Genomic DNA, 63806 nt, shown 5'->3' on the forward strand with positions numbered 1-63806 from the left:
AATAAATTTCATGGACTTGCTGACTAACTGGAGGACATAGAAATAAAGGTGGGCTATACCAGGTTAAATACCTTGTGGGTAAGAATTAGCATCTCTGTTGAACTGGCTATTTGATAGATCTTTTTGTGAATGATGGTGACCAGAATATGTCCATGGTCCTGTCTGCAAAGTGGCTTTAAACATTGCACAGGAATTAGATGGAATCTCTAATGTAAAAAGAAACATTTCTACAAAAGATTGTCTTTATTATAGAGTCAGTTTCTACCCAGATATGAATGAAGTTAATAAACTGAAGTTACTGCTTAGAAAACCAAGGCAAAGTGAAAACCATATCACAGGGTGACATTATAATCTATATTAAATCTAAGGCTTATTCTTCCAATTTTTTTTGAACTGAGCAATGTTTTCTTTTCATAGTTGAAACTAGGACTCCATCTATTTCTTACAATCTTCTCCCTTTCTGGTTTTGGTTTTAAGTTCCATGCTTCAGGCATTTCCTAAAACAGAATCTTAAGTCTGGAGAAACCCTTAGGCTCAACTGAAAGGAAAGGCCAGTCCCCTTTCCTTGCAAGCTGTGGAAGATCCTAACAGTCTGTTAAGTTGCTCAACTGGAAAACAAAGGAAGTGAACCAGTGGAAATCATCGGTTAATTAAATTCATGGAGACATAAATAACACCCCATGTTGATACAGGGTGTATACCAGCAGCTGACTTGGTGAGAGATTTCAGCAGTTTTCTCTCTGGCTAAGAGTCAGGCTGTGTCAAACACACGCTGACCTTCTCCTTCCTGTCTTCCTCCTCGGCGTGTTACCAGGTTCTTTAATTAGTGCAAAATTTTTGTTCATTTTACCAATCTGCTTTCCTGAAAGCAGGGGCTACGTATGTCCTATCCCTGCTGAGTGTTCAGCACTTGGCTCTGTGGCTGCTGGCATGGAGCGGGAACTCACTCAGTCTGCTGTCGTATTTAGTGAGCATGGAGGAAGGAACGAGAGAGTTGGGTCAGGATGATACAGGAAAGGCACTAGGACACATGGAAGTTTGTGAAAATATGCCTTCCCTTCTCATTGCTGGCCTTAAAGGAAAAGCTGAACAAAGCAGACTCCTGATCTCATTTTCATATCTGCTGTAGAATTCTCCTCTGTGCCTTTTTGAATAGTGGTCCCTCAGTATATGTAGGGGAACTGGTTCCAGGACTTCCTATGGACAATAAAATCTGAGCATGCTCAAGACCTCCATGATACAATTGGCCTTCCGTATCGGCAGGTTCCATATCTGTGGGTTCTGCATCCGTGAATGTAGGGGTCCCACTGTATCATCTTCCTAGTTCAGGGGCAGCAGTTGGTTCTGAAAGTGAACATGCAGTTTGGTTCAGAGGATTATCTACAACATGTACCTTGCAACATGAATCTTATCTTTCAGTGGCACCTGATGAAAAAACAACAGAAAAGTCTCCATTTGCTCTGCGCTATTTTCCATTATTGTCTTTGGGAATAGAGGGAGAATACAAAGAAGTTTTATGATTGAGAAAGATTTTCTTACTCAATGACACTGGAAGCTTGGACATTTCGTGACTATGAGATGAGCTTTGCTAGAGTCAAATGTCATGGTTATCGATGGGGTCCTTCTCTCTTACTAGTCTCTTATTCTCCTTTTTGCCCTTTGTTTCTTGGTAAATTTTTGGGAACACTGTTCAAACTACTACAGCCAGTGTGCTTTCTGTTCGTGGTGGGCTCTGGGACTCTGCCTTTGGTCTCTGCTGGACTCTATTTCTTATTTCTTTTCCAGTTGGACTGAAATCCTGAACATTGGCCTCTTCATAACATGGCTTAGAGAAGATAGTTGGCCAGATGGGATGATCATGGACGTGGGAGAAGTCTGTGCTGTAGGTGCATGAGGGAGGTTTCTAATCTGTAGGAGACAGAGATTGGATGAGTTGGACATTTAGCTTCTGGGAGGTAGTGATGACTCAGCTCCAGGGAATGGGACAAAATAGTGGGAATACAGACCTGGAAAGGACTTGATTTGGGGGAAGAAACCCCACACTCAGATAAAGCAAGGAAAGAGAAAATAATCAGGAGCTGAGATTCTGAAATTGTGATATAAAGAAAGGTTTGTCATGAAGGAACTGGCAAAAGACCTGGGTAACTGGATCAAAGATGAAGGTCAGCATGTGACCAACATGTGACTTGATGCTTAACTGAGGAATATGTCTGAGAATTTCCACCATTCACCAATATACCAGTGGACTTTCCTCCTTGAGGCTAGCATTGCTGTCAACTCAGGGGGCTAAGGAATAGCCCGTCTAGTAACTGGATTATTTGAATCCTCATTCCAGTCTCTGGGTTGGTCAGTAACTCTGATGTTCCCTCAAGCCCTGCTTCTTGATGTTATTTTTCACCTCTGCATTGTCCAAATTTAGCACACTGCCTGGCACATTTCTGTTGAACTCACATTCTGTCTGTGCCACCCATTTTTTCATGACCTCTGAACTTTGTGCTATACATTCTGTTCTTGATTTTTAAGATTACCTTCCACCCCTTAATCAAAGTTGTTGAGCACTTAGAAGGAGAGATTCAGCATTTCTAGTCTTGGTAGTGCAGCATATTTTGACTTAACCATATTTCTCTCAAACTCAGTCCTTCTTAATATTATAAATGGAGTGCTGAGGTTTACTATAGCTGTACGCAACCTTTTCAAAGCATCAGTGCCTTGCCACCCCAGAGTCAGAATGGAGGTGAGCGTGTAATGTAACCCACGAAGAGCAATCCCTCTGACTGCATCATGTGAACAAAGTCCATAACCTCTCAGTTTAGACATTTAACAAACTCCAGGTTCCAACTTTGGAAACTCTGTTGTTTCAGATGATTCTGTCTAGATGGAAGTAACTAACTTTCTGCATTAATAAACAACATTCATAAATAATAGTATTAATATTTAACATCTATTGTTCCCATTCTAGAAGCCTGGCATTTTTATGTGAGTTAGCTATTCATTCTTCACAAGAATTCCTTTTAAACACCACTAACCTCATGTTATAAGAAGAAATAAGATTTAAGAGCGTGAAGTTGTTGCTTTCAACAGTCATGCTTGGATTGTTCAATTTAGCACTGTGCCAGCCACTGTTATGTCCTGTGGATAAACAAAAGTATGTTAAAACATGGATTTTGTGGTACTCACAGGATCACTGGGAGGGCAGACCTGTATTTATGAACTGATGATAAACATGATGTAAGACATGATGTAATGAAGTTCTAAACTGAATGAAATTAAGTGCTAAGAGGCCTGGTATAGACCTAGTGGTTCTCACTGTGGTCCCCAGACCAACAACCTGGCAGCTTGTTAGAGGAGCAAAATCTCAGACCTTACTCTAGGCCAACTAAACCATAAACTCAGGCTGGAGTCCACTGCTTTTTTAAAATAAATTATTTTTAATTGGAGGATAATTGCTTTACAGCATTGTGTTGGTTTCTGCCATATATCAAAATGAATCAGCTATAGGTATACATATGTCCCCTTCCTCTTGAGCCTCCCTCCCATCTCTAACCCCATCCCATGCCTCTAGGTTGTCACAGAATACTGGGTTGAGCTCCTTGCATCCTACAGCTAATTCTCACTAGCTATCTATTTTACATATGGTAATATATATGTTTTCATGCTGCTCTCTCAATTTGTCCCTCCCTCTCCTTCCCCTACTGTGTTCACAAGTCTGTTCTCTATGTCTGTGTTTCCATCACTGCCCTGCAAATAGGTTCATCAGTACCATTTTTCTAGATTCCATATATATGTGTTAATATATAATATTTGTTTTTCTTTCTGACTTACTTCACTCTATGTAATAGGTTCTAGGTTTATCCACCTCTTTGCTGCTGCTGCTGCTAAGTCGCTTCAGTCGTGTCCAACTCTGTGCGACCCCATAGACGGCAGCCCACCAGGCTCCGCCATCCCTGGGATTCTCCAGGCAAGAATACCGGAGTGGGTTGCCATTTCCTTCTCCAGTGCATGAAAGGGAAAAGTGAAAGTGAAGTCACTCAGTCGTGTCCGACTCTCAGCGACCCCCATGGACTATAGCCTACCAGGCTCCTCTGTCCATGGGATTTTCCAGGCAAGAGTACTGGAGTGGGGTGCCATTGCCTTCTCCGATCCACCTCTTTAGGACTGACTCAAATGCATTCTTTTTCATGGCTGAGTAATATTCCATTGTATATATGCACCACAACTTTTTTATCCCTTCATCTGTTGATAGACATCTAGGTTGCTTCCATGTTCTAGCTATTGTATTAATAAATAGTGCTGCAATGAACATTGAGGTACATATATCCCTTTCAGTTATGATTTTCTCAGAATGTATGCCCAGTAGTGGGATTGTTGGGTCATATGGTAACTCTATTTCTAGGTTTTTAAGGAATCTTCACACTGTTCTCAATAGTGGCTGTATCAATTTATATTCCCAACAAAAGTGCAAGAGGGTTCCCTGTCCTCCACACTCTCTCCAGCATTTACTGTTCATAGATTTTTTTGATGATGGCCATTCTGACCTGTGTGAGGGGATACCTCATTGTAGCTTTGATTTACATTTCTCTAATAATGAGCAATGTTGAGCATCTTATTATGTGTTTATTAGCCATTTGATGTCTTCTTTGGAGAAATGTCTGTTTAGATCTTCCGCCCATTTTCTGATTGGGCTGTTTGTTTTTTTGATGTTGAGCTGTATGAACTGCTTATATATTTTGGAGATTAATTCTTCATCAGTTGTTTCCACTACTGTTTTAACAGGCTTTCCAGGTGATTCTAAAATACTATACATGGGAACTACTGGTAAACCATAGGTGTTAAGGGAAGTGCATTAGTTTCCAGGGCTGCCCTAAAAATTGCCACAAAGTGAGTGGCTTAAAACTAAATCTATCCTTTCACAGTACAGGAAGCCAGAAGTCTGAAATTAAGGTGTTGGTACAATTGGCTCTCTCTGGAGTTTCTGAGAAAGAAACTGGTCTGATGTTTCTTTCTGAGCTTCTGGTGACTCCCAGCAGTCCTTGACATTCCTTGACTTGTAACTGTATCACTACAGTCTCTGACTCTGCCATCATGTGGCTGCTCTTGTGTTTTTTTGTATGCCCTTTTGTTATAAGGACCCTTGTTACTGAATTTAGTGCCCACGTTTCTCCAGTGTGACCTTATCTTGACTAATTAGATCTGCATAGATCCTATTCACAAGTAAGATCCCATTCTGGGGTTCCAGGTCGACATGAATTTTGGGGAACACTGTTCAAACTACTAAGGCAGTTAAGATGAAGAGAGTTAGGTTAAGTGGAACTTGAGGGAAAAGCGTTAGGAGTGATCTGAGTGGTTGAAATGAAATAATCAGATGGTGAGGTCATTGTAGGAGTGAAGGCTAGTAAACAAGCATAGGCAAGTTCAGAGGGGATCATGATGCTGGGGTGTGGATTTGGTTGAAATTAAAACATGGGTATTGATCAACATATATAAACAGCTCATATAACTCAACAAGACACCAAACAATCTGATTGAAAAAATGGGCAGAAGAACCGAACAGACATTTTCTAAAGAGGAAATACAGATGGCCAAGAGGCGCATGAAAAGATGCTCAATATCACTAATCATCAGGGAAATGAGATATCACTCACACAGGTCAGAATGGCCATAATCAAAAAGAACAAAAATAACAGGTGTTAGTGAGGATGTGGAGAAAAGGGAACCCTTATATGCTGTTTGGTGGGGATTTAAATTGATGCAGCAGCTACTGTGGAAAACAGTATGGAAGTTTCTCAAAAAACTAAAAACTGAAATACCGTATGACCCAGCAACTCCACTGCTGGGTGGAATTTCTGGGTATATATCTGAAAAAAAATTATATATATATATACATGCAATATATATGCACACATACTCTTGGGTATATATCTGAACAAACCCCACTAATTCAAAAAGATACATGCCCCTTAATGTTCATAGCAGCATTGTTTACAATTGCTAAGATATGGAAGCAACCTCAGTGTCCAGAAGACAGGGTGTATATATCACACACACACATACACACATACAATGGACTACTACTCAGCCTACAAAGAATGAACTTTTGCTATTTGCAACTACATGAATGAACTTGGAGAGCATTAAGCTAAGTGAAATAACTGAGAGACAAATAGTATATAATATCACTTATATGGGGAATCTAAAAAATAGAACAAACCTATGAATAAAACTGAAGAATCAAACTCACAGACACAGAGAACAAACTAGTGGTTACCAGTGGGGCAAGGGAAATGGGGAAATGAGGGACATTGTAAGGGTGGGAGAAAACAAAAGGGCCATTATGGGATTATAGGAAATCCTGTGTGTGAAACTTGAAAATTGTGAAGGACTATAGAATTTAAAGACTCTTTCATTCGATAAAAAAGTAAATAAAAATGAATATTGATGTGTTAATACATTAGCATAAATAAAATTAGTAATCTCTATTCCCTTTATTCTCTAATGTAACTAAACTATTTGTTTAAAACTGTTTGCCAGCTGATGGTTTATATAAAAAATCACACATGATATACTGATGATATCCATACCACCTTTTAATAAGAGAGTTTGTTGGGATCTTTAATTTGATCTAGCACTAGCTAAACAATGGCCCTGGGTCATAATTTGACATAGAAAACTGCATCAAATCCTTCTGCTGACTTTCCCATTAGTGCTCAAGGTATTAAATCATTTCAGCTTCTGCTGAACTTACACCAATTACATTCAAGAGTTCTCAGCTCTTACAATACTGTCTGAAGTTTGAAGGTACGATACTGTCTGAAGTTTGAGTTAATCAATATCTTTATCAAACATGTCACAAAAAGTTTATTGGAATGCCATATTTGATTAGGTCAAACTTAATCCTTCAGGCCAGAAGAGGGGAAACACAGCTCTGTTGATGGAATGACTAGTTTAAATCTAAACTTTAAATAAACTTTCTGTGCCTGAGTTTATTTCTCCTTATAATGGGGTATGATAAGGGATGTTTATAACATTCAAATAAGTTAATAATGCGGTTACTGCTTAATTATTACCAAGCCACCCAGCATGATTCATACTCTGTATGTGATCATTCTCACTATTATGGATAAACTGTTAGTGCTCACGATGACTGAGAACTCAGAAGGTTTTAACAAGTCAGCCCATTAAATGGAGGTGAAATTCAGTGGGGGCAGTGTAAAGGGGTTCCTGCACTCTGCAAGCTACATGACCTAAGCCTCCTCCCTCGGGTTGTGTCTGCTATCTGTGGCCTCCTTCTTGTTTCTGGAGTACTGAGTAGAACCCACTTGGCTGGTAGAACCCGCTGTGCTTGGCCAGTGTCTGCGGTGTACCCTATTACTGCCAGCCTGCTTGATCTTCTATTTCTCCCCATTGAACCTAGAATCTCTTACTACTGAAGTCTCCTAGAGGCCGCAGTTACCACCAGTAGCTACAAAATATCAATGTCGAGGGAGAGTAGGCTGGTGGTGAATGGTCATAGCTATTGGCCAACCAGGATTCAGTAGCAGGTGCCTCTGTCAGAGATGCCCCTTTTTTTTTTTCCTGTGGGTGTTTTCAACTGCTCTGGCAAAAGCCACACAAAATCCACGAGTTTGGGGGAACTGATTGGCAGGAACACTGATGAATGAATCAATTTATGTTGGAGGAGGCCTGAAATAGGTCCTGGCGGTCTCCTGGTTGTGCCAGGCATTTAACTTCTTGGTTGGTAGATGGTGGGAGGGTTGAGGAAGAGATTTGAAGAAAGGGGCCATTTACCTAGCACAGAAGTGTTGCAGTGGATGAGCTATAGTGGTGAATCCTTAGGCCTGGACATGGAGAAGATGCCACTATGCTAATAAGGCAACTGGATGAGCTATAGTGGTGAATCCTTAGGCCTGGACATGGAGAAGATGCCACTATAATAATAAGGCAAGGCCATTTTCTAAAGCCAGGGGGGTTGAACTCCCTCCATTGGGCACCATGGAGCCCTTGTTGGCAGCCCATTTCAGTCTTGGATTCAAGCAAAACAGAGTTCTAAGCCAAGACTTATCTGAAAAAAAAAAAAAAATGTAGCTGTTCTTCCAAGGAAGGCTTTTGCTTCAAAATGTTCTTTTTTTGTTTGATGTTTCCTCATTTATCTGTTGGCATCACTCTTTGGGAGGTTAATGTGAGTTCTACAGAGAAGAGAATGGATCGCCATTTTTAAGCCTTTACAGATATAAAATCTTTCCTTGGTAATGACTTGGATTTAAGAAGTTTATTAATAAAAATTCTCCAATGAATGCTTTGCAGGCATTGATTTTTTTTTTTTTTAAAGAATGAGACTAGGACCAAAAAAAAATGACCCTTAATCTAGGTAAATATTTTCCCAGTTTTGGGGAGACATAGTTAGTCTTAAGGCTACTAATTGTCTCCTATATTAAAAAATGCTGGCTTCTCGTTGGGACATTGGGTATTAACCTGAACACAGAAACTGCTTGATTGACACCAGTTCTCCTTCTGTCCCCACTCTCTGGCTGTGCAACACTCTGGAAGTGCAAATGAACTGAACACTTTTATGAGGTGCTTATTTCCCAGAAGGCCAACACAAGCCTTGATATTCCTCCAGGCAATCTTGATTCCAGGTTGTGATTCATCTAGCCCAGTTTTTCGCATGATGTACTCTGCATATAAGTTAAATAAGCTGGGTGACAATATACAGCCTTGATGTACTCCTTTCCCAATTTGGAACCAGTCTGTTGTTCCATGTCTGGTTCTAACTGTTGCTTCTTGTCCTGTATACAGGTTTCTCAGGAGGCAGGTAAGGTGGTCTTATATTCCTGTCTCTTTAAGAATGTTACACAGTTTTTCATGATCCACACAGCCAAAGGATTCAGCATAGTCAGTGAAGCCGAAGTAGGTGTTTTTTTTTTAATTCCCTTGCTTTTTCTATGATCCAGCCTATGTTGGCAACTTGATCTCTGGTTCCTCTGCCTTTTCTAAATCCAGCTTGTACATCTGAAAGTTCTCAGTTCAAGTACTGCTGAAGCCTAGCTTGAAGAATTTTGTGCAAATCTTGCTGGCATGTGAAATGAGTGCAATTGTATGGTAATTTAAACATTCTTTGACATGGTTTTTGTTTGGGATTGGAACGAAACCTGACATTTTCCAGTCCTGTGGCCACTGCTGAGTTTTCCAAATTTGCTGGCATAATGAGTACAGCACTTTAACAGCACCATCTTTTAAGATTTGAAGTAGCTCAGCTGGAATTCCATCACCTCCACTAGCTTTGTTTGTAGTAATGCTTCCTAAGGCCCACTTGACTTCGCACTCTAGGATGTCTGGCTTTAGATGAGTGATCACACCATTGTGGATATCTGGGTCATTAAGATCTTTTATGTACCATTCTTCTGTGAATTCTTGCTACCTCTTCTTAATCTCTTCTGCTTCTGTTAGGTCGTTGCTGTTTTTGTCCTTTATTGTGCCTATCTTTGTATGAAATGTTCCCTTGGTAACTCCAATTTTCTTAATTTAGATCTCTAGTTTTTCCCATTCTATTGTTTTTCTCTATTTCTTTGCATTGGTCACTTAAGAAGGCTTTCTTACCTCTCCTTGCTATTCTCTGAAACTCTGCATTCAGCTGGGTTTATCTTTTCCTTTCTCCTTTGCCTTTAGTTTCTCTCTTTTTTTCCCCCTCAGCTATTTGTAAGGCTACCTCAGACAACCACTTTGCCTTCTTGCATTTCTTTTTCTTAGGGATGGTTTTGGTCATCACCTCCTGTACAGTGTTACAAACCTCCATCCATAGTTCTTCAGGCACTCTGTCTACCAGATCTAGTCCCTTAAATCTATTCATTACCTCTGCTGTATAATCATAAGGGATTTAGGTCATAACTGAATGGCCTAGTGGTTTTCCCTACTTTCTTCAATTTGAGCCTGAATTTTGCAATAAGGAGCTGATGATCTAAGCCATAGTCAGTTTCCGGTCTTGTTTTTGCTGACTGTATAGAGCTTCTCCATCTTCAGCTGCAAAGAAGATAATCAATCTGATTTCGGTGCTGAACATCTGGTGATGTCCATGTGTTTAAATGGGCTTAACTCCTGCCTTTTATGATAGAAGATCAGAGGGAAAAGAAGAGTAATCTAAATTTTGGCAAATAACTTACTCAGTTTTGTCACAGCTGTCTTCTTGATGCTACTATTAATTATTGATAGCATTGTGTATGGCTTTTTACCATTCTGCTGGTCAATTCCCCATCTATAAGATGGGGACAGAGCATTCGTCTTATGGGGCTATTGTGAGGATAAAAATGTAATCATCCCTAGCCTAGCAAAAGTTTTTTGTTGTTGTTGATTTTTTTTTTTTAATCTGGAGAACCTTAAACCCACTTTCACAATTTAAGAACCATTGTGTGCATGTGCATGGTTATTTTGTGCTGTATCAGTCAAATATTGATTCAGAAGACAGCATTCCCACAGTAATTTGAACAAAGAAAGTTTATCATAGGGATTCCCTGGTGGCTCAGATGGTAAAGCGTTGGGGGCTTGCCTTGTGGCTCTGCTGGTAAAGAATCCGCCTGCAAATGCAGGAGACCTGGGTTCAATCCCTGGGTTGGGAAGATCCCCTGGAGAAGGGAAAGGCTACCTACACCAGTATTCTGGCCTGGAGAATTCCATGGACTGGGGTCGCAAAGAGTCGGACATGACTGAGCGACTTTCATTTTCACTTTCAGGGGAATGAGAGATTGCTTAGTAGGAGTAAAGGGATCCCTGAAGAAGTTAGAAACATTAGATACATGGAACAACCACTACCCTAGGGCTGAGCTAGTGTTTGAGTAAGAGCCCCCCTGCACCTCCTGACTGAGACCCAGACCTTGCTGGTGAGGACATGCTGTGACTCAGTGAATGGTAGAGATGTTGCTGTGGTGCTGTGCTGGCAAAACTTGCTAGAAGTCAGCCTCTGGCATGGGTAGGCAGTGTCCCCTTTCTGGTGCTGGAGAGAGCTGTCACAGAGAGGTATCTCCCTGGAGGCATTCTGCTGTAGGACTTCTCAAGTGCTACTGACCACTGTGGGCTACAGAAGGCTAGAATTCAGGAAGCTGCCTGCACTGCAGGAGCTGGGGTAGCTGATGCTCTGCAGTCAGCTGGAGATGGGAGAATCTGTGCATACTGCGCAAGTCGGAGGCTGGAGCAGGAGCGGAGCATGGGGAGGCCACCCCAGCTGCAGAAGCCTGCCCAGTGAGCATGCCAAGAAGAAAACCCCCTTCCTGCTCAAATGTCTCATCAGCTCCCTCTGCTGACAAAGTGTGACAACATGCCAACTAGGAAATGAACACAAAGGCTCCAACTTATTTTTCACGGAATGGGTAATGAGGAGTGATTTTGCAAATGAAATGCAATAAAAACACCCTGGGATGAGGTCTCCTTGAGTAATCCACTGTAGTAACTAATGCTTAGCACTCTCTGCTAAATACTTGCTTTTCCTTTTTGTGTTTAAGCTTATAATTACTTCTCTTTATGAGCTAATAGATATTGTAGACTGTGTAATCCCTCACTAGAATGAGCCCCCATAGTAACAAAATATGGGTAGTGCCACAATAATAAATTTATTAAGCCAGAATAGAGTATTTTTTGGCTGTCTTACTTGGTTAGAGGGAACATTCCTATAGGATGGTCTTTGTTAGAGGTACAAACAATAGGATACTCCAGCTCACAAGTATTTTTGTAATCTGATAATAGCCTTTTAACCTAAAGCATCTTTGTGTGTCGGCTTCTGTTTTGCATTGTTTGGAATGAATTAAAGGCATTAAATGAAAAGGAGAAGCGAATTAAGTTTATTCTTTGGACAACGTGGAGCCAATGAGGATTTTGGGTGGAATTGTGATGTGGTTGAAGAAATTCTGACAGAAGGTCAGCGCCATACTTGGCTTGTAGAAAGTGCTTAATAAATGGTGGCTACTTGGCCTGTTCCTGATGTGGCTGTTGTCTGTGTCCTCTGAGTGATGAGTGGTCACCCTCTGACAGAGGTCACAAAAGAGGCCAGGTAGAAATAATTGGAAGCAAAAATCAACCTAGTTCCCCTGCTGCCCCACCCACAATACCCTTCTCCTGCAGCATCAACTAAATACAGCTAGCTATAAATAGAAATGGGGAGGGCACAGTGAATTCCTTGGTCCTGGCCCTGCCTTTAGCCTCTAGAGCTCATTTAGGAGTCTAATTAGACCAGAAATACCTTAGTCATTGACCCAGGAGTAGACATGGGAAGAAAGGGCTTGATTAATTTAATGCCTGGAAATGAGGGGGAGAAAGACCAGTGCCACCCAAGGTCAGTGAGCAGCTGTGAACATCTTTTCATCTCTTCATAAGTCACTTCACTGTGCTTCCAAATAAGGTTTTAAAAAGTGGAAACACCAATGACCATTTATCATTTACAAGTTTTTATTGAATGCCTCGTTGCATTTGAGGTGCTGTATTAGGTCACAGATGGAGATCCTATAGCTTCTAGGTCAGAGCTGGGTCTCGAAGGAATGTCAGGAGGCCCACAGACTGACTTACACTGAGATGTGTATGATAGGTGTCATTACAGCATAACTGGGATCTGATGCCACCAATCCATGGAAAACACCTTCTCCATGGTTATCTGTGACCTCTTTGTGCTTAAATCCAAAGGATCTGATTGTCTGTCTTTGTTTTACTTGACTTCTTAGCAGTCTCTTCTTGAATTCTCCCTGAGTGTTCCTTCTACATCTTAGGCTTCTTCCATGTCTTCTCTCTGAAACCTTTCCCCAGTATATCCTTGTGTATCTTTTAACTATTTGTATTCATCATGGGCTTTCTCTGCCTCTTGCTATATATTTTTTTCTGGGTTGATTTAATCTCTTTACAGTGACTCAATTACCATTTATCTATGGGTGATGATACCCAAATTGAAAACTTAAGCCCATTCCATTTTCTTCAACTTCAGATCTATTTACCTAACTATAACTAATTGGACATCATGCTTGAAACACTCACAGGCATTTCATGTGCAACTCATTCTACACTGCTTCTACTCTAATCCCCCCATTTGTGGTAAGTGGTACTCCTATTCAAATAGTTGTCCAAGCCAGAAACCTCACAATTACTCTTGACATTCACTCTCCACCTTCACCTAATCAGTGGCTGATCATGCTGATTCTGTCTCCTTAAGAGCTCTTAAATGAAACTACTCTTTATATCACCGTGGAACTGTATCAGTGGGGGCCACTTTTATCTTTCATCTTCATTATTACAACAGCTTGACTTAATTCGCAGAAATGCTTTGCTATTTGCAAAAGGGATCATATATAGCTCTATAATTCTTCAGTGGCTCCCTACTGTCCCAGGATCAAGTCCTGGCACTTGCATGTGGTCTACAAGCCTCTTTATGAGTGGATCTGTTTCCTTTTCTAGCCTTTTCTCTCATTGCTCCAGCACCTCTTTGAGTCCTCTGTTCAGCTATATTGAACCACATCAGTTCATTGAGCACACCATTCTCTGTGCTAAAATCTGGGCCTCTATTTCTCTGCTTCATTTGGATAACTCACTTCTAAAGGACTCAACTTAGATGTATTTCCTCCAGGAAATCTTGACCCCCACCAGCGCTTGATGTAATCACATATGTGGATCCCATAACACCCTGTATTTACCCTTGTCATGTTGATCACGAAAGTGAAAGTGTTAGTTGCTCAGTCATGTCCAATGCTTTGCAACCCCATGGACTGTAGCCCACCAGGCTCTTCTGTCCATGGAATTCTCCTGGCAAGAACACTGGAGTGGATAGCCATCCCCTTCTCCAGGGGATCTTCCTGATCCAGGGATCGAACCCGAGTCTCCTGCATTGCAGGCATGTTCTTTACCATCTGAGCCACCAGGGAAGCCCATCGTGTTGATCATGGGCTCTCTTAATAACTGTGATCTCCCTCAGCACCATATAATTTACAGAATCATTGAGAAACTTAATTGTTTTTGTTATGGCTCCTTGATCCAAGGGACTGGGTGATGTTGCATCTCCTAGTTCATATCAAAGGAATAAGTATTGACTGAATTTTAGATAGTTTGTCATCCTCAAGAGGGCTGTGTATTCCACAGTAGGGAAGTGCCTCAGTTACTGTATCAACGCAACTGCTATTGTAAGCAAAGGAGAAATTATTAGGAGATACTAAAAAACATGTTCTGTTAATGTAACTCTATTACATAATTCAGGGGCTTTGTTTCAGGCCTCTTCTAGCTGCTTTTTCTAGTGGGTTCTTGACGTATTATGTGGTACAACCCATCTGCTAGTGTTAGAAAAGGGGGAATGCAGTAGAGGTGGCTTCAGAACAAACTGGACCAAAAGTTTGAAGTATCATCAGAACTGACCTCTCTTTTAGTTTTATTTTCTGTTTGCTTCTCTTTGTTCATTTGATTCTCCACTCCTATATTTTTTTCATCATGTGATAAAGGAAAGTTCAGACTTAAATTGTCCAAGGTTAGTTACCACAGAGGAAAGAAAGAAGCCATTGGGTCCCACCCTCTTCCCTGATGTAGTAAACATATCAGGGAAGAACCCTCACTGGCTTGCTTGAGTCACATGACTCTGGCATGGGCCAGTCAAGGATCATGTGCCTAATGTCTTTGGTTAGACAGAGGTGTTTCACAGAAAAGTTGATGGAATCATGAAGCGGGAAGACCAAAAACCTTGGTGGGAAACATGACGATTGAAAGGCACGTCTATGTTTAAGATTTTACCGTTCCCCTACAGATTCATTTCTCTGCTAAAGGAATAGGTTAAAGACACAGGATTCTGCCGAATTAAATGACTGGAGAATGGTAGTAATTGCCAAAGTGAAATTGCTGTCTAAACCAATGTTTTTCTGAATACCTTTCTTTCTCAGAGTCACCCACTCTGATTTTTTACAAAATTGACTAGCTTCTTATGAGAAGACAGAGGAATGATTTCTTCCCACTATATTCAATTGAGTGTCATATTCTTCTATTTTAAGGGAACACTGTAATGAAACATGTATTATCTTCAGGGCAAAGGAATCACCCCAGGTGTCTAAGTGGGAAGTTGTGGGGTTCAAATCTTGCTGCCATGAATAACAGGATGGGATTACTTACTTTGAAACTGCTTCCTGATTCACTTTTGATGTGGGAAAGTCCACGCCGACCTCTCTCTTGCCTGGCTACTTGGTTTGTAGGTGATGAAGTGGTTTCAGCAGATGATAGATGAGTAATGTGACAAGACAGTGGAGGCCAATACTATCCTTTAAAGTGATTGAAGACTGCAGGATTTGCAGGCTCTGCCTAAATTTCATTCACAATTCTTGTTTTCTTTTTGACTCACACCTTATTGTCCCCCTGCTCCTATAAAAAATACAGATTTAGCAATTCTAGTGTTTACAATGGAGTTTAAGATGCTCACATGAGTATTACAATCAATGACTTATTACAACTAGCACAAAGTATTGAAAGTGTTTAATTTGAATTGATTGTATGTTACTTTGAACAAAATTTACAGAGATAAAAATATTGGTGATGATAACTGACAATGATGTTGATAGTTGGTATAGAAATTACCACTACTTTTACTTTCTACTGTTTTTGTGATAAGTGCCTTAACCTATAGGATCCCTGTGGGAACTCAGCCATGAGAATTTGCCTTTCAGATATCTCATTACTGAGGACATAATTGACTGATGGTCCCAGCTGCTGTGTTCTGAAATCCATCGATGACTTCTTGCCAACCGCATGCTTCCCTTGGGCTACTCCAAGCCAGCTGAAGAGTTATAGGGGTGCTTAGGAATCAGTGGGAGACAGTGGACTCCTTGATGGGCTTGCTAAAATTTTCTTAGAAGTACACTCTAGTCTATGACCCCTCCACCCAACTTTTCTTTTCTTTTCTTCACTTGGGGTCAGTATCTGCATCCCAGTCTGATGGTTCTCCCAGCCTCTCCTAAGTCCCTCTCCATTTTGTCTTACATGTGTTTCCTCTAATAAGCTCATTTCTTACAAATTGTGATAAAATACATAGCAAAACATAAAATTTGCCATTTAAACAGTTTAAAGTGCACAATTCAGTGGCATTAGTTATATTCACCATGTTGTACAACCACCACCACTGTCCATTTCCAATTTTTTTCATCACCCAGAATAGATACTCTGCCCATTGAGCAGTATTCTCCATTTGAATAAATTCCTTACTCATTCAATTATGACTTGCCATCTGCTCCTCAGAGTACCTTGACCAATAAACTCTTATGAAGATTAAATGAGATTTTCAAGGCAGATACTGTCTTTCTATTCCAGATGAGGACCCTGAGGCTCTGAGGGTTGAGGACACTGAGGTTCAGAGGGTTGACTAACTTGCAGTAGTAGATCACACAGCTAGTCAATGTTTGAGTCAGAATATAAACCAAAATCTGTGTGACTCCAAATTTCATGTTCTTGAATGTTGCCTTCTGATAACAATTGATCCAGATATGAGCCTCAGAAAACCAAGGGCTGCAATGGGGAGGAGGCAAACGGGGTCAGCTGGGAATATAGTTCCATGGTCTGAGAGGCTTTGCCTAGGATTAAGCCTCCAGAGACAATGGTCCTCCTACCCCATCCTGTTCCAGTTTACACTGTGCCTTCCTCATAGCTGTGGCTTACAATCTAGGGGCATGGTGCCAAGTCCTTCATATACATTACTTCATTTAGTCCATATGGAAACCTTTGTTTCTGCATTCCTTTTCTTTCCTGATAAGCAACTGTTTGAATCCGCCCTTTGGAACTTAGGGAAGGTCAAGGAAGCTGAATGTAGCCTATTTCCTATGAACAGTATATGCTGCTGCTGCTGCTGCTAAGTCGCTTTAGTCGTGTCTGACTCTGTGCGACCCCATAGACGGCAGCCCACCAGGCTCCTCCGTCCCTGAGATTCTCCAGGCAAGAAGACTGGAGTGGGTTGCCATTGCCTTCTCCGATGAACAGTATATGGGGGACCCAGAAAGGATTTGCACCTGGGAGAGCCCCACAGGGTCCTGCTCCATTTCATGTTCACCCAGGTACTTGTTTGGCAGTAGAATGAAAATCACTGAACAGGTGATTCTGATGATGGGCCGAGTTGTGTATTCACAGATGTGGCTCAGGCTCTCAATTTTATTTATGAACAGATAGATGAAATATTGCTTGCTAGATGTCATATAGCAAATTATTGGCAGCCTGGGGAAACCTCAGAGCTCTTATGTATCAGTCCAGTATTCTCTTCACAATTTAATACTTTTTGAGCAGAGTGGCCATTTCATGTATACCTGGTTGAAGCTACCAGTCATTGGCTTGTGTTTGTGGTAATTTAATCCCAATAGTTATAGAGCCTCTACTTTGACTCTGAGCTTCTTAAGGGCAAGGGATATGTCTATTCATCACTTTATCCCTAGCACCTAGCACAGTGCTTGGCAAATGAAAAATGCTCAGTAAGTGAATAACACTGAGAAGTCATGAGTCAAATTTTGGTCATACTACAATTTCTCTCACTGAAAATGAATGAAATATACATCAGTATAAGGGTCTGTGAGATCCAGGAGATTTTTCAGGCTATGGTTACTTTGAGGGTTAAGATCACAGGATCTATAGTCAAATATACCTGGACTCATGTCTGGTGGTGTGACACAGAGCAAGATTTAATCTGAATGTGCCTCAGTTTTCCTCATCCGTGACATGGAGCATAACAGTAGGTGCTATACAGGGCTTGGCTTTAAGGATTAAATATGATAAGTATTTCTAAAGGGTTTAACTTAATGTCTCAAAATGTGGTAAGTGCTCAATAATTACTGATTTTCTTATTTCTTTGGATTGATCAAATACATGGACATAGGGAACTGTTAGCAAAGGGAAGCCCCCCATTAGATTTAGGTCCTAGAGAATAACTTGGAGAGGAAAGAGAGTGTATAGATTGAGACATTTGGGAAAGGTTTCTTGAGGGAGGAAGTGCTTGATACAGTTTTGAGGGAGAACTGAGATTTTCCTGGATTGGAGACAGGAGTCCAGGGGATGCTAATGGCCTGAACAGAGGCATAATGGCCTGACCACACCTGGCATTCTTGGGAGACAAGAAAGAGAATGACTTTCCCATTGTGAGGACAATGAGGAGAACATCCCTGGCTAGTGGGTAGGGATGTTGTTAGACAGAGACTTAAAGTCATCATGTGGAGGGAGGCATGAGAGACCTCCTCCTGGAGGGAATTGTCAAGTGCTGTAAGCACCAGTAGGAAAACTCCTTAGTAGTTTCCTTTGACCTAAAAGTAGAGTGTGGTTTTCATTTCATCAAGACTCAAAGAGGGTTTTCTCTCAAAATGGCCTTGTTCTTGAAGGTACTGTCTGAATAAGGAGTGACCAGCATATTTCAAAAGGCTGATTCAGCTCTGGTAAGGATTTTCTTGTTCCCCTCCCCTTCCTCTAGGCACTGTGGTTTTACCTTGCAGGCTTAGGAGGAGGTCTAGAAATAGTGAGGCTCATAATATGAATCATATATTCAGGGCCAAACAGCTGCTCTTCACTGTGAAGACGTGGATGCTCAAGGCTGTTTTTGAGAGATGGACGTCTTTGTGCTTCTCCAGAGCTTGTCAACAGACTCCACCTCTAGTTCTTGGGATTCACATGCTTGACACAGCTCTGGTTATGCATTCCTCAGCCCTCTTTATAGGAGCTCTCCTTCAGTCTTGGCGGTTTGCAGTGCACTGGGGGATGGTATCATTGAAATGGGGGAATATGTCAGTGTCATAGGAATATGCTTCTATGGCTTTGTGTATTTTATGTGTGGATCCTTTCTCAGGATGGCTCATGCTACCCATCAGTTCCTGACATTGTCGTACACACCGCCCCCCGCCAAAGACTTGTGTGCACAAAGCATGTTGTACTAATTAAAAAAGCTTTTTAGAGATTTGTTTCTTTCCGGTCAGTGAGTGTGAATACAAGTTGGAGGAGTGAATGCCTCCTGTGCATGCGTGCTCAGTTGTGTCTGTTTGTGACCCCGTGGACTGTAGCCCATCAGGCTTCTCTGTCCACGGGATTCTCCAGGCAGGAATACTGGAGAGGGTTGCCATTTCCTCCTCCAAGGGATCTTCCCAACCCAGGAATCGAACTGGCATCTCCTGTGTCTCCTGCATTGATGGGCAGATTCTTTTACCACTAAGCCCCCTTGGGAAGCCTGAATGCCTCCTATCCATCACTTATATCCATTTTTCCCAGGACTGTGGAATGATAAGCCTTAAAAGGAAGTGAAGTGATCTTTCAGTTGATCTCTCTGCTGCCACTAGGATTAGCTAGAGGGGATCCATAAAACAAAACTGGGCTGAGGATCTGCTCAGCACCACATCTGCTCTCTGCTTGCTGCTGGGGATGTAGAATAACACAAGACGTGAATCAGAAATTGAGCCCTTACTCAGAGATGAGCGGTGGAAAACTACAAACCATCCAAATAAAAACAGCAATGGACAGCAAGAGCCCTAATAGAGTAGAGCATAGTGAATGTGGCAGCCTAATTCCCATGCCTGTCATTTTTTTTTTTCTATTACAGTGTTACTAAAACATCTTTCATTTTTTCTTTTTATTAGCCCGCATTTTTATGCATAACAATGACAGGATACATTATAAAACATTTCCCTTTTTTGGTAAATTTATCTGAGCATGCCTTCATTTCTTCATATCCTAAGCTGGAAAACAGATCTGTTTTCTTTACTCTGTTCTTTGAGTATTGGGCAGTATGAATGAAATTTAGGTCACTCTAGAATTTTCCTTGGTAATAATAATCCTATGAATCTGGAAAGAATTTTATCTCCTCCCACCCCAGGTCACTTTTCCTGGTAATGACTCAGTACAGACACTTGACAAATGTTATCGTGTCCAGCAGGAGAAGCAAAGTATAGATTGATTAATCTCTAGCCCTGTGCTCTGCATGCAGGGTCATGACCAAGGTTGATGAGGATTTAAAACACTCACATGCCTCTCACAGAGAGAGTGGGCATAAGAAGCCAAGGCTGGGAATCAGACAAGCTGGTTTGGAATTTCTTCTCTTGACTCTTACCACTTCCATAGCATATAGGCAATTATCCACCTTTACTAAGATTCCATTTTCTCATCTATAAAATAGAGTAATACTTCCTTTGTATCTTTACTTTGAAGATTCAATGCCAAAAGTAACCAAAGCATTTAATACAGTGACAGACATGGTAAATACTCTTTTAAAAGTGTGTTCTCAGTTGTGTCCAACTCTCTGCAACCCCATGGACTGTAGTCTGCAAGGCTCCTCTGTCCATGGTATTCTCCAGGCAAGAATACTGGAATAGGTTGCCATTTCCTCTTCCTGGGGATCTTTCCAACCCAGGGATTGAACTCGCATCTCCTGCATCTTCCTGCATTGGCAAATGGACCTTTAAAACTGCTTGTAATTGTGTTGAGAAACATAAGGACTTCCCTGGTGGCTCAGATGATAAAGCATCAGTCTACAATGCGGCAGACCGGGTTCAATCCCTGGGTCAGGAAGATCCTCTGGAGAAGGAAATGGCAACCCACTCCAGTACTCTCACCTGGAAAATCCCATGGACAGAGGAGCGTTGTAGGCTACAGTCCATGGGGTCGCAAAAGAGTCGGACACGACTGAGTGACTTCACTTTCACTTAATGGTGTTGAGAAACGTAAGTCTTCTGCTGCACAGTTCAGTATCTTGTACTCCAGATTCTGCTACCTCCCTGTTACCTTGATTGCACTGTGGTGTGGAGGATGTTTCTGTAACTGCAGGAAAGATGACTGAGGAACTTTGGTTTGGAGTTCCCTTTGGCAATCAACAGTAGACACAGGCAATTATGAAAATAAACCCTGGCGTTCAGATGATCTGTTTTTCTTGTGATATGACATGGGCCAAGTGACAACATCTATGAGCTCCTGCTTGTTTAGTAGGGAAGTCATTCTTATCTCACAGGCTTTTGTAAAGGTTAAATGAGATGAAGACAAAACTGCCGGAAACCTGGCAAGACATATTTCTACGTGTCAGGGAAGAGTAGCTGTCATTAGTATTTCTACCCATATCATTTCTTAACCTCTATTTGCCTTCCCTTGACTGCTGCAGGAAGACAATATTGTCTTTCAGGCTTATGCAAAACAGGGAACCAGTTTTTGGCCAGCTCTAAGGGGTGACAGTAAGAGGATGCTGTCCAGAATTCCCACTTGGGACACGCTAGAGCTATATGGTAGTGTATCCTGCCCGCTCCTCTCCATAGGCCTGTTAGTGCCTTCTCTGGACTTGTTCATCCCTGGGACCCTAAGGCCCTCCCTCCCAGGGAGGAACATTTTGTACCCCCACACCCCACAAAAAACGCTCACAGCATGAAATCCTCTGGCATTTGTTCTGTGGCATTTTCACCCTCTGCCAGGTGCTCCCTGGCATGTGGCTCTGATTGACAAGATTACTAATCCACTGTAATCATATTTTCAGAATTAGTCCCTGTGAGGCTGGGCTGGCTGCTCTTGCCCAGGTAAACTCTTGCCTGCTGCTGAATGTTGTTGCCAACTGTCACCTCCCCAGGAGTGAGCTGGCGGTCCAGCACTCACAGGTGTTCCTAAGAATTGCATTTGTATCCTTCCCCATCTTCCCTTTTCAGTGCTTGGCTGCTGGGAATCCTTTCTTGGTAAAAAGTTATAATTAATGACTTAACAGATACCAAAAATGGCTTTAGTTTTTCTGTCTTCTGGATCACACACTGGCCATCCCTCTTCTGTGGCTCCTTCCCTCCCATCCTCCTGGCCTGCCTCCCCCAGAATCCCTGCGGCAAGGGCGAGGGCGAACTTCAAAGGCGTTTCTGAATAAAAGAACACATGGCGGGACATCAATTATTTACCAGGCAAAGTTTTGGCAGGCACAAGGGCCTTTCCCTGTTTGTCTTGCTGAAGCCGCCGGAAGAGCGCTTTTGAAGGTTGCGCTCTGTCCATTCACACTGACCGCTTCAGTCGCTAAGGGTGGGTAAACCCGGGCCCCTTCCCCTGCACTCTGGCACTGGTGGGATTCAACAAGCAGTGACCAGGATGACGATTGCTCATCTCAGTAGAAAGTTAAGGGTTTTCTATTCTTGATCTTGCTTAATCCTTGCAGCACCTTAGGAAGTAAATACTAGCCATTCTCTCCTTGTTAACAGATAGATGAGGAGTCAAGGTACAGGAATGTTGTCTTGCCCAGGGTCCTTCAGCTAGAAGGCAGCGCAACTGGGACTTGAGCTGGGCGTGCGTTCTCCAGAGCTGGTGGCTATAACCGCTATGCTCCATTCTGTGTTGACTGTGAGGTGGAGATGCCAGGAACCTGGATGACCAGGAGGTAGTGGCAGTGTCTTTGGGAAGAAGGGAATCAGAAATCTTCCTGGAGGAGTTCTTGAGGACAGGGCAGGTTCTTAGTCCTTTCTTTTGTAACTGGCAGTGTCACAGGAGAGAACTGCTGCAGGACTAGCAAGAGGATGTGTGGTGCTGTCACTGGGCTCAGATGCACTGTTACCCACTGAGTGGGTGTATGTCCTCAGACTCCTCACCTATGGCTCTTGTGAGCTCATCTCCATAGTGACAAGCAGTGCATCACTGGCTCCAACTCTTATCCACAAACCCCACCCAACTGTTTCTTGGAATCACCAGGTGTTTATATGTGGCCCATCACCAGCTACCCAAGTCAACTTTACTCAGGCAATGGGAAGAAATTTTATAGGGTTCTGTTTGGTCCCTCTTAAGTTGTGAACATTTACAGAGTCTTTTCTGAGTGCCAGGTACAGCTAAGGATTTTATGTTTTCTCATTTAATGATACATTCACCTACTCTGGTTAGGCAAGCATTGTTATGTTCATTTCCTGGTGAAGACTGAGGCTTGGCAAAATCAAGAAACTTGGCCAAGTAGGCAACCAGTGGTAGAGCCACAATTTGAACATGGAGACAAGATCATACTGTTAGCTCCATTTTATTAAAATGAATTGTGTAAGTGTGTGTGAGATGGAGAGACAGCACACATGGGCACCAGCTTCATGGATTGATGGAGGGATCTCATCATCGGTGGAAGTATTGAATGTTTGCCTCTTCCTTTCTCAGTGGGGGCCTGTACCCATGCTCTATGCCTAAAGCTTGCATTTTTTATTTTTATTTTTAAGTTTTTATTTTGTATTTGGGTATAGCCAATTAGCAATGTTGTTACAGATTCAGGTGAACAGTGAAGGGACTCAGTCATACACATACATGTATTCATTCTCCCCCAACCTCCCCTCCCATCCAGGCTGCCATATAACTCTCAGCAGAGTTCCCTGTGCTGTCCAGTAGGTCCTTGTTGGTTATCCATTTTAAATATAGCAGTGTGTACACCTCCATCCCAAACTCCCTATCAAAGCTCACTTCCCCAATGATAAGAACATTTATTTCTTTTTAATAAAGCTCTTGTTTTTAATAGTAACTTTTAGAAGCCATTGTTAAAACTTTGAAGTCCTTGTTGAGGTTGAACACTCTCAGTTGCAGTTGGCACCTGCCAATGTGAGTTGGTATACCAACCTCAAGAGGGCTCATCTTTGTCTGGTTATGCACTCAGTGGGTTGCAAGTAAATTAAGAAAATCACACTGTAGATAGAAGAAAAATTGTTGGTTCCACACAGTGACCAAGGTCAAAATTCCTCCATAAGATCTCCTAAGTACATCTTACTGGACTGCCTATGCAAAGCCATTGCAGTAGTGAATTTGCTTTGTTCAAAAAAATAACCTTATCTTCTCAGCAGGGAACCCAGAGGTACAGCTCAAGGCATTGGAGTTATTGAGTAGAACATGGGTATTAATATTACCTGAATTTCCTAGTAGGGTGGTGAGCCCAGCAGCAACTATTGAGGAAATTAGGGTAGACAGAGCCAGGTTCTTAGCCTGGTTTTGGTTTTGAATACAGCATCTACTTGGGACTAAATTTAGAATATATACTTAAACAAAATGATTTCCTTACAGCTTCAAATGATCTATTAATTCTAGAAATCGAGATGGCCTTTCCAAGCACCTAAAATACCACCTAAAACTGGGTTGTTTGCATCTGTAGGCTGCTTCATCTGTGGTTCAAGGGGAGGCAGTTACTGGTTATTGCCTACATTGTGTTGCCTCTTGTCACTCTCCTAACTCACATAATTTGCTCCTATGTATTTTGAGGTACGAAGGTAAGAAGAAGTGCCTGATGTGCTTGTAAATAATCCTCTCATGTGTGTGCTTGTCTTCACAGTCCTCACTGATGTCCATCTTTTGCCATTACTGATTGTGACCTTAGTAAGAATGGAGCAAATTCAATGAATGTTTATCATGAATCTATTATATTCTGGGCAGTATGCTAACATCCAGAAGCCCTGGCGTTAGGAACTTTCCAGTGGCAGGGTGTTGGACACACATGATACAGATATCCTGAAGAAGAGGCTTTCTGTTGAGGTCCTGAAAGGTGCAAATCCTCACTCTACATAAGCAGAAGTTTATGTTCTCTGCCTGCAATGTCCTGTTCCCTTGTTAAGCTGCATATGGTTCAGTTCAGTTCAGTCACTCAGTTGTGTCCGAATTTTTGTGATCCCATGGACTACAGCACGCCAGGCTTCCCTGTCCATCACCAACTCCTGGAGCTTGCTCAAACTCATGTCTGTTGAGTCAGTGATGCCTTCCAACCATCTCATCCTCTGTCGTCCCCTTCTCCTCCTGCCTTCAATCTTTCCCAGCATCAGGGTTTTTTCCAATGAGTCAGCTTTTCGCATCAGGTGGCCAAAGTATTGGAGTTTCAGCTTCAACATCAGTCCTTCCAATGAATATTCAGGGTTGATTTCCTTTAAGATGGACTGGTTTGATCTCCTTGCTGTCTAAGGTACTCTCAAGAGTCTTCTCTAACACCACAGTTAAAAAGCATCAGTTCTTCAGCTCTCAGCTTTCATTGTGGCCCAACTCTCACATCTATACAAGACTACTGGAAAAAACATAGCTTTGACTATACAGACCTTTGTTAATGTCTCTGCTTTTTAATATGCTGTCTAGGTTGGTCATAGCTTTTCTTACAAGGAGCAAGCATCTTTTAATTTCATGGCTGGAGTCACCATCTGCAGTGATTTTGGAGCCCAAGAAAGTGCAGTCTGTCACTGTTTCCATTCTTTCCCCATCTATTTGCCATGAAGTGCTGGGACCGGATGCCATGATCTTAGTCTTTTGAGTGTTGAGTTTTAAGCCAGCCTTTTCACTGTTCAGCCCCATATACCTCTTAAAACCCCTTTTCATGCTTCTGTCTGCTCCAAGCTGCTCAGACCCAAGTCCTTGTCCAAGCCTGGGGGTTGGATATGAGTTTGTATATAGGATCAAAGGTATCAAGATCATCAAGAGACACCCTCTCCATTTCCCAAGCTTTTTCCTCTGGGTTTCCTCACACACAATTTCTATGGGCCATCTTAACTTTCACAGACATGCCTAGAAGCTGGGTCTAAATTATAGTAGGTTCCCTATGTACAAATGAGTTCAGGTCCAAGAGCACATTCTTAAGTCCAAAAGTGTTAGCCTTGGTACCTAGTTAGCACAATCGGCCATACAATACTGAATGGTAATAGGTTTATAATACTTTTTACACAATTAATATGTACATAAAAAATAAACACACAAAATGAAATATTTTTAATCTTATAGTACAGTACTTTGCGAAGTACAGTATTATAGTACAACAGCTGGCATTCAGGGGCTGGCACATACATTCACATCTTCGGAAGTCTGCAACTTGAAGGTTCATATGTAGGGGACTTACTATACTGTGTTTGGGTAGCTGTATGTCTATACATATATACACATATATATATGTGTAAAACACATATACATATAGACACACATACCATATTTTCTCACTCTTCTAAGATGCTTCCTTTGGGAAAGAAGAATGAAAAAGGTACATCCTGTGTTGAAGAGGCACAATAACTATCCAGCTCAGTTGTTGATCTACCGCAGAAGTGCTTCTGGGTTCCAGAGGATTAGAGGAATACTGGCACCATGATTCCGGGTGTATTGAAACTCCATCATGGAAGCCTTATGAGTGAAATATGCCCTTCAAATGGATGGGCTGGAGTTTCTCACAGGGGCATGTCCCCTATTCTGTTCAGAATGCTCTTCCTCTCCCAGTTGAGGGAATTCCCTGCTGGTCCAGTGGTTAGAAACTGGTACTTTCACTGCTGGAGCCTAGGTTTGATCCCTGGTTGGGAAACTAAGATTCCACATGCTACATGGTGAGGCCAAAATATAAATAAATTAACACAATTGAATCCTGCTGCTGCTTAGCTCCGATGTCACCTCTTCTGAGAGGCTTTCCTTTTTCCCCAAACTGAAACCACTCCCCCATCCACTTTGCAATCTCTATTATCCTGTATCATTTTTTTTGATAGCTAAGAAGTGGGTTTATTCAGATTCAAAGAGAAGCACACTCCACAAACAGAGTGTGGGCCATCACAGAGGACAAGTCTGGCTACCATGTATTATTTTTAATGACCCTCATCATTGTCTGGAATGACCTCATTTTATTCTTGCATTGATTCATCTCCCTTCTGTCTCCCAGCATGCTCCCCATCCCACACTAGTATGAAATGCTGTAGAGTTATTTTGCTTTTTGTTTCTACTAATTGAAATAATACACAGCTCATGCATACATGCTAAGTCGCTGTAGTCGTGTCGGACTCTCTAATCCTATGGACTATAGCCTGCCAGGCTCTTTTGTCCATGGGATTCTCCAGGCAAGAATATTACAGTGAGTTGCTATGCCTTCCTCCAGGGGATCTTCCTGACACAGGGATGGAATCCACGTCTCTTACATCTCCTGGGTTGACAGGTAGATTCTTTACCACTAGCAACACCTGGGAAGCCCCACATAGCACATTGAGTTCAGTTCAGTCGCTCAGTCATGTCTGACTCTTTGCGACCGCATGGACTGCAGCACACCAGACCTCCCTGTCCATTACCAACTCCTGGAGTTTATTCAAACTCATGTCCATTGAGTTGGTGATGCCACCCAACCATCTCATCCTCTGACGCCCCCTTCTCCTCTTGCCTTCAATCTTTCCCAGCATCAGCGTCTTTTCAAATGAGTCAGCTCTTTGCATTAGGTGGCCAAAGTATTGGAGTTTCAGCTTTAGAATCAGTCCTTCCAAGGAACAGTCAGGACTGATTTCCTTTAGGATGGACTGGTTGGATCTCCTTGCAGTCCAAGGGACTCTCAAGAGTCTTCTCCAAAACCACAGTTCAAAAGCATCAATTCTTTGGTGCTCAGTTTTCTTTATAGTCCAACTCTCACATTCATACATGACTACTGGAAAAACCATAGCCTTGATTGGACGGACCTTTGTTGGCAAAGTAATGTCTCTGCTTTTTAATATGCTGTCTAGATTTGTCACAACTTTTCTTCCAAGGAGTAAGCGTCTTTTAATTTCATGGCTGCAATCACCATCTGCAGTGATTTTGGAGCCCCCCAAAATAAAGTCTGCCACTGTTTCCACTTTTTCTCCATCTATTTGCCATGAAGTGATGGGACCAGATGCCATGATCTTTGTTTTTTGAATGTTGAGCGTTAAGCCAACTTTTTCACTCTCCTCTTTCACTTTCATCAAGAGGCTCTTTAGTTCTTCTTCACTTTCTGCCATAAGAGTGATGTCAGCTGCATATGTGAGGTTATTGATATTTCTCCCAGCAATCTTGGTTCCGGCTTGTGCTTCATTCAGCCCAGCATTTCTCATGATCTGCATGGAAGTTAAATAAGCAGGGTGACAATATACAGCCTTGGCATGCTCCTTTTCCTATTTGGAACCAGTCTTTTGTTCCATGTCCAGTTCTAACTGTTGCTTCCTGACCTGCATACAGATTTTTCAAGAGACAGGTCAGATGGTCTAGTATTTCCATCTCTTTCAGAGTTGTCCACACGTTATTGTGATCCACACAGTCAAAGGCTTTGGCATAGTCAATAAAGCAGAAATAGATGTTTTCCTGGAACTCTCTTGCTTTTTCAATGATCCAGCAGATGTTGGCAATTTGATCTCTGGTTCCTCTGCCTTTTCTAAAACCAGCTTGAACATCTGGAAGTTCACAGTTCACATATTATTGAAGCCTGGCTTGGAGAATTTTGAGCATTACTTTGCTAGTGTGTGAGATGACTGCAATTGTGTGGTGGTTTGAGCATTCTTTGGCATTGCCTTTCTTAGGGATTGGAATGAAAATTGACCTTTTCCAGTCCTGTGGCCACTGCTGAGTTTTTCAAATTTGCTGGCATATGGAGTACAGCACTTTCAGAGTATCGTCTTTTAGGATTTGAAATAGCTCAACTGGAATTCCATCACCTCCACTAGCTTTGTTCATAGTGATGTTTCCTAAGGCCCACTTGACTTCACATTCCAGGAAGTCTGGCTCTAGGTGAGTGATCACACCATTGTGATTATCTGGGTTGTAAAGATCCTTTTTGTACAGTTCTTCTGTGTATTCTTGCCACCTCTTCTTAATATCTTCTGCTTCTGTTAGATCCATACCATTTCTGTCCTTTAATGTGCCCATCTTTGCATGAAATGTTCCCTTGGTATCTCTAATTTTCTTGAAGAGATCTCTACTCTTTCCCATTCTATTGTTTTCCTCTATTTCTTTGCATTGATCACAGAGAAATGCTTTCCTATCTCTCCTTACTATTCTTTGGAACTCTGCATTCAGATGGGTATATCTTTCCTTTTCTCCTTTGCTTTTGGCTTCTCTTCTTTTCACAGCTATTTGTAAGGCCTCCTCAGACAGCCATTTTGCTTTTTTGCATTTCTTTTCCATAGCATGTAGTTATGGCTTAATAAATATTTGTTGAATGAATAAGTGAATGAATGGCTTCTACCTCCCCACCCACATTTTGGTTTTAGGTGACTAAGGGTAATAGACATGCAGTGTCTGTCCCCTTAGACCAGACTCTTCCTTTTTGGGAGAAAACAATCACCTTATTTAGGATAGGATATACACTGGCATCATATTCTATAGTGCAGAGCCAGGCCTCCAGGTATGAAGAACTTACAGCCTGGGGAACTAGCCAGGAGTATTTAGTAGCTGTATTAGCTGCACTGACTCTTGAGGTGGGAAATGTTGGCCATTTTACTCCTCATCTGCTCCTTGGTGGGGAGGAGCAGCAATGCTGGCAGAAATGCCTTGGGAGATCTCTGACTGCTTTCTAGAAGACAGGGGCTGAATTCCCTGAGAGCAGAAGCTTATGTGAGGTGGCTGTGAGTCCGGGGCAGGGGGGACTCTGTTCTTAGCTGGGTCCTCGGCAGCCCCTGTGCAAACAAGTCACTAGGGCAGCTGTGTCTGTCAGAACAAAAATGTGTCCTTGTACACTTGAAGGTGTAATTTTTTTTCCGCTTCCCTGCTTGTTTTTCTTCTACTCACTGATGAAATTTTTAGTTCAGACTCTCAGCCATGCTGCCTTGCACACAGTCTGAAGTTACATTACAAACTAAAACTAGACATATTTTGCCCTTGTATGAAAATCAAATGAAATGGTTAACTTCTCTTAAATAACTGAGCAAAAAATAATTCCTGTGTCTCTGGTCACTTACATCAGGGGTCCCCACCCTCTGGGCCACAGACTGGTTGGTACTATGTTAGGAACCAGGCTGCACACATGAAGGTGAGTGGTGGAAAAGGGAGCTGGATGAGCGAGCAAAAGTTTCATCCCCTCCCCCTCACTCACCCATCACCCCTAGATGAGACCGTTTAGTAGCAGGAAAACAAATTCAGGGCTTCCACTGATTCTGCATTATGGTGAGTTGTTTAGTTACTTTAATATATCACAATGTAATAATAGAAATAAAGTGCACAATAAATATGATGTGTTTGAATCATCCTGAAACTATCCCCCTCTTCTCCTAATCCTGGAAAAATTGTCTTCCATGAAACTGTTCCCTAATGCCAAAAAGGTTGGGGACTGCTGACTTACATAGATATCCCATATCCATTATTGTGATAAATTCTTAGAGAAACTCTCTGAAGCACCCATAGTGATCTTGTAACAGAGCGCAGCACAGCACAACATTTAGCATGTGGCCATTGCTGTGTGCCGTTACCTCAGCAATTTGGCCAGTTTAGTGAGTCCTCTAAATGTTTTCTCATTATTTGCCTGTGCCTTTAAAATGTCTTACAGAATTAAAGCACAAGAATTTACACTTTCATAGTGGACCACCATCAAGCTACATTCTAAGTTCGACAAGAGAGCTGGGGCATAATAAAAATAATTCTGGTCATAGAATCTCATTATCAGGGTTTCAAGTTCCAGCCCTGCCCCTTTTCTAATTGCCTACCTTGGAAAATCATCCTCTCTGAATCTCACCGTCCTCATCCATATGTGAGTGTGTGCTCAGTCATGTCCGACTCTTTGTGACCCCTTGGACTGTAGCCAGCCAGGTTTCTCTGATCAGCCAGTGGTTACCAGGGGACTATTAGTAGTCATGTTCAGCCACTAGTTGGCATTGTAGTGGGCCCCTCCCCCAAGTGACCAACTGTCAATGAGTGACCGTTAATGGTCCTGCTCAGCCATTGGTCGGCATTGCAGTGGGATCCTCCCCTAAGTGACCAACTGTCAATGAGCGACCGTTAGTGGTCCATTCAGCCAACAGTTGGCAGAGTGGTGGTTGTCAGGCTGAGAATGAGCTAAGAGGTGAATCCTGGCCTTTTCCCCAGGGGCCTTGGATCAGTGGGTGAAATGGGGGGCCCAGGCTGGGGGCTGTGTCCTTCAGGGCTCCAGAGCCCTCACCAGGGCTACCCCCTGGCCTTGGCTCAGGCCGTGAGGTGGCGGTGACTCTCTCCCCAATCCCTGCCTCTGTGACCTAATGGCAGTGGCGGTCTTCCTGGGACACAGCCTGAAGGACTTGTCCCCACTGTATGGGTGGGCTGAGGAGCCTGAGGGCCAACTGTGTCCTGGGTGCCTGGTTCCTTCAGTGATGACAGCTGGGCAGGGTCTGGGGACCTGGTGCTGAGGGCGCTGCTAACTGATCTCTGCCTCCTCTCAGCCAGGACTGGGACCTCAGAGAGTGAAAGTTGTGCCTTGTGACATTGCCCTTCCTTGTAACAGTGAATAGCATTTGTTTGGTGGAGATTTATAGGAGCATTGTTACCTGACCATGATCTGACCTTAAGAACAAAGGACCTGACACCGAAAAGTTCACAAGTAACCATGCCTCTCCCTCACCTTTCCTAGAAAAGGGGTTTGCCGAAAGCTTTTGTGGAGTTTGGGATTTCTAAGGCATGAGTCACTCATCTCCTTGCATGGCCCTCAATAAACCTTTCTCTGTTCCAAACTCTGGTGTTTTGGTATTGTTTGGCTTCATGGGCATTGGTCACACAAACTTGTGTTTCGGTTAGTAAGCTCTTTTCATCTCTATCTTAAGCCTGCCATTGCAGGAGATGCAGGTTCTATCCCTGGGTTGCAAAAATCCCCTGGAGTAGGAAATGGCTACCCACTCCAGTATTTTTGCCTGGGAAATCCCATGGACAGAGAAACCTGTGACCATGGGATCACAAAGAGTCGGACATGATTGAGCACACACTCACATATGGATGAGGATGGTGAGATTCAGAGAGGATGATTTTCTGAGGTAGGCAATTAGAAAAGAGGCAGGCTAGAACTTGAAGCCCTGGTAATGAGATTCTATGACCAGAATTATTTTTATTATGCCCCAGCTGTCTTCTTGAACTTAGAATATAGTTTTAGATGGTGGTCCACTATGAAAGTGTAATTCTTATGTTTTAATCCTGTTAGAAATTTTAAAGACACAGGCAAATAATGAGAAAACATTTAGAGGACTCCCTAAACTGGCCATGCAGCAACTCGTGTGTGTGTGTGTGTGTGTGTGTGTGTGTGTGTGTGTGTGTGTGTGTGTGTGTGTGTGTGTGTATCAGAGAAAAGTATGGCAGAGGGATTGCTTCTGGGTAGGTGTAGAGGATCAATTGTGCAGAGAAGTTTTCAGATTCAGGAAAATGAAGTAAGAATTTTTTGGTACTATAATTCTCAGTAGGCCCCAGGCTTGAATATCTTTACCATTTCCTTCCTAAAATGTTTCATCCTGTCCACTGCTAATTTTATAATGGAATTATATATGTGATAACTACCTTTGAGGATTGAACAGTTCCACAGTTCCATTTATATTCCAAAACTCTTCAACTATATAAAGCTTTTATTACCCCAAGGAAAACTTATTACAGACTGTATCTTTGTGACTAGTGCTCTGTGTGTGTGTGTGTGTGTGTGTGTGTGTGTGTGTGTGTGTGTATGAGAGAGAGAGAGAGAAAACATGTAGTGGTTATTATGTGTAAGGCATTGTGCAAGATTCTTGTCGAGGCAGATGTTAGGCACAGTACCTACCTTCAAGGAGACTGTGTTCTAGTAGAAGCATTATTAGAAGATGAATAACAGTAATGCAGGATAGGGTGAGTTGTTTAATAGAAGATTTTCCAGGACCACCTGGGCTTCAGGAGAGACTTTACCCTCAGGAGAGACTTTACCCTCATATCTGATGGGGCAGGGAGTTCTTGAAATGGGAATTCTGAAATGAAATATACAAAAGGAGGTATATTTACACGGTCAGATACAGGAAGGGTATCCTAAGCAGAGAGAAGTAAGTTAACAAAGGTGAAGAGTCAGGAGAGCAAACAGACTTATTTAGAGAACAGTGTATTAGTTTGATTAGAATTTAGACTCTTCCTAGAATAATGTTTCATATACTTAAAAAAAATTGATACTGTTTACAGTGTACCTCATAGTCTACTCCACCCACCCACACCTATTCGAAGGGATTCCATTAATCCACATGTACACATGTGTAGTTGCTTTCAGTGTTGTATGGAAGCTAAGCAGCTTATGGAATACTGAATTAGAGTCCTTCAGAATCTGTTTAGTGGTGTTAATTATAGCTTATTTTAGTCCCCTTACCTGCTTCCTGTAAAGATGTTAAGTCATAGCTAAAACAGTTACCTATGGAATTGATCAAAATTAGCTTGTGAGATTTTTGGATCAGTTTATGGTCCATTGGGGGATTTTTGGACTCGTCAATAGTCCATGCATAAAATTTTGAGAAACAGTGGCTGAAAGGGATGATGGATGGTAAAGCAACTGATGCTATGTTGTAGAGATTCTTTCAGGCCAAAATGAAGGGTTCTATTTAACTGCCATTGAGGGTATTTGAATAGAGGAGTAGAGTTGAGGTTTTATTATAAGAAAGGAACAGTGTTTTGAAAGGATTGGAGAAGGGAGAGTTTGCAGTATAGATAACCAGGTAACAGGTGATGCCTAGAGGTGTGGAAGTGGAAACAGATGATAGTTAACTTGCAGAGATAGAACTGACAGACTTGACAAGTTGATGGGGAAAGATAGAACAGAAGTCTTGGCTAGTATGACTGGATACATTATGAAAATGGTGCCAGGAACACAAACTGAAAAGTTCAGTGTTAAAGCTCTTTCGCTAGGGAAAACAATGAATTTAAAACAATTGCTGAGAAATTGGGAATGTAAAAAAGAGTTGTAGAAACTTCTAAGAAATAGGTGGTGAATCACATGTGAATAGTGTTGTTTTCCAACCAAAACCTTTGTCATAGGATATTGGTTAACATTAAGGGACTGATGTCATATGGCCAAACAGTTCCTTTATTGAGATGGATATGATTCATAGGAGGTACTAAGGGTATCCAAGTACCTACTTGGGTCTTCACAGGTGGCACTAGTGGTAAAGAACCTACCTGCAAGTGCAGAAGAGGTAAGAGATCCAGGTTCGATCCCTGAGTTGGGAAGATCCCCTGGAGGAGGACATGGCAACCCACTCCAATATTCTTGCCTGGAGAATTCCATGGACAGAAGAGCCTGGAGGGTACAGTCCATAGGATTGCAAAGAGTCAGATACAACAGAGGCAACTTATCGTGTAGCACGCATAAGTGTATCCAAAGTTGAGACATGTCAGGGAGTATGTATCCTCCTGACAGCATTGCTCTGTTGCACAACTTTAAGGGGGTACCATTCGCTTGGATAATTGTGATTGATATCCTTTGGATTTGTGCAGTATGGCAGACTGGATTCTTTTTGAATGACTTCTTTTTTGAATGGCAATCATTTGCTTTAGACTATTTTGAACTTAAAGTAAATGTAAGAGTTTTGTGGGGACAGTGCCATTTGGGCCAAGTTAGCTCTCCTGCCTCTGTTTTCAGTGCTTCATTCCCATCATTTTTATTGTCCTCACCATGTGACATTGCAATTTTTGTTTCCAGGTCCACTCCACCCCTCAGTGGCAAGGGTAGGGAAGAACAGATGATGGTATAAGAGGGTGTCCCATTTTTTTTTTAGCATGAAGACACAGGCTGCGTGGAAGAGTAGGGGGAAATATCAGGTTCCCTCGAGTGGTAATTGTCTAAAAGCACAAAGCTGTACTCATGCATCTGTATAAGATTTGGCCTAGAAAATCATGGAGAATCCAGGACTTTGTTAATGGTGACAGAGGAAATGAAAACCTGTCACAGTTTCGAGCTTATTTTGATAAGGACTGATACCTGAAAGAAAGCTCTGTTAACTTTCAAATACCTTTGAGAGAGTTTATAGAGAAACTCCTATGTTTTTCTTGAGCAGTGTTTTTGTTTTATTGTAATTTATTTTTTCAGTTGAAGTATAGTTCCTGTACAGTATTGTTATAAGTGTACGAGATGTGTGTGAAAGTGTTAGTTGCTCAGTCATATCTAACTCTTTGCAACCTCATGGACTGTAGCCCACCAGGCTCCTCTGTCCATGGAATTCTCCAGGTAAGAATACTGGAGTGGATAGCTATTCTCTTCTCCAGGGATCTTTCTGACCCAGGGTTTGAATCCAGGTCTCCAGTGTTGCAGAAGGATTCTTTACAATCAGAGCTACCAATAGTGATTTACAATTTTAAAAGATTATATTCCATTTATAGTTATAAAATATTGTCTATATTCCCCATGTTGTACTATATATGCTTGGAGCTTATTTTATACCTAAAAGTTTGTACTCTTAAATCCCTACCTCTGTATTTCCCCTTCTTTCTTCTCTCTCTGAACTGGTGACCACTACTCAGTTCTGTACATCTGTGAGCCTACTCCTTTTTTGTTTTATTAACTAGTTGTATTTTTTAGATTCCACATAAGTTATATTATACAGTGTTTGTCTTTCTGTCTGTACAGTCAGGCTTTTATCAGTAATTAATATTGTGATATGAATGAATTGGTCAAACCACACAATTCTTTGCTAGCCACCAGGGAGAAGGGCATGAGGTGATGAGTGGGTGCTTTGAAAAACAGCAAGAGGGTTACCTCTGTGGGGTTTTTGACTTGTCAGATAGTAGCAGAGGTGAGGGAGATAGTGCCTGCAGAGAAGGGAGGAGTTCAGAAAGTTGAGGCTTTGGGCCAGCAAAGGTAATGTTGCCTACATTTATAATTTTGGTAAGGGCTTTTTTTTCCCCCTGCTGGGCCGGAAGTACTGACAACTCCCTTGCTGCTGGTCTATCTGTATGCTATACACCTGGCCCACGCTTCATACCAGTTCAGTTTTACAAATACCTTGAAGCTATTTCCTGGTTAAAGTCACGAAAGTTCTGAAAATTTGCCTCTGTTATATAACAGAGATAAAAAGGTGATTCATGGGCTCATGAGGAGCTCCAAAGAACCAAACCTGCCAATGGCTCATAGTTTAAAGGAAATTTTGTCAAATAGGATCAGGGTAACCAGATCCTGGGGATTTGTGTGAATCTATCTGGCCTCAGGGTTCAAGTCACTATTTCTCGCCCTTTATTTTGGTTAGGCCATGTGGATCTGTGGAAGAAAGGAGTATTGAAGGAGACCAGGGGTTTTTTAGGAGACGTGGCTTGAGGGGAGGCACAGAGGCTTGAACCAGGATGGGACAAACAGAATCTGATATCTCAGTTGCCAAATAAAACAATGCTGAAAGTGAGATGCACAAGCTTTTTCTCTAGAATCATTAGGATGATCTGAGAGAGGAGACAGGAAGCTTTCCTTTGAGGCTCATATCATGAGTTCCTTTATAATTTCCCTCAGAAGGGAAATTCTGACCAAGTTCCTGCAAAGGCCTTAACAGCACTTGCTCGCTCCAACTAGGTGGACGAGATCCTGTGATGGTTAATTTTATGTGTTAGCTCGACTGGGACACGGAACCCAGATGTTTGGTCAAACACTATCTTGGATATTTCCGTAAGAGTGTTTTTTGAACATGGTTGACATTGAAATCAGTGGACTCTGGGTAAAGTCCTCCATTAGTGGGTGGACTTCATCCAGTCAGTTGAAGACCTTCATAAAACAGTTGATCTCTGCTGAGCAAAAAGGAATTCTGTGGGCATACAGCCTTTGGACCTTACACCTCTGGCTCTCGTCTCCTGGGTCTCCAGGCTGCTGGCTCACCCTGAAGATTTTGGACTTGACAGTCTCCACCATTGTGTGAACCAATTTCTTAAAATCTCTGTCTCTCTCTCCCTTCCCCCACAGTATTAGTTCTATTTCCTGGAGAGCCCCAATACAGATCCCACTAGGGATTCTTTCTTTATTAGGGTAAAGTAGGCTATACTGTGGTAGCCAACAAGCTCTAAAACAGCAAATGTATTGGAAGGAAGGTTATTGAAGGTTATTGTATCGAATGACTCAATACAGCAAAAATGTTTCTCACTTTAGTTGTGTGTTCACACAAGGTGAGCTCAGTTCTCCTCATTTGTGACCCACAGTGACAGAGTCCTCTTTGACTGGAAGGACCATAATCATCATGGCAAGGGGAGGGGAAATGGCTGCCTCTTAAAGATTCCACCTGGATGTGGAAAGACCACATCTACTCTTGTTTCTTTGTCTGTTGTCAGTCTTGTGGCAGCCTTTTATTTCAAAGGGGGCTATGGAAGTAGAATCCTGCCTGGTGCCCAGAAGGAGAACAGGAGCACTTTCTAAATTACTCCCCAGGTTCTCACTTACTTCTTAAATGATGGTTATATGGGCATTTCCATGGGCCTGAGATTGGGTAGATGGACATTTGGACTATCTGGGTAGTTTTCCTGCCTGAGAAGAAATTCAACATAGAGGAAAGTGGAGCTGAGGTGAATTCTGATAATATGCTTTTCAAGGTCCTGGATCCAGTTGTGTCTGAAGCTGTCCCTTAGTTCCAAGTGTTAGGAAATAATACAACCCATCTTTTTGGTTTCCTTGAGCTGGTTTGTACTGGGTTTCCATCATTTGCTGTCACAAGTTTCTGGACTAATATAGGGATGATAGAAAACTAATTGATTTCTAGATTCTCTGACACACAGTGGTCTTTGAACAACTGCTCTCCTTTCCTATTGTAACACTTGTACTGGTCCTTGTGCTTAAACTTTACCATTTCCTTCTGTTGACTAGCCAAAGTCTTTCTTCCATTCCATTTTGTTTCTGTCATCACAACAAAGCGATACCCAATCTATGTCCCTCCCCTGTCCTCAACCCAGATCAATCTTTTCCTTCTATGTTATTATAACAGTGAACTTGAACTTCTGTTGCAGTACTTGTCATATTCTGTCTTGTACTAACCAACGCTTGTGGAGCACTTACTGTATAATGGAATGCTTTACATTCCTACAGACATAAATTCTTTGATTCCTCACATAACCCTCTGGAGTTGGCACTATTATTCCCAGATGATACATAGATTGCAATTTAGAGAAGTTGAATGATTTCCCTTAGATCAGCAGTCCCCAACCTTTTTGTCACCAAGGACTGGTTTCATGGAAGACAAGTTTTCTATGGACTGGGGGTGGGGGGATGGTTTTAGAATGATTCAACACATTATGTTTATTGTGCACTTTATTTCTGTTATTATTACATCAGCTCCATCTCAGATCATCAGGAATTAGATCCTGGAGATTGGGGACCCCGCCTTAGATCACATACCTGGAAGCTGGGATTTAGAATCCAGGAGACCTGGCCCCAGAGCTCACAACTCTTATCTTCATAGATACTTTGAGACCTGGCTTGTCTCCTTGATTAGACTATGTATCCTGTCTGCTGGAAATCTTGCAGTCACATTGGAGATCACACCTAGCAAGTGTTCAGGATCTTATAGTCTGCTATGTGGGTGCTGACTTCATTTCTAGCTTCACTTATGCTTCTTGTCTTCATTTCTCTCCTGATTTCTTCACCAACTTATTCTAAGTTTTATTTTCCCTTATTGTAGCATTTACAATTTTGTAAGCCACCTCAAACATTTTTAGATGGGAAAATAAATAAATGAAGGTCAAATGCTAGATTGTTAGTTCCTGAAGGATAAGGACTGACAGGAAGGGAAAATTGTTCCTTCTACCTCTCTTGAATTCTTGTGGTTGGAATAATAATAAAATAGAAACAAGACAGATTGACAGGAGAAAAAGAAGCACATTTTAATTTGTGTACAGGTAGGTCTCATAGAAATGGGACCTAAGAAGTGGCCAAAGAAGGCAGGCTTCATGCTTTTTGGGGGAAAAAAAATTTTTTTTTCCCTAAGGAATTGATAAGACAAAGAGATTTAGGTTTTGAGTGCTCAATTAGTGAGGAATTCAAGCAGAATATGGGCTTGGGGTAGTGAATGAAAGAAGTAACAAGGTTTGCTTATACAGGCTGGTAGGCTAGAACTCCGTTATCTCTGGTGATAAGCGTTTCCTTTTACCTCCAGGTGCAAAGAGGGCACATTTCACAGGGGAGATGAATTTGCTACTTTCAGGGAGACAGAGAGGATAGTCAGAGTGTCCTCTTACACTGACTCTTTCTTAAGCAACTTTAATTCAAAATAACCAGTATGCTATTGAGGCATATTTGGGGGCAGCCCCCTCCGAGACCCAACACAACAAATTTTGTTTAACATTTTCTCTAGGTCTTAGCTCTTAAACTCAGAAAATGTGTTTTGAATTCACTTGAGGTAAAATCTCCAGATTTAGAGGATTAAGAAGTGTCAGGTATAAGGAAGCATTCTGTGGTGTGACTGTGCCTAAAATTTCTACCAGGAGGTGTAGTGGGGGAGCTGGCAGGGTGTGATGGGGGTGATGCTTTTCCTAGGCTGTACCTAAGAGAATAAAATAAGACATGGTACTGCAGCAGAAAAGAATTCACCTGGCCTCCTGGCTTTCTGGAGAGCTGAATATTTTACTTTCAGCAACATTCTGAATTCCTTGAGGAGACTCGAAATGGTGACTAGAAACTATTAATATTTTTGGGTCTCTCAGTCACCCAGGAAGAAGTAAGGTGCTAACTGGCAAGAAGGGCTGAGGTGTCTTTCATTATAGCCCTTCAGGTGTGAGACTTGTTGCTGTGAAGGAAAGGATTCCAGTGGGAGCCACCCTCTCAGCCTGTCACGTCGTGCCCTCCTCTGAGAAAAATTAGAAACCTACCTTCTTTCCTTTTGAGGCGTTTCTCGGTAGGGGCAGACACAGCTCGAGCTGAACTACCTATGCTCATGCTCATTTACAGTTAGATTTAGGAAAGCAGCCACATTTGGCTAGCTCTGGGAGAATGTGGCAGCTTCTGAGGAAACAGCTCTTCCCAGAGTATGTGAAGAGCAGGAAAGGATGACAAGATAGAAGCGTCAGTCTGATGGCAGGAGCCTGCATTGCAATTCTCTCAGAACCGCCTCCATCTTTCTCCTCTTCTGTCTCTGACACAATGCTCCCATTCTAGCACTTTCCAAAATCTTGCAGTCATTCAATTTTATCTCAAAACATTTCCTTGGATGCCTGCTGTGTGCTGGGCCCTGTGCTAGATCCTGGGGCAGTGAGGAGACATAGAAAAGCTGCTCTGATGGAGTGAATTTTTCATTTGGGGAATAACTGTTGCTAGTGTTTTGAGCACAGTTGGCTGACAGGGATCAGTAAACACCAAAATAGCAATATAGAGTCATTTGCATGGGGAATGTTAACTTATTATGTATGTATATCTGGGTGAAGAGAGAGGAATATGGTGACCCATTTAGAAGTTCTTTACATTGGTGTTTCAAAATACTCAACTTTTAAATAAACCACTCTCTGTATTTAGCTGTCTGCAGAATAAAATAGATAGGAAAATAAACAGCCGGCTGAAGTTCAGAAACAATTCCTGCCTATCCGCAGGCAGTATGGAAAGGACCATCTCTTGAGGCTATGTGGTTTTATAGTTCTATGTACTGTTTGCCGAGGTCTCTTCATTTCTGTTTCTTCATTATGTTTCTCTCAATCCCAATTTTTTCCCCATATGTCCCCCAGTATATGGCCCCATTTCAATATCAATTCTTCTTTTGAGCTGCCTGTGTGAAGAAATAGGGATGATCCCACATGGAAAAGATGGGAACTGTGGTGTTGAGTTCCAGCTGCCCAGACTGCCTACATGAGACTCAGACCAACAAAGTACATTGCCTTTGATAGGATGGAGAGAAACCAGGATACAGTATGGAAAAACACTTGTACTCTTTGATTAAGATCCAAAGAGTATTTGTGGACAGTGAGTTGCAAGTAGTTGCAAGTAAAGTCTATATTCCTCTCAAAGGTTATTATTTAGACAATAAAACAATATCTCCATAAGCCTCAGTGACACAGCAATGGGGGAGATTAAGGTACACTATTAGTTTGCTGATGAATCACAGGCAGGAAAAGGATGGGATGCACCAATTGGGTAATTGAGGGGGGTTAAATAGAGGCAAGGGCTAAGGGAAACCAATGAGGATGATGCAGTACCTGAGTTCAGAAAATGATACCACTCTTAGCCCTGAAAGGTCAAGGGAAGAAAGGAACTACAGGAGTTTGGAGGAAGGAATGCAGTGAGGCATCCAGAAAATAAACTCTGATCTCACTCTCTGATTTCCTGCTGGCGTCTCTCATTAATTCACTTTATTAATCAATAAAGTCATCCTCCTAGGACACAAAGCAGGATGGAGAAGGGTGGAGGGCACCTCTGGAGAAGCAAAGGGAAAAATAACAAATAGCTTGCCTACGGGGAAGCAAAAGAATATAGCTAAAGGACAACGGAATTATCAGTGCCAAGTTGTGAATTTTGTTATCAGCTCTGCCATTTACTCATTGCTTGGCTTTGGGAAACCACACCATCCTCTGAGCCTCAGTTTTACTAGCTATAGCATGGGAAGAGATAGCCTTTGGCTTGTGAGGCCGAAGAGTTATGCGATAGTACTTTACAAACAATGCTCACTGAAGGGAGGGGTCATTATAAAAATCCATCAACAACACAGTTGGCATTTAATCCAATTTATTTTGTATGGGCTGACTATAATTTGCCATGGTAAGATCCTCAGCTTCTGTCTTTGCCTTTAGTACAAAGCAGAAATAACCAGCTCATGACAACATCATGTGAGTATTTTCATCTCACTTTAATATGCACTCTGTATGGTCCTCCACTTATTCAACATGAAAAGGAGGGAGGCTACGCTGAATCATTAGTAGAGGAGAACTTATGGGGTCAGTTCCACCTGTGCCACCTTGTCTGCTATGATGCACATGGAAATGGTCTTTGGATTGGGAGCAAGACATATATCTTGGCACCATTGAGGTTAAGGAAGGAGGAAGCCATGGGCAAGTATTCTCTATATTTGTTAACATTTAGCCAATAGCACTTAGCAAAATATCATATCTTCCATACCTCAGTGCTGTAGATACCTACTAGGATATGTACTCATCCTATGACTCTCCCTGGAAAGCTCTTACAGTCTTGTTGTTGTTATGAAGTCTTTGAACTTGAGCTTAGGAGCTAGGTGCAGTTATCTTGGCCACCTTTGTAAGGAGCAGAGGAGCCAGTCTCCTGGGAGACAATGGAGCAGCTGCATAAAGAAGTGAATAGAAAAGAGAGTGGGAAACCAATGGGAGAGGGTGACAGAGCACAGGTGGGAATGAAGCCTGTGCGGGAAAAGGAGGAGGCCAACCCCTTTGTTGTTGAGGGGCTCTGTTTTGGGTCTTGTCAGTTCATGGTGACTCACCACAGGAAGATCAGCTTTTCCCCCATTGTGGCTACCCTGGGGATGTGTGATGTCAGCATCTGAAAGAACCCTAAGAAACATAGGCTTATAGAGATGGACACCCTTGGGAATGTGGGAACAAGCTTGGGAAAAGAACCCTCAGGCCCTCTTCCCTTCTGAAGAACTTTGTTTCCTTCTCTTATCCCCTTCAGAGAAAACTCTTCACTCAGAAAATGTAAGGTCACGGCCAGTGGCTCCCAGAGGGAGTCACTCCTCAAGATTGAGAAGCGGGAAACCCTCTCTGCTGAATACATAGAAAACCTCTGGCCCGGTGATCCTTCCAATTTCACAATTGCATGAAATTACCAATAAAAAACCCTCCTGCCATAAAACAGTGTGAACTTATCTACCTCCTGAGCATATTTACAATCAACGGCTTTAGACTATCAATTAAGTTCTCCACACATTACTTTAGCCTCTCTTTTAAACATCCTCTCTTTATGACTTTGTACACTCAGAGCAACAACAGAAATTATCCTTTAATTAAGCCAGTCCTATACCTTTCTCAAGCACTTGTGTGCATATACACATGCCAACTGAAGAAAGGCCCCGTGGCGTTTGTGCTAGTTCCAGTAACAGTCATCTATTCAGTTCATTGTTCTTCCTAATAATAATTGTAATAAAAAATCCCTCATGTGTTTACATACTTCTGGTTACAAAACATTTTCTCAATGTTTGTGATTGTGCCATGAGGTAGAGGCCGCTGAGACCTTTCATTTTGTCTTACTTTTATTCATCTTAGTAATGACACCTTCTATGTATAAAGGGCTTAAGTCTACTTAATTCTACATCGGGCACTGTGCCAAGTCTTTTCCAGGCACTTTGTCATTTAAGCCACAGTGAACCCAAGGAAGTAAGTGTTTGTCATGTTTATAGATTAGAAATCTGGGGCTAAGCAACCTGTCAAAGGTAGTGTAGCTGGTAAATGGTGGGTCAGAGTATGAAGTGGGATTTGAAGGAACTGTGCTCTTAATCACAATTCAACACAAGCAACTTGCCATCCTTCACCCTGCCATTTTTTAGTCATCTTGACCAAATATACTTTTCATTAAAAATGATTTGTCTGATAATAGTCAGTTATTAATCAAATCCACTCATCCACAATTCTTCTAACAAACATTTTTAAATAGCCTCCCATTGTGATTGCATTATATGGCATATTTTTCTTGTTTCAACTTGTCAACTTGTCAAAATCCTGAGTAAAGTATGACCACCCTCATTTCGTAAAAGAAGAAATTGACTCTCGGATTTTACTAGGCCAGGCTGCTAAGTAATAAGAGATGTTGGGTTTGAACCTGGGCCTATTGGACTGCAAAACTTCTTTTCCATCACTGAGAAAACAGGGACTGGAATTGTTTCACCAACTGAACGGGATCTCACAAGACTCAAACCAGCTTCTCTCTAGTCTTCTTTCCACTGACTGGAAGACCTCTCCATCCTTATTTGCTAAATGAGTGATACGTCAGAGCCAGGGGAAAGCTATGTGGAACATCTTTATTGGTATTACCCCTTTGGAATGAAGTGGACCAGTGATGGGACAATTTAGGGCTGTGTGCCCAGTGAGAGGACCCAGAAAAGGGTTGTTCTTTGATTGGGAACATTGGATAACGGGAATGGAAGGGCAAGTGGGAAGAGATGACCAGATAAAGAGAGGAGGGAAATGTAGAAAAATAACATGAGGTCAAGAATGGGAAACTAGTATCTTGAAACGTGCAGGCTGGTTACTAACAGTGAGTCAGCATGAATCAAAGAATAAGATTCAGGGTGAGAGGCTAGGTCAAACAAGCAATTTGTTTCATGGTTTCATTGGGGGCTAAAATAAAAACCTCATCGTTAACTAAACACAACACTAACATGAAGCGGTGAAATAATTTATGCTTAAATAACAGGCTGACCTATTCAGAATTGTAATTTTAATGTAAGACTAACCTTTGAAAATAGATCAAGTGATATAAATTATTAAGGAGAAGACATTCATCAGATAGATGGTGTCTATTAGTAATTTTATGCATGAAGAGTTATCTCCTGGAGTACAGTTGGGGCTGCTTCTGTGGAGAAAAAAATGAAGAACCCAGTTACCCTTTCATGACATGTGCAGCTGATTTTAATCAGTATTTCTCCTGTCAAGTGAAATGAAAAGACTGAAATATGATCTCTTCTGTGGATGTGCATTCACTGCCTCCTACCTCCTTCCTGGCAGCTGTACCAGGAGTTCTACTGGCGTGGAGAAAATGGAGATACACTTTTCAAGCAGTTTTTTTTTTTTTTTTCCAGTTATGAGGGGAAAATATCTAAATTAATTGATCAAAGCATAAATATTGGAGAACCTTCTAGTTGCCTAGCACTAGGTTAAGTGTTCTGTGAGAGAGGAAGGGAACAGTAGAACCTAAGACACTTCTTATCTTCAGGAATATAGACAATGTAGATTTGCAGGGACCTAAATTTGGTGCAACCCTGCTAGTTCACTTACAGCTAAGTGAGTTTGAGCCTCAGTTTCATTTTCTGTAAAATAGATATGGTATTCTTACTTTCCTCATGGAGTTGTTGTGAGGACTCACAGTATGTCTGGAAAGAACAACTCACAGAACCAGGTATATATTCACTATATTCAGGTTAATAAATGTTGAACTATATAAAATTAGTATTTCCATTCAACCAGTTGAGACGTGGATTGCTTTTTTCCCCCACCACCATGTAGCACCATTCCTCGAGGCATTTGGGGTTTGCACTTTCCCTCATCTGTAGGCCCATGATGAGCACCGCAAGCTGTTGAGAAAGAGATTGTCTTTGTGAGGGAAGTTGGGTGGAGACAGAGTAAAGTCTCAGGGTCCAGCGAGTTGACTCTCCTAGTGTCTGGGGTCAGTGGAGGTTCCCTGGAACAAGGACAATGTGTGGAATTCCCATGGCACTGGCTGTGTAGGGGCTCATCCAGATGAGACTGGGTGGTCAGTGGGTTAGTGCCCTAAGGGATGGTAGGAGGTGGATGCCTTTTTCAAGGGAAGCTCCAGGGTCCATCATAGTGCCAGGGATGATGCTGATCACCATCACATGGCCCGTCAAGGTTCATTTCCTTCAATGCCAAGCTCCACTGACCCCCCCCCCTCCGGCTGCTTCCCTCCTCCTTTCTTCTTTCCTCAGTCTACTCAGTCCTTATTTAGAGGATCAATAGATATAGTAATTTCTCTTTCAGAGTTTTTTAAGGACACAGGGTTTGTCCCTAGTGCTTCAGGCCTTAGATGTTTTAACATCAAAAAACCTGGCTCTTTATGACTTAAAGGTGTGCCTTAGAAATTCCAACAGTTTCTCTGTTTTCTCTGCCTTGTGAGCCATCCCCTGATGCAAAGAATTCGTTGGAGTGAATGTTGGTGTTGGCCTGATGCTCAGAGGGTGTGGAGATGCTGGGGGAAGGAACTCTCTGTACCGCAAGAGGCGCATGTGTGCCAAGTTGCTTCAGCTGGGTCTGACTTTTTGTGACCCTATGGACGGTAGCCCGCTAGGCTCCTCTGTCCATGGGATTCTCCGGGCAAGAATACTGGAGTGGGTTGTCATGCCCTCCTCCAGGGGATCCCCGGGGATCAAACCTGTGTCTCTTATGTCTCCTGCATTGGCAGGCGGGTTCTTTACCACTAGCATCACCTGGGAAGTCCATACCTCAAGATATGATTCCTGCAAAACTTTCTCCTCCTCCCTCCTTCCCCTCTCCACTTGATTGCTATGATTATAACTGCTTTAAAGGAAAAGTCAACCTAAGTTTAGAGAAGTTAATCTTGTGTTGGTTGGGTGTCCCAGAACAGAGTTGACAGAGCTCAGAGAACAAGGAGTTGGTAACCCTCATAGAAGAGACAAACAGATTGATTAGAGAAAGCTTCAGATCGTGGTATCCATCTGTGAAAGGAAGAGGGGAGGAAGTGAGATTTGGGGGAGTGAAAGCCTCAAACCACAGTGCATATCTGATAGAAGTGGGGAGCTGCAGGGCAGAGATTGCTTGTTAGAGAAGTTCCATGTTGAGCAGAAATGACTGGGCTCTCATACCCTTGATTGGCCTCTGACACATTGCCTGGGAAAAGCATCAGAAGCTCAAGGCAGATTTTACAGGTGCCACAGCTCCAGGCTGTCAGACACTTTGGTTTCTGCAGCTGTGTGCCAAGTCCCTTCTTGAAGAGGGATCCAAATGGCACCTCCGCAGCTGCTGTACGTGCCGATGGCCGTGTGAGCACTGGTGACAGAACTGGGGCTGGAACCTGGTGTCTTGGTTCCTGGTCTGGTGTTCTTTCCTCTCTACCTGGACACTCACAATTCTGACTACCACCAGATGAGATATCATTATGCATTTAATTGCCTGATCTGCTGAGATTCACAGATTTGAGTAATCTATGTGGATTATTGCAACCAAGTACAGACTCCTTTTGAGGATGCTGCCTGGAGGCAGACAAACCAAGTGAAAAAGGAGCGAGAGTACCTACAGCTACAGTTATTCAATTTGCTTGACTTTTCTGATAGTGTCACATCCCATGCCAGTCTCCCTACCTCAGGAGTTTCATACTGTCTGGTCCAAAACCAAGATTTCTGGCCAAGCAGATGCTGTTAAGTTCCGAGGTTTGCTGGAATTATTCTTAAGCTGCAGACCTATGGATGATAAAACATGTTTTGTCCTAATCATTTGGACAGAATCCAAATGATAGTGGATGATCCTTGAGAGAGAACAATCATGAATTAATGTGTATGACAAAAGTGTTAGTTTCTCAAAAGATCACCTTAAACACAGTGATGCAGGCTGTGCGGTAGAGTGACCAGGCTTAGATGCCATGCAGGAGTTTCAGTCAAACCTGGCTGCCAGAGTTTCACATTAGCCAAATCAAGGCCAAGCCTTTGTACTGTCAACATCTGCTTGGAGTTATTCAGATATATTCTCACCTCTGCATTTTGGTAAGGATGGTAATAACATAAAACAAAACAAAAGCTAGAAACCTATTGCTGCTCAAGACCAAATCTTTATGTTGTCAACATTTTCCCAGAAGTGTTCAGATATCCTTTTGGGTAGAAAGGGCATTTTGTTACTCTTGTAGTTCTATAGAATTGGAAACTTAACAGAGCTAATAAGAGAGTGATGGTTAATCTTTTGTTGTTATTTTTTCTTCTTGATGCTGAGTGAGGAAGCGTGCTGAGAGTATTTGATCATTTAATCCTTGCAGTAGCCCCAAGAAGTAGGCAGCATTTCTTTCATTTTGCAGATCAAGAACTGTCTTGAACTGTTGAGGTGGGGATCTCATTTCAAAACTCATTCATTCCTTATACTGTACAGACACTTTGCCATTTAATGGACCCCAACAACAAAAAGAAAAACCAGAGTCTAATTTGTCATTTTGTATTTAGTCACACAAGGCTCAGAGTTACTGGGAGTCTGAGCTAGACTCCACTCTCCTGCTCCTGGCTCCCAGTACCCAGCCCTTTGCCTCCATTATGCTGATTAAGCCCAGCAGCGCTTATGGCTGGAGTTGCCTTAGGTGCCCCCTGGGAATACCGATAGGTCTTTTAGTTCTTTGAGGCCACAGTTACAGCCTGGTGCAGCGTCCTGGCCTTCACTTCATTTCAAGATAGCTACTTCTTCCTTCATCATGGAGTCCCCACGCCTCTGACACATTGCTAGGAAAGTGAACAACAAGAGAAAATTGTCCAGATGAGGCATGTACATCAGAACTGTCCTCTTAGCGGGTGTGTATTTAACTTTATTTTTAAATTTCCAAAGCATGTAAGAAGTAGTGGCTGTAGTTCCATATGCCACCAGTCCAAGACTTGGTGTGGTGGACAAAAGCACCTGTAATTAAGAAATAAACTTCTAAAATTATCAAATGATGATCAGAACTTCTTGTATGCCACTACACAAAACATTGGGTCGGGATCTCCTCTTTCATTCTCTCTTTTCCATTTTAGCGGCCGTGTATTCTTCGCTTCCGTGCATTGTTATTTTTATCTATAATTTTTGGGAAAGTGAAGTATCAGCAGTTGAAAGATGACTTGGGGAGAGACATTTTTATTGCTTAAATGATTCTTTTCAGGGAGACAACTGAAGCCAAAAAGGGATCATTGCAAACCTAAAGGAGCTTGAGGAAATTTACACCCTCTAAGGTATTTTAAGCCTTTGGAGCTATTTTGAGTGAAAAGACTTATTTTAGGCTTGTGGAGAGAGTCCTGTTCCATAAGAGTAGGGCTAGACAGCAGCCAGCTGGTACAGTGGTGGGGGGTGCTGGCTCTAGAACCACACTGTCTGGGTTCAAATCCTGCTCCTACCACCTGCCAGAGGACTTGACCTCTTGGTGCCTCCATTCCTTATCTCAAAAAGGAAGGAGCAGTCCCTGTTAAAAATGCCCACCTCATGGTAGTGTTGTGAAGCTCAGTGAGTTGCATTTATGTTCTTGCGTTAATTAGGGCTTCTTCCATTGAAAGTGACCAAAAGTTGACCAAAAGCCAGAGCCAGAAGGCAGTTTATTGCTCACCAGTACAGAAGTCCAGGAGTAGGACTAGATTCAGGACTCCCACAGTATCATCAGAACATTACATCTCTTCAGCAAGATGACTAACAATAGCTTCAACCTTTATATTATTTCAGGGAGAAAGTCATATCATTGACTCTGACTGGTCATCATGGCCATCTCTGAACCAGTACTGAGGTCAATCTTGATTCACATATGATGCTTCAGTTGCTGTAAGCCTGAGTTTCATGGCTTACCCGAGAGCTGAGAGAACCATACAGCCTGAAAATGTGTGCATGTAGTTACCCAGAGGGGGACTATGGTTGGTTACCAAAGGCGGTAGTCACTGATAATGGTTAGCACTGTGAGTGACTATTCTACAACCTGCCTAGCAGATGTTAGCCGGTGCCATTATTGTTGTTACTGTTTGTCCATCAGCAAGGAACCCTAAAGCAAGTACCTTTGTGATGCTTAATCAATGATTGCATTCCATACTGGGAATTCATCCCAGCCAGCTAATTATCACCCTTACAAACTTTTTCCTTTGCTTTTCTCATCTCATGTTGATCTCCTCATTTTCTTGTTAATTATTAAAATACAACTTTATCCTTCAAAGACTACTGCATCTATGGAATCTCCACCCTTAACATCGTTCTGATCTGAGAAATGTTGCAGCTATCACCCTCTGTTCTGTCAGGCACTGAGTGTGAAACATCTTTGAGCATTATAAAGTTCTGCAAAGCACTGTCTTCCACTCAATATGTGACTCTAAAATATTCATGATTATGTAATCGTTCTGTTATAACATTGTGGTTTAGAATACGGTGACTGAGTTCAAACCTGCCTTTTTCACTAACTTAATGTTCACTTGTGAACCTGATGAAGATCATGGAGCCTTCTGAGCATCAGTTCCTTCATCTGTAAGGGAGTACAGAAGTGCCCACAACTCAAGGTCATGCATGTGAAATGTGAACCTAGTATGTGTCACATACTTGCACGTGCACTGTATCTTCTTATAAACAATTTGAAAGTAGGGAATGCATACCCACCCTGTCATCTTTGCTTCCCTGGAGTTTGTTTTTATTATTATTTAACCTGTAACCACAAGATCATTGGCTTGTAAAGAAACAGAACATTCAAACTTCATAGAGAAATCAAAGCTTTGTGTTTTCTTTTTAAGACAAAAGTTCTGTAACATTTTAGTGTGTCAAGGTCTTTTCTAGACCTGAGATTCTAGGAGACACAAGTTTCTTTGGCTCAGGTTTTTGTCCTGGCACCTCACTCCCCTTCCTGCCTCTGCTAATGGTGTACCTAACCCTGCACAACAAACTGTGGAAAATTCTTAAAGAGATGGGAATACCAGACCACCTTACTTGCCTCCTGAGAAACTTCTATGCAGGTCAAGAAGCAACAGTTAGAACTGGACATAGAACAACAGACTGGTTCCAAATTGGGAAAGGAGTACGTCAAGGCTGTATATTGTCACCCTGGTTATTTAACTTATATGCAGAGTACATCATGAGAAACGCTGGGCTGGATGAAGCACAAGCTGGAATCAAGATTGCCGTGAGGAATATCAGTAACCTCAGATATGCAGATGCCTTATGGCAGAAAGCAAAGAAGAGCTAAAGAGCCTCTTGATGAAGGTAGAAGAAGAGAGTGAAAAAGTTGGCTTAAAACTCAACATATGCGAGACAGAATAAGAGACACAGATGCATGGAACAATTTTATGGACTCTGAGGGAGAAGGTGAGGGTGGGACGTTCTGGGAGAATAGCATTGAAACATGTATATTATCGTATGTGAGGCAGAGCACCATTCCATGTTCGATGCATGAGACAGGGACTCAGGGCCGGGGCAATGGGATGGCCCAGAGGGATGGGATGGGGAGGGAGGTGGGTGGGGGGTCCGGGAGGGGGAACACATGTAGACCCATGGCTGATTCATGTCAATGTGTGGCAAAAACTATTACAATATTGTAAAGTAATTAGCCCCCAACTAAAATAAATAAATTTATAAAATTAAAAAAAAAAAAGAAAATACACACACACAAAAATCAATAAACATCAACATACTAATGTTTATATTTAAAAAAAAAAAAAAACTCAACATTCAAAAAACTAAGCTCATGGCATCTGGTCCCATCACTTCATGGCAAATAGATGGGGAAACAGTGGAAACAGTGACAGACTTTATTTTCTTGGGCTCCAAAATCACTGCAGATGGTGACTGCATGTATGAAAGTAAAGGATGCTTGCTCCTTGGAAGAAAAGCTATGACCAACCTAGATAGCATATTAAAAAGCAGAGACATTACTTTGCCGACAAAGGTCCATCTAGTCAAAGCTATGGTTTTTCCAGTGGTCACGTATGAGTGTGAGAGTTGGACTATAAAGAAAGCTGAGCGCTGAAGAATTGATGCTTTTGAACTGTGGTGTTGGAGAAGACTCTTGAGAGTCCCTTGTACTGCAAGGAGATCCAACCAGCCCATCCTAAAGGAGATCAGTCCTGAATATTCATTGGAAGGAGTGATGCTGAAGCTGAAACTCCAATACTTTGGCCACCTCATGTGAAGAACTGACTCATTGGAAAAGACCCTGATGCTGGGAAAGATTGAAGGCAGGAAGAGAAGGGCACAACAAAGGATGAGATGGTTGGATGGCATCACTGACTCAATGGATGTGAGTTTGAACAAGCTCTGGGAGTTGGTGATGGACAGGGAAGCCTGGCATGCTGCAGTCCCTGGGGTCACAAAGAGTCGGACACAACCGAGCAACTGAACTGAAAACCCTGCACCTAGGATGTGGCTGAGGCGGGATGTGGTGACAAATGGCTGAGCGATTTGTCCAGCCTGTGCTGTGGAGCAAAGCGAAGAGTGATACATTATGAGAGCCTCAATGTTCCCTGTCTGGAAATGACATAAATATTAGATTTTGCTGAAAAATGACGCCTGTGCATTAGAACCATTAAGAATTCTCCCAAAAGCAGGGAAGCAAAGAGGTTCACTAACATCTTCTTAATAAAGTCTGGTTTCTGCTGACAGAACCCAAATAAATACACTTGGATGGATGCTCACCACCCATTGGCAGGTTTTGAGAAGTGGCCAGCTGTCTGTTGAAGAGATGCAAAAGCCTTTTTCTTCTCCATGTTAAGTGAGGGCACAGTGTGGAGGAGGAGGAACTAGGTCAGCAGTTGAACAGAACACAGGCTGAGTGCGACCCCTGGCACCTGAGAGTTGTATGCCCTGGACAAGACACGCAGCACAGGCACTGCAGTTTATGTCAGTGATTTTCAGTTGTGATGGACACAAACATACTGAAACACATTCCTTTCAAAAGGGTAACATAGGTTGTTGTTATTTAGTTGTGAAGTTATGTCCAGCTCTTTTGCGACCCCATGGATTGTTGTCAGCAGGGCTCCTCTGTCCATGAGATTTCCCAGGCAAGAATACTGGAGTGGGTTGCCATTTCCTTCTCCAGGGAATCTTCCTGACCCAGGGTTCCAACCTGAGTCTCCTGCATTGGCAGGTGGATTCTTTACCACTGAGCCACTGTGGAAGCCCAACATAGACCTTTCTTTTTCCTGAGGTAAAATTCTCATAACATAAAATTCACCATTTCAGTGTTTTTAAAGTATAGAATTCAGGGGCTTCCAGTACATTCACAGAATTTTGCAGCTGTCACCAATATCAAGTTTTTTCATCATCCCCATCCCCAAATGCCATGCTCACAAAGCAGTCATTTCTTATTCCTTCCTCTCCCTAGCCCCAGGCAACCACGAATCTACTTTTGTGTCTATTGGATTTACCTTTTCTGGGCATTTCATATAAGTGGACTCATAGAGTATATGGCTTTTGTGTCTGGCTTGTTTTGTTTGGCATAAAGTTTTCAAGGATCATTCATGTTGTACCAGGTATCAGTACTTCAGTCCTTTTCATGGCTGACTAATAATCTGTTATATATATATATGGCTTCCCTGATGGCTCAGATGGTAAAGCATCTGCCTGTAATGCAGGAGACCCGGGTTCAATTCCTGGATCTGGAAGATCCCCTGGAGAAGGAAATGGCAACCCACTCCAGTACTCTTGCCTGGAAAATTCCATGGACTGAGGAGCCTGGCAGGCTACAGTCCATGGGGTTGCAAACACACACACACCATGTTTTGTTTATCTATTCATCAACTGATGGACGTTTGGGTTGTTTCCTCCCTGTTTGGGTTGTTTTCTTATGAATAGATTATTGAATTTTGCTTCTCTCTCAGTGTGTGGGGAAATAACTCTTTGGTGACACTACATAAGCTCTCAGTCCAGGTAGCCCATGGAGAGTAAAACAAGTATTTGGTATTAGTTCCAAGCTCCGAGAGAAGGGACTTGGTTAGGATAGGTCACCAGGCAGCTGTCTTCCTGGGCTGAAACTACGAGACAGACTCTGATGTGGGGGCAGTGTTACTTCTCTCAAAGGAGCATGAGGCCAGAGCAGGCACAGAATGATTCCTTTCCCCAGGTCCCCACCATATTTTGCTTACACCTCTGTTACAGTCCCTGCAGGGCTGTGTTCTCTGTAGCCTAGTCTGTTGGCTGGCATGCATGCTCCCGGATGTGAGGTGGGCAGGCAATGCCTTTCTGAGTACCCAGGACCCAGCTGGGGTGACTGGTACCTGGCATTTGCTCATTTAATAAGAAGCCAGTACATAATGGAAGGGCTCCTGATCTTTTCCGCTGCCATGAACAAACACTCTGCAGACTTTACAATTCCATTCCTCAGTCTGAGGAGTGCTGACACGTCATCCAGGAAAAAGTGCCTGATGGTTTTCTCTTTGTTTCCCTGTGACCCCCACAGTGAGTTTCCTTCCCTGGTCAGCACTCTCAGTACTTTGGAAACCAAATCGATGGACTGAAAGGAAGAGTACCCAGGCAAATGGGGTCCTGGGGATGATGCAAGGAGCTGGAAGCAGGAGCCTGTCTGCTCTAGCTTCCTGGGCCTGTCTGCTGCCAGGCAGTGAGCCTTGCCTTCCCTTTTGTCTGTGTGGAAACCCCCCTCTCAGCTTACAGGAGCCCAGAGCACACCTGGGTAATGGCTACCTGGGGCTCCCAGCCTACCGACCATGGTTACAGAATATTTATGTATAGTATTTATCAGATTATTTAATGGGCAGCTCTGAAGTCACAAAATAGCAGTTGTCTTGTCTTCTAACAGCTCTCTGGATGCCCATCTTTCTGCAGTTCCACGGTCTGCTTATTTTGGCAAAGACATGAAAATGGGGTCAGCCGACTTCTGTCAGGGCTGAGTGTGAGTGATTCAATGCATCTCTGCAAAACTGAGCAGGATGTGCTTCTGAAGCTAGAGCTCAGCCGCCAGTGAGCCTGCCACTTTGCACACAGTCTGCTTGGGTCATTGTTCCACACAGATTCCTCTTGTTCAGGGCTTTGGTCCTCACCTTGCTTCAGCTTGTCTCAGCTGCAGAGTCTTTTTTCCTGCCAGTTCTTCTCCCCCAAGGCCTAGCAAGGATGTGAAACCTAAAAGGAGCCAAGGTGAACAGGCACAAATAGCCGCTGATGTGGGGTTTGGGTTTAGATGTTCTGGAAACAGTGTGAAGGAAGCCATGGGAAGGTAAAAGTGGTGACAGAACATGATGAGAAATTCTCTTTTGTAGTGAAGTTTGAGAATGAAGGGCTGCTCTTCCAAGGGGTTTTGGAGATAGTATTGTTTAGGGTTGTGCCTTCTCCTCAGGTAGCCACTGCCCACACGTTGTTTTGAGCACTTGAAGTAAGGCTAGTCTGAACTGAGATAACATAGACATCAGATTTCTGGGAGTTAGTACCAAAAAAGTTACAAAAAAAAAAAATCCCCAAATGAAACAAGCCTCAATAATTAATTGAGTTTTGAAACTAACTTTTACATGCTGAAATGTTAATGTTTTGATATATTGGGTTACATAAAATGTATTATATTAATAATTTTTCAGTGTGGTTGTTTTTTTTTCTATTTTTAAATGTGGCTACTAGAAAAATTTGAATTACGTGTGTGGTTGACTATATTTCTATTGGACAGCACAGTTTAGAGGTCAAGAGTGTGGGCTCTGGAGACACAGACTGTATGGATTTGAACTGTGGCTCCACAAATCATAGCTGTAGGACCTCAGGCAAGTCACTTAACCCAGTGGCTTCTAAACCTTACACAGAGACTCATTTCGATATTTTCATTGTAAAAATCCTCATATAAAATCATGTTTTACAGTACTTCTTGTTGTACACACACAAACACACATACTGAAAGAAAAATAATGAAATAATACCACATGATTTGCATTCTGATATCTTCTGTTGCATGCCTTCTCCTCCCTCCTGTCCCCTCCTTTTTCTGTTCATTTAATACAATGTTTGTCATGACCTACTAAATTAATTTCACCTCACACTGGGGATCACAAACCTGTTTGAAAATCCAGACTTAACCTCTCTATGCCTCAGCTCTCTCATCTGTAAAAAGGAACAAATACTATCAGGATCTTAAAACCACTCTGACAACATACATAAAATCTTATAGGTAAGTCTTTTGTACAATGCCTGGTACATAATAGAGCAGTTGATAAATGGAAGAAAACATTATTCCAAATGGATCTTCAACTTTCTGTATTAACAGTAGTGTGGGATATATAGGAAAAACTCTACTTATATGTTAGCTGCTCTTAATGTTATTTAAGTGAGCCTTTAAGTTTCATACTATTTTTCCCCTCAAGAGAAGTCACCTGGCTTGAGGTTACGTGGCATGTCCAGAGTGGGAACACTAACTTCCAGCCCACCTTTGGAGCTATCAGTGCTATCAAGCCAGACCTCTTCATATGTTGCTTCATAAGAGCTCTTAAGTTCTTTCTCCTTGTGTATATTCTTTTCCCCAAGTAGGCTGTCCATTCTCAGAGGACAAGAACTGTGACATCTTTCATTTTTGTTCCTTCTCCATTACACCCGGGATGTGGAGGGAACATTAGTAGCAGAGATTTTGGAGCCACGAGATCTGGGGCTCAGACCTGGGCTCTGCCACCCCCGGTGCTCTGCGGCCTCCTGGCCTTAGTGTCCTCATCTGTGACATGGGAGTAAAAGGGCCCTGCTCTCAGCTCTTCCCTGAGGATGATGATACCACTCTTATGGCAGAAAGTGAAGAGGAACTAAAAAGCCTCTTGATTAGGGTGAAAGAGCAGAGTGAAAAATCTGGCTTAATATCAGCATTCAGAAAACTAAGATCATGGCATCTGGTCCCATCACTTCATGGCAAGTAGACGGGGAAAAAGTAGAAACAGTGACAGATTTCCTGGGCTCCAAAATCACTGTGGACAGTGACTGAACCCATGAAACTAAAAGATACTTGCTTCTTGGAAGAAAAGCTATGACAAACCCAGACAGTGTATTAAAAAGCAGGGACATCACTTGGCTGACAAAAGTCCATATATCAAAGCTATGGTTTTCCCAGTAGTCATGTACGGATGTGAGAGCTGGACCATAAAGAAGGCCAAGTGTTGAAGAATTGATGCTTTCTAATTGTGGTCCTGGAGAAGACTCTTGAGAGTCCTGTGGACAACAAGGAGATCAAACCAGTCATCCTAAAGGAAATCAACCTTGAACATTCATTGGAAGGACTGATGCTGAAGCTCCAATACTTTTGGCTACTTGATGCGAAGAGCCAGCTAATTGGAAAAGACCCTGATGCAGGAGGAGAAGAGGGTGACAGAGGATGAGATGATTGGATGGCATCACCGACTCACTGGACATGAGATTGAGCAAACTCTGCGAGAAGGTGACGGACAGGGAGTCCATGGGGTCACAAAGAGTTGGACATGACTGAGCAACTGAACAACAACAGCCTCATGGTGGAAGAGAGACACTTGAAACATACCTTTGCAATGGAGAGTAATGCTGATTCAGTAGGAACTGAATACTTTTCAGAGTACATCTAACTCAGTGTTGAGAAGGAGTTGAGGAAGAAGATTCGTAGAACTCATGACCTCCAACCTGGGATCCCACAGGATGTAAGGTCAGAGGACAGGTGCTGGGCCACAAAGTGCTTTACCTGATCAAAGGGTGATGGTCAGAGTGTCCATCTGCCTTGCAGAGTGTCTTAGGGAGTGTGTGCTACATGGCAGCTGGTCTCTCAGCATCCCATCCCTTTCTCTTTTTCTCCAACGTGTTTCATCTTCCACCCACCTCACGTTCATCCTCAGGCCACTCTTCCTGAGTCAGTTGTTCTCAAAGGTCTGATCTCTGACCAGCAGCATCTGTATCTCTGGGGAACTTGTCAGAAATGCAGTTTTTAGGGTCCCATTCCAGAGCACATGATATCCAGGTTATAACACCCTGTGTTCCCTTTGTGCTCAGCAGTTTGATCAGTGTGGTGTAGAGAGCACAGTTTTTGACAGGATAGATTTGGATTTAGGATTTGGATCCTGTTTCCACTGTTTACCAGCTGGATAACCTTGAGTGAGTCACCCAACTTTTCTGAACCTCAGCTTACTCATCTGTAAGATGGGTGTCTTGACAGTAGCCACCACCTAGGGTTGTCAAAGGGATAAAATAAATAATGTGGTTAAGGGTTTAGCAAAGTGTCTTATGTTTAGTAAGTGCTCAATGAATATTAAGGATTATTATTGAGCTACTAGGATTTGATTTCCATCTTCACCATCTATTATCTATAAGACCTGGCAAAGTAACCTTGAGGCCTCAGGTTCCTCACCCATGAAACAGGGATAATAATAATGTCAAATTAAAAGATTTTGTAAGCGATAAATGGGGCTTTCCTGATGGCTCAGTCATACAGAATCCACCTGCCAATGCAGGAGATGCGAGGTTGATTCTTGGGTCAGGTAGATCCCCTGGAGAAGGAAATGACAATCCACTCCAGTATTCTTGCCTGGGAAATCCCATGGACAGAGAAGCCTGGTGGGTTACAGTCTACTGGGTCGCAAAAGAGTTGGACATGACTTAGCAACTAAATAGCAAACAACAAGAGATAAATGAGATGATGAATGCAAAGTGCTAACACCAAGGAAGTACACAGTAAACGTCTATTACTATTTCACGAGCGTTTCTCCTTGGCTCCCTATCAGGTTATCCTGTGGAAAATACCATCTGAGACAGACAGAAATTGGGTGCCAGCAGCCCCAGACAGTACGCCTCCACCTCCTTGAGGAAGGACCTCTGGGACATCCAATTTTACCTGTCTTCTTCTCTCCTAATAGAGATCTCTCCTGCTCTCTTATTCAGGATCTTTGCTCACACTATTAGGCGATGATCTTTTTGCTGGTTGGATTTTAAACAAGGGAGAAGGTTTTGTGGCTCACTGCTCGCCTCCTCCCATCCTGCCTCACTTCCTCTGGGCACCTGGAGCTTACAGGAGTTCATGCATTTTAATTAGAAAAGAAATCCACTGATAAGATGGGAACATTTGTCTACCTCAGGCAAACCTGAGATGCTTCAGGCCCACAGATACTTTGGCTCAGCGTGGGGGAGGTCTCATTGACCCATCTCGAAGCTGCTTCTCTTCTCCAGAGTAATGATCTTGAAGCAGTTGTCCTGCAACTCCTGGGCAGAGTACATGACATTAGTCGTCATTATTCAGGATTCTTGTTTCTTCCCACACACTTACTCTCTCACAGTCCTATTACCATTTTTTTAATGTTATTTTTTTCAAATGAAGTATAGTTGAGTTACAGTGTTGTGTTAGTTTCTGGTGTACAGCAAAGGGGTTCAGTTTTACACAAATATGTATATTCTTTTCCACATTTTTTTCTGTTATGGTTTATTGTAAGGTATTAAATATAATTTCCTATGCTATATAGTAGGACCTTGTTGCTTATCTGTTTTATATATAGTAGTTTATATCTAATCCTAAACTCCTGATTTATCCCTCCCCCACCCACTTTCCCCTTTGGGAAGTTTGTTTTTTATGTACCATTTCTAAAAAAAATTGGTCACTCCTTACTTACTGAATGCCTACTATGCACCAAGCTGTCTGCGAGGGTCTTGACAAGTGCTACTTCACTTAATCTTTATTCAACTTCAAGAGGAATGTGGTACCATGCCAATTTTGCAGTTGGAAAGACAGACTTAGAGTGTGGAGAACAGGGCATGCTCTTGGCAAAACTGAAAAATTACTGTTCTGTGCCGCCCTCTCTGCCACCACCATCTCTGGGTTCCCAGGGCTGTTCCGCCTCTTCTGACAACTCAGGACAGTTTCCTAGGACACCCATATCCCAGGCTAGCTCTCCCCAGCAGTGGGCCATATAGTAGTCCTTCTTCTAACTTTTAATTTCATTAAAACTTGTCCATTCTTGGTTCCATTCACTCAGCATCCTGTCTTTTTCAAAGCTAATCTAATAAACTAATTCCAGGTAGAGTGCTGATAGCTTATGGTGGATTACCTTGTGTAAAATTAGTATCTCTCCTGAATGTTGTGTATTTTGACTTTTAAAGCTCAGAGTTGAATTAACAGGCTTGAGCCCCTTGGCCATTATGTACCCAAATGGGGACATAATCCTTGTTCTCCAGTTTAGAGCGTGGTGATTTTTAATTTATTTATTTTTATTTTTAATTGGAAGACTATTGCTTTACAATGTTGTGTTGGTTTCTGCCGTACATGTGAATCAGCCAGAAGTATACATATATCCACTCCCTCTTGAGCCTTCCCCTTCTTCTCCTCCATCTCATCCCTCTTGGTTGCCACAGAGGACCAGGCTGAGCTCCCTGTAGAGCATGGTGATTTTAATCGACGGGTGTGAGTACTGTCAGAGCCTGGGCTGCTGTGGTTCAGACTGTGGGAATGGTGCTTTCATTTCAGTTAAGGCAGGGAGGAGCAGGGGTGATGGTAGGAGGTGTCAGAGCCCCTGTGTGGTTACTTCTGCATCTAAGCTTCTGGCTCATCTGAGCTATTTGTCCCCCTCTGCCTACTTCTTTTTCTATTACAATGTGAGGGTGAGGTGATGCCTTTATGCCACATAGTTTTCTTTTTTTCTTTCCTTTGACATACATTTTTTTTTTATTGGAGTACAGTTGATTTATAATGGTTAGTTTCAGTTGTACAGCAAAGTGATTCAGTTATGCATATACATCCTTTCAGTGGAGACACAGTAAGTGTTTCCCCTCACAGTACATACTATGGAGAGTGTAAAGGCAGCTCTTCCCAGAGATGCTCCACTGCCCCTGCTGGTTTGGAAACGAACCTCACTTCTGCAGCCGATGGTCTCATTTGTGTCTCCCACCTGAGTCCCAAACATGCCACGATCCTTTGCGTTCTTCCTCCTACATTTGGCATGAGGGATGGTGGATCTCTCCCAATGGTAAGGTGCCCTGACCTCCTCTTATCCATTTATGCTGGTTGTTACTGGCAAATTTCTTTCAAGTAAGCATAGATTACCTGACACCTGCACTGTATGCTAACAACTAATTAGAGCATAACCAAAATATTGCAGAGTTGCGTGGCTCCATGAGCTGAAAGCCCAGGCTTAAATCCTCTTTGTGTTGTAGTTTTTGTGGTGCATGCAGTGGATTTTATGAAGGCATTTTGTTTAAGTATCATGTCCCGGCTAGCCCCCTAAATCTATTCCGGCTCTCAGCATCTTCAGCATGCTAAGTCCTGGGAGGGGTCTGATGGGTGAGAATTGCTTCTGATAGTTGAACCCTGATTTGGCTGCAATTTGGAAAGGGCAGTGACTGGCCTTGGGTCACCTGGGGGCAATAGGTAGAGTTCGCTCCTTGTCTGTATATAAGCTGCTCATTGACCCCTGGATTGTTACCTGCTCAGAGAGGTTCTCCATCACCATCTGTCCAGCAGCCAAGAGGCTCCCTGAGCATCATTCCCTAGCCAACCCCAGTGGATTGCCTTCTTAGCACTTCGCAATACACAACCATTTATTGGTTTACTTCCCCCCCCCCCCAGATGTCCCCCTCTGTTTATTTAGCCAACATATACTTGTTGAGTGTGTACTGTGGGCTGGGCACCATTCTCAGGCCTGGAGATATAAAAGTGAACAATATAGAGAAAGTCCTACCTTCATTGAGTTTATATTATAGCAGGGGATGAAGGAAGAAAACAAACAAAACATAGTATGTGAGGGAATGGAGAAAAATAAAACAGATGACAGGGACACAGGCTGCTCTGTTGGGTAGGGTGATTTGTTGGGGGAGCACCTCGGATAGGATGACATTTGAGCAGAGACCTAAATAGTGTGAGAACAAGAGGTCATCCAATATGCTTTACTTACCCCTCCCTCCAGGTCCTGGCCCAGGGCCTGGGTGAAATGAACAAATGAAGGAATAACTGAATACATGGGAAAGAATGGAATCTAGATCTGTAGCTTTCCTTCTTGTGTTAGCTCCCCTAGGGTGAGCATTAGGCCAGTTTGCTTTCAGAAGCCCCTCTGGCTCTCTTGACACCAGGTCAACATTGTGGGAGGGAGGCTGACGGGAAATGGAGCTCCAGATTCACAGCTGAATGACTTGAATTTTGTTTCCCTGGCAATTGACCAAATCTTTGCCTTAGTGTCTTTATTGGTAAAATGGGGGAGTAGTTTCACTACTGATTTCATACAGTATTTTATGAATATGGAAGAAATAAGAAATGAACAAATAAGCACATGCAGGTATGGATATGGAATTAAATAATACCTAATAAGTTGGGAATCAAGATTGCCGGGAGAAATATCAATAACCTCAGATATGCAGATGACACCACCCTTACGGCAGAAAGTGAAGAAGAACTAAAGAGCCTCGTAATGAAAGTGAAAGAGGAGAGTGAAAAAGTTGGCTTAAAGCTCAACGTTCAGAATACTAAGATCATGGCATCTGGTCCCATCACTTCATGGCAAATAGATGGGGAAACAGTGGAAACAGTGGCAGACTTTATTTTTTGGGGCTCCAAAATCACTGCTGATGGTGATTGCAGCCATGAAATTAAAAGACGCTTACTCCTTGGAAGGAAGGTTATGGCCAACCTAGATAGCATATTTAAAAGCAGAGACATTACTTTGCCTACAAAAGTCCATCTAGTCAAGGCTATGGTTTTTCCAGTGAGAGTTGGATGGTGAAGAAAGCTGAGCGCCGCAGAATTGATGCTTTTGAACTGTGGTGTTGGAGAAGACTCTTGAGAATCTCTTGGACTGCAAGGAGATAAAATCAATCCATCCTAAAGGAGATCAGTCCTTGGTGTTCATTGGAAGGACTGATGTTGAAGCTGAAACTCCAATACTTTGGCCACCTCATGCGAAGAGTTGGCTTATTGGAAAAGACCCTAATGCTGGGAAGGATTGGGGGCAGGAGGAGAAGGGGACGACAGAGGATGAGATGGTTGGATGGCATCACTGACTCGATGGACATGGGTTTGGGTAAGCTCCGGGAGTTGGTGATGGATAGGGAGGCCTGGCGTGCTGCAATTCATGGGGTCGCAAAGAGTCAGACACGACTGAGTGACTGAACTGAACTGAATAAGTTGGGACATTGCATTGTATTTTCATTTCATTAACAACCCCATGATAATGGAACCATTAAAAATTCCTCTTTACAGACGAGGAAATGTAGCTGTGAACATTGCTTAAGCCAGGGATCTCCAACCTCTGGGATCTAATGTCTGATGATCTGAGGTAGAGCTAGTATAATAATAATAGAAGCAAATTGAAGTCACTCAGTCATGTCTGACTCTCTGTGACCCCATGGACTACAGCCTACAGGGCTCCTCTGTACATTGAATTTTCTAGGCAAGGGTACTGGAGTGGGTTGCCATTTCCTTCTCCAGGGGATCTTCCCGACCCAGGGACTGAACCCAGGTCTCCTGCATTGCAGGCAGACACTTTACCATCTGAGCCACCTGGGAAGCCCTAGTGCACAGTACATGTAGTATGCTTGAATCATCCTGAAATCATCCCTTCCCCTGGCCCCAGTCCTTGGAAAAACTGTCTTTGATGAAACTGGTCCCTGGTGCCAAAAATGTTGGGGACTGCTGACTTAAGTAACTTGCTTAAGGTATTAATAAGAAATTAGTAATTGGAAGGGCTAAGGATGCCAACTCAGTACTGTCTGATTCTGGAGCCTGGGTATTTAGCATCCTTTGAGATAATCCTCTCCCTGGAAACTTCTGTATGAGGCCTATTCTTTGTAGCTTGTTTTCCATTGCTTTAATAGAAAGGCTCTCTTTAAGTAAAATTCATCAATAGTGTCCATGAATGATTTACTAATAGCATTAACGAAGTGAAGCCACGCCGGCATGATTTTTCTCCTGGCATCATGCCTAAGTTCTTCTCCAGCTTATTTGATTTACTAATACAAGTATTTATGGAATGAAAGAAGCTTCCCATGACACATTCAGAAAATACAGAGAGCAGATCACTTATCTTTATGCTGCTTAAAACATTGCTGTGGAGGAGGATGAAGAGCTTAAAATCTGCTCTCTCACTCTCTTCCCCAACATTTCTCCCTCAGCCTCTGATGCAGGGACGCCACGTGCTAACTCTTCTTTTGCTCACATTGAAGGCTTAGTGAATGCGTGATTCTCTTTCCATCTTATGTGCATTCAACATTTAGACAGTGTTTTGTCTCCTAATTTAGGAGTTAGATCTCAACTCACCTTGTGATCTGAGAAGAATATTGATTGAACCCTTGTCTGCAAAAGAGAAAACTAAGATTAGTGACATCTTAGGTGAGTGATCTGTTGACCTCACAAAGTTGAGTGGATTGAACAGCTTATGAAAATAGGGTGTCCTCTATTTTCCCAATGCATATCCATGGAGCATCAGAATCTCTGTGAGTGGGGACCTCCTACAATGCGTTTTAATCAAATTCCCCAGTGATTTTAAAGTTCAGTAAAGTTTAAGAATTTCATGTTATAATTTATACCAACATGCATGTTCAAAGTTTTTAATGGCAGATGCTGAGGGTTGATTCTGGACCATGTCCAGAAAGAAGGATCAGGGCTGTGAGAGGGACTCAGGTGCCTACTGTTTGGGCATCAGTTTAACAAATGTATGGTGTGTTCTCTTGGCTTCTTTAAATATTTTGAAGAGTTGTCACATGGGAAGAATTAGACTTACTCTTTGTAGCTCTAGAGATCAGAGCTAGGACCAGCAAGCTGGTGGAAGTTATAGTCAAGTAAGTTGCAGCTCATCATAAGCAGGGACTTGCAGCACTCAGAGTAGCCCCAAAATAGAAAAGGTTGTTTCTGTGGGTGGCGAGTTCTCTGTCAGTCACTGAAGATGCGAAAGTTGAACCTGACTTCCTGGATTGATAAAGTATTCATATACAGAAAAAGGTTTGACTTTTAAAAGGTACTTTTGAATGTGACATATTATTGTTTTATAATT

At 42.4% G+C, this 63806-nt stretch overlaps 2 long non-coding RNA genes across 2 annotated transcripts in view; both read right to left on the reverse strand.

Annotated features, from left to right (window-relative positions):
- Positions 1-224: 224 nt before the first annotated feature.
- LOC145510502 (uncharacterized) lies at positions 225-30401 on the reverse strand. Its single transcript, XR_014057059.1, has 4 exons — positions 30324-30401; positions 15109-15354; positions 3027-3129; positions 225-1344 (listed from the first exon to the last, which is right to left on the reverse strand). It is a non-coding gene; the product is annotated as an uncharacterized LOC145510502 (long non-coding RNA).
- A 24267-nt stretch (positions 30402-54668) lies between these two features.
- The window catches only part of LOC145510503 (uncharacterized), a 12857-nt gene continuing 3719 nt past the window's right edge, over positions 54669-63806 (reverse strand). The window contains exons 4-5 of the long non-coding RNA XR_014057060.1: positions 63074-63109; positions 54669-57011 (exon numbers count right to left, since the gene is read on the reverse strand). This is a non-coding gene — a long non-coding RNA (uncharacterized LOC145510503). The remainder of the gene's footprint in view (positions 57012-63073; positions 63110-63806) is intronic.

The sequence above is a fragment of the Giraffa tippelskirchi genome, chromosome 6 (genome assembly GCF_054371585.1).
Source record: "Giraffa tippelskirchi isolate mGirTip1 chromosome 6, T2T-mGirTip1v1.2.pri, whole genome shotgun sequence".
NCBI classification, from domain to species: Eukaryota; Metazoa; Chordata; class Mammalia; order Artiodactyla; family Giraffidae; genus Giraffa; species Giraffa tippelskirchi.